Below are 72,089 nucleotides of genomic sequence, written 5' to 3' on the forward strand. Positions count from 1 at the left end.
AATTCGGCCGGACGAACTTTTGGTACCCTCCACCATTTGGAAGGAACTTGAAATTTTTCAAAAAACTTCCGGAAAGACGTGGATCTGCCTACGAAATTTTTTGTCATAGGCTTTAGTACCCATTACGAACTTCAAATACCAAATTTGAAACAATTTCGGTGAATAATGTCGCTAAAATTATCAACATATCGAATATCGGGATCTTCCGTTATATAGGGAATATACGAAAACATCAACCTACATACGATTTTTTATACCCTACAACACTTTGTGTTGGGGGTATTATAAGTTTGATTAGGCCAAAAATTACCTCGAAATATTGATTTCCCACATAGGAAAGGATATATGGATCTTCCTATCTCGTCGATCTAGCTATGTATGTCCGTCCGTCCGCCTGTCCATGTTAATTTGTATTCACTCTACAGGTCGCAATTATGGCCCGATCTTCACGAAATTTAGAATGGAGGTGGGGATAAGGTCAGAATAGAACCCTATTTCTTTTGGAGATGATCGAAATGGACCAAAAACTGAAAAAAATCCTGATTTTGCAGTTGCTCTACAGGTCGCAATTATGGACCAATCGACGCGGAAATAAGCATGGGGCTAAAACTTCGGGCTGGGCAGAAACCTTCCGATTTTGATGGTCATCAGGTAATATTTAGTGGGTGAAAAAGACTATAACATTTGTGTTAAATAAATGTCAAATTTCTATTATACCGCGAATATTTTTAGTCCCGGCGAAATCAAAAATAGACGAACAGGTCAATTCTGACCGTTACGTAGATGCCTCCGGTCGGATATATATAGCGAAATATATACAATGTGTATATACAATGGAAAGGAATGTTAGATGGAATGCTTATATCTCAAGAATGGCTGGACCGATTTTGACAAATGTTGTCAATTCAGAATGCCCTCTTGACATAAAAGTATAAAATCTAAAAAATCGCATAAAAATAAGTCAAAAATGATCTCAATATAGATTTTTTAGTATTTTGTGACATTTTTTATTTTTTCATATTTTTTATCGCATGCGATTTTTTCAATTTGACTTATAATATTAAGGTGTACATTTTGTAATATTTTTCCACCTTACAACACAGGTTTTGGATATTATATACAGATTGCAATTATCATCCGATAGAAGGGCTAAACCTATTGTTTTCAAAGATGTCCGCAATATATTTAGGGGTTGAAATGGACCAACAACCAAAAATGTTCCTGATTTTGCAACCGTTATAAAGGCCATAAATAGAAACCAAAGGACACGAAATCTCGCATGAAGTTAGAGTTTAGGACAGCGGGTAGAATGGACCACTACTTTTGTCTGAAAAATACCAACATTACTTACAGATGATAGCCGAAATACACAAAATGCGAACTTCTGCCTTTTTTGCTGATTTCGTTGACGAATATAGCCAAATATCGTAGACAAGAAGATCGTATAGAAGAGTCTAAATTTGAAGATACAGAGGGGCCTCTTGCTTTTGGAGATGATCGCAAAATACGACGGAGTGCGTAAATATTGGACAAATGTCCCTGGTCAAAATGCTAAGGGTAATATCTGGGCAGTGCTCCGTCACATAATTTCAAAAGCGAAATCTTCCAAATGGATTTGGACATAAGGGGGCTTCTAACATATTGCAGTGTTGGAGGGTATCACACAAAGTACCAAATTGTACTAAAATTTGTTATTGGGTAAAGGGATGGAGCTTAAATCTTTTGATTCGGTATAGATACCACTTTATGGTGTCTGTGGCTAAGATATGGATGTAGTTAGGAAATGCTTGCTATGTTGTCTGAAAAGTACCAAAATAGTAGTAAATTTGGTGTTGAGTGAACGAATAGAGCTGAAATCCTATTGAGGCCTCCATTGGAATCTGGCATTGAGATATGGAGGTGGTTTAGGAAATGCGTCCTATGTTTGTACGAAAAGTACCAAATGGTTCTAAATTTGGTATTGGACGATGGCATACGCCTGAAATTGGAGTTGTTGGTATCTGTAGTTGTGATATGGGGATGGTTTTTGAAATATGTACCATAACTGTTCGAAAAGTACTAATTGGTACTCAATTGAGTAATGGATAAAGGGATAGTGCTGAAATTCAGGAATTTTATATTGAAGTCTCTATTGGTATTTGGAAATTAGATATGGAGGTGGGCTTGAAAGTGCGTTTTATTTTTGTACGAGAAGTGCTAAATTGAACTAAATTTGGTTTTGAACAAAAGGGTTAGAGCTGAAATCCTGAAATTTTATATGAATGTTACTTTTGGTATCTGGGAATGAGATATGGAGGTGATGTTGGAAATGTGCACTATAATTGTTCGATTAGTACTTAGTGGTACTAAATTGGGCATTGGGTGATGGGATAGAACTGAGATAGTGAAATTTGATATTGAGGTGACGTTGACATAGTTTTGGATGGAAAAACTGGATATGGGTCTAAAATGCAAAATGAAAAATTATGAAGACTTTTTGGAGCAAAAGGTAAACATTTTCCTCTTTTTCTTTCCGAAAATGAAAAGCCTTTAAAAACCCTTGATAATATGTAAAACCTTGAATGTTTTGTTAAAATGTGTCGAACTGAACAAATTGTGCATTTTGAGTACTAACAACTGTTAGAACGAATCTAAAATTTTAACGTGGACTTTTCGTTGACGAATTAGGGTTCACTTGATAGTCAGGCATATTGCGGAAGACATTATATTGCCGAAATTCTCAGAATCCTAATACGAAAATTTTAAAAAAATATGGTGCTCCCCTTTTTTTGTGCTACTTTATGATGTAAATCTTTAAAACACCGATTCCAGGTCTTCTACTTTAAGGCCTACTTTCATAATCAACTGGACTTTTCGGCTTAAAACTCTTCACTTTTTTTTAATTTTTTTCAGTGGTAGGAATTTTTACCTGATTCTTTTTACCCAGATTGTTGATCCACTGTAGACAATATATGTATCATTGGAAAGCTTATGAAAAAACCTATCGAAGTTGTAAAGTGGTGATTTATAAGCGGTTCGGAAGTTATAGTCAAATTATCGATTTTTCGGACCCTGATTTTTTATAAAACCCCTAAAAAAATCGAAAAAGGGCCTATTATGGGGTCAACAAAATTAATGCCAAATTATTGTTGTTTTTATTAAAATTTCGAAAAAAATCTAAGTGTTTTTGTTAAACTAGAGTTTTTCCGACTTTTCTGCAATTATCTCAAAAAAAAAGCAAGTTGTATTGTCGTTTCTTAGCAGAATTTTGTCTACAGGTTGAGATGAAAAAACTGCAACCAACTTCAGATTGTTGATTGTCATTTCTAAGCTACTTGTCCGAAAGCAGCACCATCAGCAGAAATGGTTCGAAAAATAAAGAAGCGACTTGATCGAAACCCGCGCGGCAGTGGCCGAAAAATTGCTCGTGAGCTGAAGATATCGCAATATTCCATTTGGAATATATTGAAAAATGAGCTCGGTGTAAAGCCATTGAAATTCCAAAAAGTGCAAGAACTTACACCGCAACAGAAAGAAAATTGACTCAAAAGAGCTAAAGAGTTGCTGCGCTTGTCCGAAAGTGGTAAACTGCCGAGTTTTGTTTTCTCCGATGAAAAAACATTCGTACTCCAGCAGTTTGTAAACAAACAAAATGATCGTGTTTACTTGCCAAAGAGGTCAGCTGAAAATGTCCACCTTTGGTTGGCCACCAGGACTCAAGCGCCGGCCATGGTGATGGTTTGGGCTGCCATAACAGCCGATGGCCGCTCTCCGCTCGCATTAATCGACCGTGGCAACAGAATAAATGCCGAAAATTATTGCGAAAATATTCTGGAGAGTGTTTTAAAGCCTTGGACACGCAAATATTTTGGCCGCAGACCTTGGATATTTCAACAGGACTCAGCACCATCGCACTCAACACGCGACACCCAAGAATGATTACAAAATGAGGTTACTCGATTCATTTCCAGCGCACAATGGCCACCAAAATCTCCGGATACCAATCCATTGGACTATTGTGTCTGGAGTATTTTGGAAAGCAAGGTCGGCACTAAAAAATACCAAAGTAACGATTACCTTAAGCAAGCGCTTCGCTGAGAATGGGGCAAAATACCGCAGAGCAACATTCTGGCCGTGTGACACTTTTCATTGGGCGTTTGCAGGCCATAATTCGTACCAAAGGTGACCAATTCGAACAAATCTAAATTTATTCTCAAATTTGATGCAATTTCCGAAATTTTTTGCTTTTATTCAATAAAATTTAAAAATTATGGCTTTTGACTTTGTTGCTGTTTTTTTATCTTACAGGGCGAGATAAAAAAAAACTGCAAAAAAGTCAGACGTCCTAGTTCTTGATAATTTGCTCAATTTATTAAATTAAAAATACTGAATAATAGAATTAAAAATTTTAACTTTTAAATAATTTATTTGCTTTATTGAGAACTACAACTACATAGGAATTACTAAACTAAAACAAATAACAATGCCATTCAAAGAATAATAACAGGAAAAGGAAATAACAGTCCGAAGTGAAATTTTTTTCCCTTCAGAAATCCCACTTCAATACAATTTACCAAGCATAGTTGGGGGCATAGGCCAAGGGTGAGGAATAAGCGAAGGGAGCGCTGTAGGCCAAAGGAGCGGCAGCTGCATATTTAGCTACCAAAGGGGCATGGAAATGGGGTACAGGAGCTGCATAACGGGCTACCACTGGGGCGGCAGCATATTTGGCAAATACTGGAACATGATGGGCGTGGATGGGAGCAGCCACTGGGGCCACAACACGAGCAGCAGGAGCGAAAACACGAGGAACTGGTGCAACAGGAGCTACAATGGGTGCCCGGACAATGCCATTGTGTGTGCGGGCCACAACTTGGCTGCTGGTGGCGGTGATGACGGGAGCGGGTGCAGCTGCCACCACGGGGGCATGGTAGGCGAAGGGGGCACCAATGAGTCCAGGCTTGGCAGCAGCACAGACAATGAAAGCAAACAAGGCAATTGTCTAAAAGTTAATTTAAAAAATTAATATTTTTTCGAAATCCTTATGTTGTTGCTTTTAATCCTTACGTATTTGAACATGTTGTTTCTTGTTGTTATTGTGGAATTTTTGTGATTTGGATTCTTTGAAATGCTAATGCAATATGATTTATTTCAGTATGCCACTTTGGGTATTTATAATAAAACATCGATTAAGTTGGTGGTCGTGGTGGCCGACTAACTAACTGACCTTAGCCAATATTAAAAACAAAAACGGGGAGACATCGGTCGATGCAGAGGCGCCCTCGCTTAGCCACCCACAACAAGTTGCGTCCATACCATCCATACCATACCACACTGCAATGGCAACATTTTTGGCCACCTTTGTGGACGTATTCATGTCACGTCCAGCTTCGTGTAATTTTTGTGGGTTTTTATGTTAAATGGTTGGCTTCGTTGGCTTTTAATAAGCGATCACTCATTGTTTTGTTATTATTGTGTGTATGAGTATGTGTGTGTGTACATGTCGTTAATTTAAATTAACGGTTTATTTATTTGGACATTTGCATTTTGCCGAAAAAAGCGCGTTTGGCAGTAGCCCAATGCAGAAGCTGCTGTCATAATAAACATTTTTAGAATATGGACAGTCGTAGGTCATGATATTGCCGATGGCTAGTTGATCATGATTTCATGATATTTTGTGGACGATTTATAACAGATATGTACATGGGGGTTTGAGTCCTATGGCTTATCTAAGGCCATTGACGTAAGGTTGTAAGTGTTTGTTTTTAATGCACAATTTTAGTTCTCTGTAGTGGTGTGTAAAGTTCTAACTGTGGAATGGACATACCCAATGACATGGTGTCGAAATCCCCAATTCGAAATGGGTATATTAACAAGTTAAATAGAATCAGTAGGTATAGCTGCATACCCTCAGTCAATTTTCGGTTATTTAAATATATTCCGAATTGCGTTATAATTATTCAAACTGTTGACCTTTCATAGGAGAGATTCCAAAGAAGTATCTAACATATATCTAATATAAATATTAAAACTTATCAGATTTGGAATTACTATCGACTACTATCGATAGTTTTTCGAAAAGTTTGAGATGTGCTTGAGTTATCACATAAAGTAGACCAAAATAACCTACCTTATCTATTGCTAGTACAAATATTGAGATGTGCCGAATTTATACATTTATTTCCAATTTTATGAGAACAAATTTTTCGCAACTTATGAAAAAAATTAAACTATTCTAATTTGTAACCCTTTTTGGGAGAGATACCAGAAGAAGTGGACCGAAATCTTTAATCTTTATACCATATCTTGTGTTGGAAGAGATATTTGGATGTGTGAAATTTGAAGAGAATCGGATGTTTATTTCGCGTTTTATGAGATAATTATAATTATTCAAAATTTTGAAACTTTGTGGGAGAGATACTTGACAGAGTGGACCGATATTATCCATTTTCGCAACAAACCAAGAGCGGATAAAAATATTAGGGTTTGCAAAGATTGAGCAAATTTGGAATATCCTTTTCTTTCCAAGAAGCAAGATAATATTAGATGTACCAAGTTAGTCGATCTCGAAGGGTGTATGTCCGTCTGCCTGGTTGGTGCGTACGATAACTTTCGAATAACTTGATACATCCAATATAATCATGCTTTTTATACCCTACAACACTATGTGTTGGGGGTATTATAAGTTTGATTGGGCCAAAAATTATGTAACACCTCGAAATATTGATTTCCCACATAGGAAAGTATATATGGATCTTCCTAGCTCGCCGAGCTGAGTCGATCTAGCTATGTATGTCCGTCCGTCCGTCTGTCCGTCTGTCCGTCTGTCCATGTTAATTTGTAATCACTCTACAGGTCGCAATTATGGCCCGATCCTTACGAAATTTTGCACGAAGGTGGGGTTAGGGTCAGAATAGAAGCCTATTTCTTTTGGAGATGATCCCCAAATGTTTAGGGGTTGAAATGGACCAAATACTGAAAAAATGTCGGATTTTGCAGTAGCTATACAGGTCGCAATTATCGACCAATCGACGCGGAATTTCGCATGTAGCTAGAGTTTAGGGCTGGGAAGAAGCCTACCAATTTGGGTGGTCATCGGATAATATTTAGCGGGTAAAATAGACCATGTCTTTTGTGTTAAAAAAATTCAAAATTTTTCATTAAACCGTGAATTTTTTAAATCCCGGCGAAATCACAAAGTCATGACAAGGTTACTTCTGACCTTTACATTGATGTTAACATCCAACAAATCGGATATATAGCAAAATATGTGCGATATATATGTCTATCAAAGAAGATATGCTTGAAAGATCTCTTATATGTCGAGAACGGCTGAACTGATTTCGACAGTTCTCATTAATTCAGAATGGCCTCTTGGCAGGAAAGAAAAAACGTCTAAAAAAATCGCATAAAAATATCTCTCTAAACATGAAAATATTGATTTTGTAACATTTTCTCATATTTTTTCAATTTTGTCATATTTTTGGCATATTTTCATTTTGAATTAAACATTTGGTAATATTTCTACAGCTAACAAAACTAAGTAGTTGAGATATCAGGATATCATATACAGATCGCATTTATGGCCCGATCCTTACGAAATTTTGCATGGGGATAAGATGAGGGTCATGATAGAAGCCTACTCTTCTTGGGGATGATCGCCACATATTTAGGGGTTGAAATGGACCAAAAAAAACTGCAAAATTGTCAGCAGGTCGTAATCATCGCCCGATCCTCACGCACATTTGAATGGGGGTTACTGGACATTGCAAAAGCCAAGCAGTTTTGGATGACCATCCAAAAATTTTCAATGTGCGAAATAGTTTGTCAACTTTTGTAGACAAAATGCGAAAATGTCCATTCCAGTGACTCTTTGGAGAATTCACAAATACAGGAAAGACGCACTTCTGACTATTTCGTTAACGCTGATTTCGTTGAAGAATATAGTCAAATGTCTGTATCTCATATAGATGCGTTTCAGTCAAAAACCAATAATAAATGTTAATATTTTGCCACTTCTGAGAGATTATAGGTCTTTGGGAAATATTGGTTCCAGATCTAGGATTTAAGTGCAACATCTAAAAATAAATTGGAAATGAGCAAATTAGTTTAAGTTGCTATTATTCGAAAATTAGAGAACGAAACATGATGGTTTTCCTTTATTATTTGTCACAATATCTTGTGGAATTCTTTCGAGTATCTCGCCTATATAATCTGTATCGTTTATTATAGTGTTGTAGGGTATTCAACGGTCGGCCCCGCTCGACTGTAGCCTTTGCTTACTTGTTGGAAAATAGGAAGGATATTCCAAATGTGCTCAAACTTTGCAAAGGATACTCCCATTTCGTACAAATTTGCTACATCGTAATTAAAACTTAGCTCTGTTCTCAGATGATCAAAATCGGTCCACTCTTTTTGGTATCGTCCACATAAAATGTCAAAAGACAGGGATTATTTTCGTTAAAAATGTTAAACCTCGAGCGAGTCAACATAAGTATCTTTTTTCTACAAAATTATTTATATTAAAACTATACTATACAGGGTGAGATAAAAAAACTGCAACAAAGTCAAACGCCATAATTTTTAATTTTTTGTTATTTTATTAACTGAAAAAAAAAATCGGAGATAGCATCAAATTTTAGAACAAGTTAAGATTTATTTGAATTGGTCACCTTTGGCACGAATTATGGCCTTCAATCGGTCAATGAAACCCTTACACGCTGCCCGAAAATTGCTCTGTGGTATTTTGGCCCATTCGGCGAAGCGCTTGATTGAGGCGATCGACACTTTGGTATTTTTACTCCAGACACAGTAGTCCAACGGATTGGAATCCGGAGATTTTGGTGGCCATTGTGCGCTGAAAATGAAACGAGGAACCCCATTTTGTAGTCATTTCTGGGTGGCGCGTGCTGAGTGCAACGGTGTTGAGTCCTGTTGGAATGTCCAAGGTCTGTGGCCAAAATGTTTGCGTGCCCAAGGCTTTAATACACCCTTCAGAATATTTTCGCGATAATATTCGGAATTTATTCTGATGCTGCGGTCGATTAATACGAGCGGAGAGAGCGACCATCGGCTGTTATGGCGGCCCACACCATCACCATGGCCGGCGCTTAAGTTCTGGTTGCCAACCGAAGGTGCACATTTTCAGCTAAACTCTTTGGAAAGTAGATTTATTCACATCTGGAGTGCTCTAACGATAGCCACTTGTGGTTTTCCAGCCAAATATAAAGAAATCACACTATCACGCTTGAATTCCATCACGAATCACTTTTTTTCTGAAAAATTCTCACCCAAATGCTTTTGTACTTCTGTAAGTGTAATATAAGGAGCTTGCACTGGAATAATTTTACTAGCTGTCGGACGAATGGAAACATGGTGAAAACGTAAAAAAAAATCTTGAAATCGGATTTAGACTTACACTAAAAAAATGGACCGATAGGTTCATTGTCCACCCTAGACACCAATAGAGACCTCAATATCAAGCTTCGGTATTCCAACTTTATCCTTTCGCCCAATACACAATGCAGTACCATCCAATACTTTTGTACAATTATGGTACACATTTCTGAAATCACCTCCATATGTCCAGTCTACACATGAACCCTAATACTAAATTTCAGATTTCAAGCACCCAATACCAAATTTGGTACTATTTAGTACTTTTCGTGCATTACAAAACCAACTTTAGTAACATTTAGTACAGTTCCCACACTTAGTACACATTTCCAAAACCATCTCCATAAGTTAATCCCAGATACCAATATCAAATTTCGGGATTCCAGTCCAATGCCTTCACCCAATACCCAATTTAGTACCTTTCAAACAATTTTAGTACACATTTATAAAAACCCCCTCCATATCTTAACCACAGACACTAACAGTGACATCTATTTCAAATTTCAGGACTTCAGATCTATCCCTTCAACAAATTTAGTACCATTTAGTATTTTTTGTACAAATATAGGACGCATTTCCACCTTTTAGTACCTTTCAAACAATTATAGTACACATTTCTAAAACCACCTCCATATCTTAACCACAGTCACCAACAGTGACATTTATATCAAATTTCAGGACTTCAGATCTATATCTTCACCAAATTTAGTACAATTTAATATTTTTTGTACAAATATAGGACGCATTTCCAAAAGATCACCAAATCGCCATAGCCAGAGAACAGTAATATAAATATCAAATTTCGGAATCTTATCTATTCGCCTTCATCCAATACAATGTATGGTACCAATCTGTAATTTTCGTACAATCATAGAACATATTTCCAGGCTACACATGAACAGCTACCTTCATACCAAATTTCAGATTTCAAGTACTATATATGAACCCAATAAAAAATTGTACCAAATATAGTACTACTTAGAACTTTCCGTGCACATGTAGTAATCAATACCAAAACCAACTCTTTATCACAAACCTAACACTAAAAGGGACCCTAATACAAAATTTCAAAATACAAAGTCTCAAACATACCACCAAAAGGGTCCCTAATACAAAATTTCAAAATACCGGCTTCATACGCTCAGCCTAAACAAAAAATTTTTAAATGCAGTGCCATTTAGTACCGTTCGCACACTTAGAACACATTTCCAAAACCTCGATCATATTTCAAAATTACTTAATTCCAACTCCAAAAAAATCCTAAATAAAATTTACACTACAATTTTGTACCTAGACGTCGCTTAAGGTATCAGGAATGTTAGAGTCGTAGAATAAAATTTCACCAATCAACTGCATTTTATTATTGAAATTTATTTCACAGTTGAATATCAAAATTTATATATTTTTTATTAAATGATGCTGTGACAACTTTCTGCCTCTTAAAGGCAACTGTCTGGCTTGACATTAACGCACAATTTGGTATCCTCATGGAAGTACTGGCCAGCGGGGCAAGACTTTAGCATGCCATCCAAAGTGCCATTAAGAATGTAGCACATGACGAATCTGCACGAAATAAAAATACATTTATGATTAAAAGAATGAGAAGGAAGTGAGTATCGTATCGTATTCTCAACTTACTTGGTACAATCGCCATCGTACTTATACGAACCACTAGCACCGGCATCCAAGCAGATTTGTTTTGGATCACGTGGCGGATTTGTAATGGTTGCCTGAGTTGTGGTTGTTGGGCTTTCTTGATTGTTTGCCGATGTTGTTGTGGGCACTTTCACAGTTGTTGTTGTTGTAGTTTCTGGATTTGGATTCGTATCTGTTGTTGTAGATGTTGAAGTTTCGGTTTCCCCAGGATTCTTCGTCGTCGTCGTTGAAGTCTCGATTTTACAATCACTTGGTTTCTCAACGGTACAGAATTTCCTCTCTCCATCAAAGTACTGTCCAGTTGGACAAGTTTTCTCAATACCTTGCAAAGTTACACCATAACACATGATGTATCTAGATGAGAGGATAGTAGGAGATTAATAGAAATATTGCTCTAAATATAATGGATAACATACTTAGTACAGGTCGGATCCAAATCGGGTTTAAAGAAACCAGTTGAACCCTCATCTTGACATAATTGATTGGGATCACGTGGTTCTGTTGGAGTTGGAGTCGTCGTTGTAGTAGTCACAGTTGTTGTTGTTGCCGTTGAGCTGGAAGCTTCAGTGGTTGTTGTACTGGAGACCGTTGTAGATGATTCTGTTGTAGATTGTTCAGTAGTGGTGGAGGTGGTTGTGCTATGAGCCAGGGTAGTTGAACCTGTAGTAGGACCTCCGGTGGTAGTTGTTGAGCTGGGTATTATGGTTGTCGGTTCAGTGGTATATTCTTTGGTAGTGTCGGGGAGTGTTGATCGTGTTGTTGATTTTTCAGTTGTGGTTGTTGTTGTGGTGGTGGTGGTGGGGACCATGGTTGTCGTCTCAGTTATGGGTTCTTGGGTAGTTGTAATTATATTCGTTTCTGTAGTAGGTTCATCGGGGGTGAAGTTTGTAGTTGGAACAGAAGATGTTGTTGTCTCGGTAATGACTTCAGTTGTTGTTGTGGTTGTAGGCAATGTTGTTGTTGTGGTGGGTAATGTTGTTGTGGTGGTAACTTCTTCAGTTGTTGTTGAATATTCTGTCGTTGCGCTATCGACTTCAGTGGTAGTGGTGGCGGGTAACTCCGTTGTAGTACTGTACACTTTGGTAGTTGTTGTAAATTCAGTAGAAGTTGTTGTTGTTTCTGGCTCATATGTCGTTGTTTCGGAATTATCTTCATCGGGGGAAGAGGGAACACAACTAGCCTAAAAATGATGGAGTTTAATAGTAATTTGATTTCAGTATTATTAAACTATAAAATAAATTACCAAATTTTGAATTTTGAAAAAAAATCTTCCAAATTATTTTTTTGATTGCGATTTGTTTAACCAACGTAAATTATGTGAACAAAATTTTGAATTTAAAAAAAATATTTTTTTGGGGAAATTTTAGATTTTTAATAATGAATATAATTGTCAGAATAGTTTTTGAGCGGGTTTCAGATGCATATTTGTCAATATTTGCAAATGTTTTTGGGAGACGTTTAGAGGTTTAATTCTGAATATTTGATAAGGGAATTTGAGCAACTATATTTTCCATCACAGCCATCTAACCTTGTTGAAAATATCTTCTAAAGTGTGAATAGTTTTTTTTTACAACTTACCTTAGCCAACGTATCATCATAGCAAAAATCAGCTTTGTAATTTATATTACAAACTGTATTTGCCGGACAGTCCATAACCAGATCGACGGGTCCATCTAATATGGATTCTTTTCCAAAACAGAAGCCATAAGTAGTTTCACTCAGACAAGCAAATACTCTATCTTCGTCACAGATGCCACATTGATTGCCCTCACGTATCATGGCGTCACTATCCTCGACAGCATCAAATGGACAAACCGGTGTTTCTTCATCCGGTGGATAACAAATATTTTCACCAGACGTACAAACGTAATCATTTGGGCAGGTAAAATGCTCTTCCATAAGAACGCCTATAAGAAAACATGGAAAGTTTTATTAGCATGGATTTTTAAAAAAACATATTTTTTGAGCGATATTTTGAAAGACTTTTGGAGCTATATATTTTTTTAAATATTTGTTTAAGAACAAACAAATATTAGGAAAAAATATATTTTCAATATTAAAATATATATATATATATATATATATATATATATATATATATATATATATATATATGTATATAATATTGAAAATATATTTTGTATATATATAAATATATATTTGTTCTTAAACAAATATTTAAAAAATATAACTCCAAAGTCTTTCAATATATATATATATATATATATATATATATATATATATATATATATATATATATATATATATATATATATATATATATATATATATATATTGAAAGACTTTGGAGTTATATTTTTTAAATATTTGTTTAAGAACAAATATATATTTTATATATATACAAAATATATTTTCAATATTATATACATATATATATATATATACATATATATATATTTTAATATTGAAAATATATTTTTCCTAATATTTGTTTGTTCTTAAACAAATATTTAAAAAAATATATAGCTCCAAAAGTCTTTCAAATATATATATATATATATATATATATATATATATATATATATATATATATATATATATATATATATATATATATTTATTATTATTTTTTTTTTTTTTAAGAATTTTTTTAAAAGACCAATCTATATACTCGTGTTTATAAAAAAGTAGTGAAAAAACTTACGTCCAGACGAAACGGCTAATACTAGAATCCTGAAATTTTCCACGAGGGTTAGTCTTGGTTCGAAGGCGTGGAAATTCATACAAAAGGGGTTCGAAAAGTACTAAAATGTACTAAAACTGCAATACTTTGCAATGGAATCAAATTTGGAATCAAAGTCACTGATGGATTGCAGGATAGACGAACCAAAGGGTTTAGGAAATCCGTACTTTAAGGTTACGAAAAGTTCTAAAAGTGTACTAAACTTCTAAAATGATACCATTTAGTAGTAAGAGAAGGGCTAGAGCTAAAAATAACATATGAGAATTAACTTTGGAAATTGCGTTTGATACATGAAGATGGTTTTGGAAATGTGTACTAAGTGTGCGAACCAAACTAAATGGTACTCAATTTGGAACAGTTTGGTTTAGGGAGGACGGTTGAAGCTGGAATTTTTAAATTTTGTATTATTGTTTAGTTTGTGATAAATAAGTGGTTGTGCAAGTGTTTTCTACATGTGCATGAAAAGTACTAAATATTACTGTATTTCATACAATTTGGTATTGGGTGAACGGATAGTGCTTAAAATCTGAAATTTGATATTAAGGTCGCTGTTTATGTGTAGCCTAAACATATGCAGGTGGTTTCGGGAATGTGCACTATAATTGTTCGAAACGTACTGAATGGTATTTTTTGGTATTGGGTGAAGGGATAGGATAGAATTCTGAAATTTGATATCAAATTGATGATATCTGCGTTTGTACGAAAAGTACTAAATTTGGTATTGAGTTAAGGTATTGAGCTGAAATCCTTAAATTTTATATGGATGTTACTGTTGGTGGCTGAAGGAGAAGGAGCTAGCTGAAGGAGAAGGAGCTAGCTTAGTAATTGTGTACCATAAATGTAGGAAAAGTAATAGGTGGTACTAAATTTGGTATAGGATGAAGGATTAGAGCTGAAATTCTAAAATTGGTGTAGATGTCACTGTTGGTATCTGTGGTTAAAGTATGGAGGTGGATTTGTAAATATGTACTATAATGTTCGAAAAGTACTAAGTGATACTAAGTCGAGTATTAATTGAAGAGATAGAGCTGGATAGATAGAGCTGGAAATTTTACACTTAGATATAGAAAGATATAGATATTCCTACGAAAAGTATTAAATTTGGGATTGGGTAAAGGAATAGAGCTGAAATTCTGAAATTTGCTATAAATGTTACTGTTGGTGTCGGTTGTTGAGAGAAGAAGATGGTTTTGGGAATGCATATTTTTATTGTTCGAAAAGTACTAAGTAGTAATTGTATTGAGTATTGGATGAAGGGATAAAGCTGTCTCTATTGGTATCTGGGAAGTGGTTTTAGAAATGTGTACAAAGTGTTACCACCAATTTGGTATGGGGTGAAGGAAAATAGCTAAAATCCTGAAATTTGGTATATATGTCTATGATTAAGATATGTGGTTTTGGAAATGCGTATTATCAGGGCTGTCATAGAAACCAATTTTGTCACTATTGGTTTTAAAAACGACAAGAAAAAATGCTTTGGTGTCATGAAAATCAATGTTATCGGTTTTATTTTCGAATTAGAATTTTATCGGTTTTGGTTGTCATAGAAGCCAATGTTATTGGTTTTGTTATTGGAAATAAACCAAGTTGCTTAGAGCTGTCACTTTTCATTTGCTTTGGATTTTTTAAACAATTTTTAAAGGATATTCAAAGGACTAAAAATGTGGATTTTTTAAACAATTTTTAAAGGATATTCAAAAGACTAAAAATGTGGATTTTTTAAACAACTTTTAAAGGACTAGAAACTTGGATTTTTTAAAGAATTTTTAAAGGACAATAAACGTGGATTCTTTTAAAGAATTTATAAAGGACTATAGACGTGGATTTTTTAAAGAATATTTAAAGGACTATAGACGTGGATTTTTTAAAGAATTTTTAAAGGACTATAAACGTGGATTTTTTAAAGAAATTTTAAAGGACTATAGACGTGGATTTTTTAAAGAAATTTTAAAGGACTATAAACGTGGTTTTTTTTTAAAGAATTTTTAAAGGACTATAAACGTGTTTTTTTTAAAGAATTTTTAAAGGACTATAAACGTGGTTTTTTGAAGAATTTTTAAAGGACTATAAACGTGGTTTTTTTTAAAGAATTTTTAAAGGACTATAAACGTGGTTTTTTTTAAAGAATTTTTAAAGGACTATAAACGTGGTTTTTTTTTAAAGAATTTTTAAAGGACTATAAACGTGGTTTTTTGAAGAATTTTTAAAGAAATATAAACGTGGTTTTTTGAAGAATTTTTAAAGAAATATAAACGTGTTTTTTTTTAAAGAATTTTTAAAGGATATTTAAAGGACCATAGACGTGGATTTTTTAAAGGACTATAAACGTGAATTTTTAAAGATTTTTTAAAGGACTATAAACGTGAATTTTTAAAGATTTTTTAAAGGATATTTAAGGGACTATAAATGTGAATTTTTAAAGATTTTTTAAAGGATATTTAAAGGGCCATAAACATGGATTTTTTAAGGATTTTTTAAAGAATTTTTAAAGGACTATAAACGTGTTTTTTTTTTTAAAGAATTTTTAAAGGATATTTAAAGGACCATAGACGTGGATTTTTTAAAGATTTTTTAAAGGACTATAAACGTGAATTTTTTAAAGATTTTTTAAAGGATATTTAAAGGACCATAAAGGACTATAGACGTGGATTTTTTAAAGAATATTTAAAGGACTATAGACGTGGATTTTTTAAAGAATTTTTAAAGGACTATAAACGTGGTTTTTTAAAGAATTTTAAAGGACTATAAACGTGGATTTTTTAAAGAAATTTTAAAGGACTATAAACGTGGATTTTTTAAAGAAATTTTAAAGGACTATAAACGTGGTTTTTTTTTAAAGAATTTTTAAAGGACTATAACGTGTTTTTTTTAAAGAATTTTTAAAGGACTATAAACGTGGTTTTTTGAAGAATTTTTAAAGGACTATAAACGTGGTTTTTTTAAAGAATTTTTAAAGGACTATAAACGTGGTTTTTTTTAAAGAATTTTTAAAGGACTATAAACGTGGTTTTTTTTTAAAGAATTTTTAAAGGACTATAAACGTGGCTTTTTTTAAGAATTTTTAAAGAAATATAAACGTGTTTTTTTTTAAAGAATTTTTAAAGGATATTTAAAGGACCATAGACGTGGATTTTTTAAAGGACTATAAACGTGAATTTTTAAAGATTTTATAAAGGACTATAAACGTGAATTTTTAAAGATTTTTTAAAGGACTATAAACGTGAATTTTTAAAGATTTTTTAAAGGATATTTAAAGGACTATAAATGTGAATTTTTAAAGATTTTTTAAAGGATATTTAAAGGGCCATAAACATGGATTTTTTAAGGATTTTTTAAAGAATTTTTAAAGGACTATAAACGTGTTTTTTTTTTTAAAGAATTTTTAAAGGATATTTAAAGGACCATAGACGTGGATTTTTTAAAGATTTTTTAAAGGACTATAAACGTGAATTTTTTAAAGATTTTTAAAGGATATTTAAAGGACCATAAAGGACTATAGACGTGGATTTTTAAAGAATATTTAAAGGACTATAGACGTGGATTTTTTAAAGAATTTTTAAAGGACTATAAACGTGGTTTTTTTAAAGAATTTTTAAAGGACTATAAACGTGGATTTTTTAAAGAAATTTTAAAGGACTATAAACGTGGATTTTTTAAAGAAATTTTAAAGGACTATAAACGTGGTTTTTTTTAAAGAATTTTTAAAGGACTATAAACGTGTTTTTTTTTAAAGAATTTTTAAAGGACTATAAACGTGGTTTTTTGAAGAATTTTTAAAGGACTATAAACGTGGTTTTTTTAAAGAATTTTTAAAGGACTATTAACGTGGTTTTTTTTAAAGAATTTTTAAAGGACTATAAACGTGGTTTTTTTTAAAGAATTTTTAAAGGACTATAAACGTGGTTTTTTTTAAAGAATTTTTAAAGGACTATAAACGTGGTTTTTTTTAAAGAATTTTTAAAGGACTATAAACGTGGTTTTTTGAAGAATTTTTAAAGAAATATAAACGTGTTTTTTTTTAAAGAATTTTTAAAGGATATTTAAAGGACCATAGACGTGGATTTTTTAAAGGACTATAAACGTGAATTTTTAAAGATTTTATAAAGGACTATAATCGTGAATTTTTAAAGATTTTTTAAAGGACTATAAACGTGAATTTTTAAAGATTTTTAAAGGATATTTAAAGGACTATAAATGTGAATTTTTAAAGATTTTTTAAAGGATATTTAAAGGGCCATAAACATGGATTTTTTAAGGATTTTTTAAAGAATTTTTAAAGGACTATAAACGTGGTTTTTTTTTTTAAAGAATTTTTAAAGGATATTTAAAGGACCATAGACGTGGATTTTTTAAAGATTTTTTAAAGGACTATAAACGTGAATTTTTTAAAGAATTTTTAAAGGATATTTAAAGGACCAGGATATTTAAAGGACCATAGACGTGGATTTTTTAAAGATTTTTTAAAGGACTATAAACGTGAATTTTTTAAAGATTTTTTAAAGGATATTTAAAGGACCATGGATCTTTTAAGGATTTTTTAAAGAATTTTTAAAGGACCATAAACCATATGATTAAGATATGGAGGTGGTTTTGGAAATGCGTACTATAATTGTCCAAATTTTCTTAATGGTACTAAACTGCGTATAAAATGGAGGGATAGAGCGGACGTTCTGAAATTTGATATCTGTGGTTGAGATAAGGAGCTGGTTTTGGATATTCGTACTATAATTGCACTAAGTGGCAATAAATTTGGTAATGGGGGATATTAAGGAGCTAAAATCCCAAAAATTTGCTATTGAGGTCTCAGTCGGTATCGGGATAAAGGGATAGAGATGAAATCCTGAAATTTGATATGGATGGACGGAGTTTTGGAAATGTGTACTATAATTGTTCGAAATATACTAAATGGTAGTAAATTGCGTATTAACTAAAGGGGCAGAGCGGACGTCCTGAAATTTGATGTCTGTTGTTGGGATATGGAGCTGGTTTTGGATATTCGTACTATAACTGTACTAAGTGGTACTAAATTTTAAGTGGTACTTAAAATTAAGGAGCTAAAATCCCAAAAATTTGCTATTGAGGTCTCAGTTAGTATCGCGTGGTTTTGCAAATGTGTACTATAATTGTTTAAAAAGTACTAAATGGTACTAATTTTGGATCACTGTTGGTGTGTCTAAGATGGAGAGATGTAGTTTATTTTGTATATGTGTACTAAATGTTACTAAATTTCGTAATGGGAGAAATTACAGGGCTGAAATCCTGAAATTTGATAGTGAGGTTGACGTTGACGAGGACGTTGAAAAGTTTTGGACCGAAAAATTTGATTTGATTCCATTGTACAATGGTTTTACTAATACCCGTGGTACAATATAAAGGTAAGGTAGAGCTATCAGCTGATTACAATTTTTTCTACGTGTGCCCGATTTCTGCCAATTTTGTGTATATATTTATTGTTTTGAAAAATAAAAACCCAGTATTTTCAAAATCCACGATTGGAAGATGCGTACATTACGGGACGCGCCAGTTTTGTCATGGAATTGAAAGATCGAACTATTTAGATCATATTTTTGAAAGAAAAGCAAGAGTTTAAAAATGAGGAAAAAAATATTGAATGAAATGAAAACAACTTGTTTCCATGCAAATTTGACAGGAAGCGGGCATAGCCTCAGGGCTGTATTTCTGCAGTTTTACGATTATTGTACCATAATAATTCCCTCCTCGGTAAACTTCAAAATGAAAGATTTTGAAGACTTTTTACTGTATTTATTTTTTTTTTTTTCGAAAAAGGAAAAATGTGAAAAATATATATAAAACATTGAAAGTCTGAAAATTTAGTACAATGTTCGAAATTCTGATAAAAAAAAATTGTAAAACTGAACAAATTGTGCATATTGAGAACCAAAAAGGCCTAACACGGAACTAATCTAAGTGGAACTTTTGCTGACGCAGTAGCGGTCACTTGCTAGTAGTTATATAAAAACTTACCATCTACACACAATGAAAAGGTATTACGACTGCGACAGGCTGCCTCATTACTCTGCTGGCATACATCGCAATATGCATCTATGGTGGTCAGGGCAATGGCCAATAGGAGCTGTAAATTTTATATTAGAAAGAATATTCTAATTATTTATTATCTTTGGAATCTTTTGTTCAACTTACAATATTTAACAAAAATTTCATAATTTCTAATCTCCAATTCCTCAATATTATTTGTTTTTTACTTCTTCGCCGTTCCGTTAACAATCGCAACTATTTTGCAAAACAACACTTAGCGAATTAATCACAAAAAAATTGGAACATGTTTATAAAGTTCCTTCATAAATGTCCGCAAGTTATCTTAACAATGGCGATAGGAAATATCTTTATGTCGTTTATCACAGATTTGAAGGCGATACTGAGAATAATTGGTTATATAGCATATTTTGGATATTGATTAGGTGATTTTTTTTGTAATTAAACTTTCAAGACATTTTAGCACAATTGGAAAATCTGACGCTTCGATCATGGAAATATTTATAAGATTGTGAATAGTATCTACATAGGCTAGGTGAAACTGATTATCATGTGTAAATTGACGCAAAGTCTAGTCATTGAAAGCAATAAAAATCAAAAGTCTGTCAAATTCGGCTATTAGAAGTAATATCTATTGAGTGAGAAGAATTCTCGCAGGCTCTAGAAATAGTTACGATACACAGAAAAAAAATTAATAATTTTCTTTCGATATTTGTATCCATAGTTTGGTCTCTCCATATTGGCCGTGTATTTCTCATAGGATCCTTATCATTATCAAATAATATGTTATAACCGGAAACTATTTACTTACAAAACAGGACCTTTATGCGTTTTTTAATATTGACAAGTTGCAGGAAGAAGTTATTTATTAAACTGCCACCAAGAGCAATCGTTATATATTAAGGAGACTAGACTTCACTTTTTTTCTTTGAGAGTTCAGTTTTTGCTCTTTCTTTGCTCGTTACCGTGATACTGGTAACGTAGCCCGACGTCAAGGATGTGGACGGAAGAAAACCGCGTCGCAGTGGCGGAAAAAATGGCTCGTAAGCTAAACATATGACAATATAACATATGGCAAATTTTGAAACATGAGCTCGGGTAAAGCCATTGAAAATCCAAAAAGTGCTAGAACTCACTCCGCTACAGAAAGAAAATAGACAAAAGAGCTAAAGAGTTGCTTAACTTGGCCGAAAGTGGTGAACTGTCGAATTTGGTTTTCTCCGATGAGAAAACATTCGTTGTCTAGCAGTTTGTAAACAAACAAAATGATCGTGTTTACTTGCCAATGAGGTCAGCTGAAAATGTGCACCTTCGGTTGGCCACCAGAACTCAAGCGCCGGCCATGGTGATGGTGTGGGCCGCCATAACAGCCGATGGTCGCTCTCCGCTCGTATTAACCGACCGTGGCCGAATATTTTCGCTAAAATATTATGGGGGGTGTATTAAAGCCTTGGGCACTGAAACATTTTGGCCGCAGACCTTTAACATTCCAAAAGGACTCAGCACGTGCCACTCAAGAATTGTTACAAAATGAGGTTCCTCGCTTCATTTCCAGCGCACAATGGCCACCAAAATCTCCGGATACCAATCCGTTGGGCTATTGTGTCTGGAGTTGGCACTAAAAAATACCAAAGTATCGATCACCTCAAGCAAGGGCTTCGCCGGGCAAAATACCGCAGAGCAACATTCAGGCAGCCTGTGACGGTTTCATTGGCCGTTTAAAGGCCATAATTCGTGCCAAAGGTGACCAATTCGAACAAATCTAATCTTATTCTAAAAATTGATGCTATTTCCGACATTTGTTGCATTCATTAAAAAAAAGGAGAAATTATGGCGTTTGACTTTGTTGAATTTTTTTTATTTCACCCTGTATACGTGATAAATGAGTGTATGTTAGTTTTGACATAATCAAACTTTAAGTCATTGACACTTGTTTACAAAATACTCTCTAAATAACCTCCAAAATTATCTAGGAACAACAAATAGGCGTTTATGGCTTTATTATGGTGCCAAATTATATGATATCTTTCACACAACTAATACAAATGGCCTAGTCTTATTCGGTAATTTCATGCTTATTCAGTAAACACCTCAAAATAAAAAAAATTTTTGGGAAACTCACAAAATCTTTTGTTTGCAAAAGAAAACATGTGCCAGAAGTCATCAGAATAGGAAGTCATTAAACTTATCATGAGACTCAAATTGTATTTGATATGATATAATATAATTATATGTTAAATATTTAGTATGTAATACATTTTTTATTTTAATTATTTTGAGTGTTTTATACCCATTTTTTATATATTATTGTAAAACATAATAAAATAATGATATTTGTAGGTTTTTATTTCTTAAGATTTTTATTTATTATATTCTTGGGAATAAATTATATCTCTGCAATATAAAATATAGGTCAAGTTTGCTCATAAATGTATTCTGTACATAGATTTTTAGTTTTAGGGACATCCCTCAGGCTTTTCGGCTGAACAAATCCTATTGACTGGATGGAAATATTCTCCACTTGGACAACTCTTAATTAGACCAGAGATTTTGCCGCTCATCAAATAGCATAATACATATCTGCAATTGGAAATAAATAATTAATTTAGTAATGTAATGAAAAAAATTAATAAAATTTTAGAATCAAAAACAAGTAAGCAAAGGCTACAGTCGAGCGGGGCCGACCGTTGAATACCCTACAACACTATAATAAACGATACAGTTTATATAGGCGAGATACTCGAAAGAATTCCACAAGATATTGTGACAAATAATAAAAGAAAACCATCAGGTTTCGTTCTCTAATTTTCGAATAATAGCAACTTAAACTAATTTGCTCATTTCCAATTTATTGGTAGATGTTGCACTTAAATGGTCTTCCTAGATCTGGAACCAATATTTCCCAAAGACCCATAATCTCTCAGAAGTGGCAAAAGATTAAAATTTATTATTGGTTTTTGACTGAAATACATCTATATGAGATACAGCCATTTGACTATATTCTTCAACGAAATCAGCGTTAACGAAATAGTCAGAAGTGCGTCTTTCCTCTATTTGTGAATTCTCCAAAAAGTCACTGGAATGGACCTTTTCGTATTTTGTCTACAAAAGTTGGCAAACAATTTCACACATTGAATATTTTTGGATGGCCATTAAAAAATGGTTGGCTTTTGCAATGTCCGGTAACCCCATTCAAATGTGCCTAAGGATCGGGCGATAATTACGACATGCTGACAATTTTGCAGTTTTCTGGTCCATTTCAACCTCTAAATATATGGCGATCATCTCCAAAAAGAGTAGGCTTCTATTCTGACCCTCATCTTATCCCCATGCAAAATTTCGTAGGGATCGGGCCATAAATGCGATCTGTATATTATATCCTGATATCCTAACTACTTAGTTTTGTTAGCTGTAGAAATATTACCAAATATTTAATTTAAAATGAAAATATGCCAAAAATATGACAAAATTAAAAAAAATATGAGAAAATATTACAAAATCAATATTTTCATCTTTAGAGAGATATTTTTATGCGATTTTTTAGGCGTTTTTTCTTTTCTGCCAAGAGGCAATTCTGAATTAATGAGAACTGTCAAAATCAGTTCAGCCGTTCTCGACATAAAATAGATCTTCCAAGCATATATCGCACATATTTTGCTATATATCCGATTTGTTGGATCTTAACATCAATGTAAAGATCAGAAGTAACCTTGTCATGGGTTTGTAATTTCGCCGGGATTTAAAATATTCGCGGTTTAATGAAAAATTTTGGATTTTTTCAATAAAAAAGATATGGCCTATTTTACCCGCTAAATATTATCCGATGACCACCAAAATTGATAGGCTTCTTCCCCGCCCTAAACTCTAGCTACATGCGAAATTCCGCGTCGATTGGTCTATAATTGCGACCTGTATAGCTACTGCAAAATCCGACATTTTTTCAGTATTTGGTCCATTTCAACCCCTAAACATTTGGCGATCATCTCCAAAAGAAATAGGGTTCTATTCTGATACATAGCTAGATCGACTCAGCTCGGCGAGCTAGGAAGATCTATATATACTTTCCTATATGGGAAACCAATATTTCGAGGTGTTACATAAATTCTGGCCCAATCAAACTTATAATACCCCCAACACATAGTGTTGTAGGGTATAACAAACGTTTAAGGAGGCCAATCGAGCTTCTCTACATTAATAAATCATATAGTAAATCGATTGTTGAACGATTATACTGTGCAGCAACCAATGTAAGGGGAGTGAAAGTTAATGTCGCATAAAAAAAATATTGGCCTTTGAAGGGCATAATTCGTGACCAATTCGAACAAATCTTAACTTATTCTAAAATTTGATGCTATTTCCGACATTTTTTGCTTTCATTCAATAAAATTTAAAACAAAATGTAATGATGGCGGTTGTCTTTGTTGCAGTTTTTTCATCTCACCCTGTATATTCATGATCAGCATAAAATTCTAGGCCGATTTAACGATATCAGTCTGTCTGCCTGTCTGTTGATACACATTATTCGACGTAGAGCTTTAGCATTTGGCAAAACAAATTGTGTTGTGTATAAGTTGGTTGGTATTGAAGAGGAGATATATCGGTCCAGGTTTGGTATAGCCGTCATATGACGGAGCCTCCCGATATTCGTTATTTTGATTTTTTTTCGCTACATTTTTTTTATTGATTTGTCTAAAAATTAGTATTTGAAGGTCATAATGGGTTCTAGCTCCTGTGGCACAACATTGTAGGCATAGGTCCACGTTTTTGTATAGCTGTACCTCTCGATATTCGGTATTTTGATGACTTTTGCCACATTTGTCCATGGATTTGTCTAAAAATTGATATTTGTAGTTCGCAATGGGTTCTAGTTCCGGTGGCAGAGCATAGTATATATATGGGTCACGTTTTGGAACAGCCCCTATATAACGGGATATCCCGATATTTGATATTTTGATAATTTTTGCTACATTTTTCCGCGGATTTATCCAAAAATTACTATTTGTAGTTCGTAATGGGTTTTAGATCTTGTGCCGGAACACAGTATGTGTAGGTCCATGTAATGGTACCTCCGAATATTCAGTATTTTAATAATTTTTGGCACATTTTTTTAAGGATTTGTCTAAAAATTGGTATTTGTGGTTTATAATTGGTTTAAGCTCTGGCAGCAGAACATTGAATATGTAGGTGCACGTTTTTCTATAGCGCACATATAACGACCCACTGAATTTCGTTTTTAATAATCCTAGTCACATTTGCCCACGAAATTGTAAGTCTGTCTTTCCGTTTGTAACACCCCGAAATATACATTTTACACCTGTTCTTGATCTGCATAAAATTCTATGTCGATTTAAGGTCGTCCGTCTGTGGAAATCACTCTAGCTTCCGAACGTATTGAAGTAGGTTGATAAATTTTTACTCAAATGTGTGTTTCGTCTACAGGACTTTTGGTATTGAAAATGGGCTATATAGGTCCAGGTTTAGTTATAGCCCCCCATATAACGGCACCTCCCTATATTCGGTATTTTTATGATTTTAGCTACATTATTTACCGGAATTGTTTCGTAATTGAATTTCCTAATAGGTACTACAATTTATGACAGAAAATGGTCTATACAGGTCCAGGACTCCGTATAGCCCCCATATATCGGCACCTACTTAATTCGATATTTTTATGATTTTAGCTACAATATATCGGATCTGTTTCAAATTTCGTATTTAAAGTTCGTATGACAGAAAATTGACTGTGCAGGTCCAGCTCTTCGTATTCCTCCTAAATATCGGCACCTTCGGTATTTTGATGATTTTAGCGACTTTATTCACCAGACTTGTTTGACATTTCGTATTTTAAGTTCGGAATCGGTACTATAGCCTATGACAAAAAATTGCTTATACAGATCCACGTTTCGTATTTTTGAAAATTTTCAAGTACCTTCCAAATGATGGAGGGTTATAAAAGTTCGGCCACATTGTTCATACGCGTTTGAAATACAACATTTTGAATTCCAAATCATTAAATCTTTACAAGTTTTACTCACTTGGTACACGTAACATCATCATCGGTCTTATATGAACCAGTTGTACCGGCATCTGCACAAATCTCATTTGGATCTCGTGGTACTGCAGGTGTAGCGGCAGTAGTCGTTGTTGTGGTAGTTGTTGTAGTAGTGGGAACGGTGGTAGTTGAAACAGTAGTCGGACCATCAGCAGGACATCCTGGTGGTATTACTGTAGAACAAAATTTCGCCTCTGGATCAAAAAATTGCCCAGCCGAGCAACTGTTGAGCAGGCCCTTCAATGGATCACCATAGCAGACGACAAATCTGAAAAAGAGATGAAAAACAAATAAAAACGGCTATGAAAAGGACAAAAACTCCTTAAATTGGAATGCGAAAATGGAGATTGGGTGTTAGGACATGCATCTCAAATGTATAAAATAAAATATATATACCCAAGTTGGAATTGGGCCTGGAATGAATAGTTTAGCCCGAGAACCATAGTAAGCCAGATAATTTTGATTTTTATTTTTTGCTGCGCAATTTTTACATTAGACCCTATTTCTGCTTAGGTAACTTCCCTAGAAATGTTTGCCGCAATAATATTTCCACAATAATACTTACTTGGTACATGTTGGATCATCATCGGGAGGAAAGAATCCGGTTTTACCTGTATCCAAACAAATTTCGGTTGGGGTACGTGGTCCGGATGGTGTCGGCAACATGGTTGTGGTTGTTATTGTAGTTGTTGTTGAAATCGTAGTGGGCACCGTTGTTGTAGTTGTTGTCGTGGGTTGCACTGTTGTGGTAGTTGGTAGCATTGTTGTAGTCGTGGTTGGCTGCATTGTGGCTGTTGTTGTTGTGGATTCCAAAGTTGTTGTAGTGGTTGTTGGCTGCATTGTTGTAGTTGTTGTTGTGGGTTCCAAAGTTGTTGTAGTGGTTGTTGGCTGCATTGTTGTAATTGTTGTTGTGGGTTCCAAAGTTGTTGTAGTGGTGGTTGGCTGCATTGTTGTAGTTGTTGTTGTGGGTTCCAAAGTTGTTGTAGTGGTGGTTGGCTGCATTGTTGTGGGTTTCAATGTCGTTGTTGTTGTAGTAGCTTCTGTAGTTGTCGTCGTAGTTGGCAAAACAGTGGTTGTTGTAGTGGCTTGGATAGTTGTTGTAGTTGGCAATACGGTAGTCGTCGTTGTTGTAGGCATTGTGGAAATAGTTGTACTAGATGTGGGGGCCTCTGTGGTTGTTGTCGTCGGTATTGTTGTGGTTGTTGTACTGGCTGTAGTCGTCGTCGTTGTCGTCGTTGGTGTTGTAATTGAGGGCTCAATAGTTGTGCTTGTAGTGGGCATTATTGTTGTTGTCGTTGTAGTTGGTATGGTAGATGTTGTTATTATCATCGGTGTTGTTGGGGGATCATCCTCTTCATTTTCACCGGCATTAGGAATGCAGCTTGGCTGAAAGAGAAAAAATTGAAACAAAAAATTTGACAAAACGAGAAAAGATTTAAAAAAATGTTTAATATCGGCTAAAAAGAGACAAGTGCTAGTGCTTTCGATACCTTTATGACTAATTAACTAATTTTTTATATGAAGATATATAACAAGATTTGCAGGCACCTACAAAAAGATACCCTACAGTACTATTTGTAGTTGCCCGACAAAAATATAACAAATTGTATAATTCAGTATTGTGAGTCGAAATGAAAACAATTTAATCTGTATACACTGGTGGCCAAAACTAAAGCAACTTAAATCGCAAAGACAATAAATGTCCTGTAACTTTTACAAAAATGAACAAATCGTAATTATTTTTCCAGTTTTAAATGAGGGGTTTAATTCACTTTCAAGAAACTAAAAATAAAAATACAAAAATAAGTTTGAACGAAAAATAATATGTGGAAAACTAAAATGACCCAATTTTTGCTTGGTCAAAACTAAAGCAACTTTTGATTTTTTATTTTAAAATAATTAAATTTTGGCTAGCAGTCGATAGCATAACCATTATTTTTGATAGCAGCTGCACACATACGAGGCATTCAATCTATAACACGCTCAATTTGATCCTTGGGTGTGCTTTTCCAGGCACCCCGAATTCTTTAGAAAATGTTGTGCTTATTTATTTCCGAATCTCTCTTGATCTTCCTACCTACGATACTCCAAAGGCTTTCTAAGGAGTTTAGGTCAGGTGATTGTGCCGGCCATAACAAAATATGAATTTTTGACTCCCACAACCAATATTTGACAAGTTTTGATACAAGTTTGGGATCATTGTCATGCTGAAACACACAAATCAGCCCAATATTTTACTCAGCGTAAGGGAACAACGTGATGTCCAACACATCTTTGTAAACAAACGGATCCACAACTTCCTTTATTTTATGGATAGACCCAAGTCCATAGAAAGAAAAATAGCGCCACGCCATTTTTGACCCTCCCCCATGCTTCACTGTACCTTTGCAACACTGCGGCTTGAGTCCTTCATTTTTTGGTCTTCTCACCGTAAAATTTTTCACGTCTGAGCCTTTAATTTTAAACGTAGACTCATCCCAGAAATAATGTTTTTTCCATTGAGCTTGGTTCCACTTAATATTATCGTTTCCGAAAGCCTTTTTGATTTTTTCAGATATAAATGGTTTTTTGATGTCTTACGGGCACGCAGACCAGCTGCCACTACTCGTCTACGCACTGATCTCGAGCTTATATCCAATGATTGCTCTCTCACCAATCCTGTTGAACTCTTAAATAGTTGTTTTTTATTTCTCTCACAATTTGTGGATCAGTATGGGCTGAAGTTCTTCACGGCCTTCATCCGTTATGGACTGTTACTACTGATCCAGTTTCAAAAAAACCGGCTTAGTGCACAGACATAATTATGAAATCACATAAATATTTATGAAATATTTCTCGGAAATCATTTTCTGTGATATGTTGTTTTGATAATCACTGATAATTTGCTGTTTTATTCAGGTACAGTATTTGCTTCTAGCCATTTTTAAATTTTTTTTGGCAGTACTTAAAAAACGAAAAGAAAAACACATACTGTTGTAAAAAACTTCTCAAAAAGGATTTATGACAAGCGAAATTGTCGAAGGAAGCAAAAAGTGATAAATATCACAGTAAAAACCACTGAAATTGCAGCGGTTATATGAATGTACAACAGAGTTGCTTTTGTTTTGTCCAAGCCAAAATCGGGTTAATTGACTTTACCAAACATAATTTCTTATATAAAAAAGAATTTTGGTTTTATGTTTTAGGTTTTTAAAAAGTGAATAAAGTACCTAATTTAAAACAAGAAAAACTTTCTCATTTTCTTAATTTTTGAAAAAGTTACAGGGCATTCATTCTCCTTGTAATTTCAGTTGCTTTAGTTTTGGCCACCAGTGTATATAAAAGAGTAGTGGAATAACTGACTGACTGAGATTCAACGCCCAGACGAAACGGCTAGAATTTTAAAATTTTGCGCAAAGATCAGTCCCGGTGCGTAAGTTGGGTTTTTGGAAATTCATACTAAATGGGTACGAAATGTACAAAAATTTACTTTTTATTAGACAAATAAAATGAGCTCGAATTTTGAATTGTGAAATGAGAGTCACTGATGGAGTGCAGGATAGGTATGAGAATCAAAGATGGAAAGTTTTGGAAATGTGTACTCAGTGTGGGAATTGTACTAAATGGTCCCAAATTTGGAACAGGTCGAACGGATGAATCGGAAATTTCAAAATTTTGTATTGGGGTCCCTTATGGTAGTAGGTTTGCGATAAAGAAGTGGTTTTGGATATATCTATACAAGTGTACGAAAAGTACTAAACAGTACAGTATTGGTTGAACAGATGCTAGAAATTTGGTATTAGTACCATCTCGTACTCGTACTCGTCTCGTACCATCGCTCGTTACCGTGATACTGGTAGCGTAGCCCAACGTCAAGGAAGTGGACGGAAGAAAACATCAGCAGAAATGGTTCGAAAAGTTCGACTTGATCAAAACCCGCGTCGCAGTGGCCGAAAAATGGCTCGTAAGCTGAACATATCGCAATATTCCATTCGGTAAATATTGAAAAACGAGCTCGGGTTAAGCCATTGAAATTCCAAAAAGTGCAAGAACTTACACCGCAACAGAAAGAATCAAAAGAGCTAAAGAGTTGCCGGATTTGGTTTTCTCCGATGAGAAATCATTCGTTTTCCAGCAGTTTGTAAACGAACGAAATGATCGTGGTTACTTGCCAAAGAGGTCAGCTGAAAATGCCCACCTTCGGTTGGCCACCAGAACTCACGGGCTGCCATGGTGATAGTGTGGTCCACCATAACGGCCGATGGTCGCTCTCTCCGCTCCACTCGTATTAATCGACCGTGGCATCAGAATATGCCGAATGCCGAATATTATCGCAAAAATATTCGGGAGGGTGTATTAAAGCTTTGGACACGCAAACATTTTGGCTGCAGACCTTGGACATTTCAACAGGACTTAGCACCATCGCACTCAGCACGCGCCACCCAAGAATGGTTACAAAATGAGGTTCCTCGCTTCATTTCCAGCGCACAATGGCCACTAAAATCTCCGGATACCAATCCGTTGGACTATTGTGTCTGGTGTTTTTTGGAAAGCAAGGATGGCACAAAAAAAAAACCAAAGTGTCGATCACCTCAAGCAAGGGCTTCGCCGGGATTGGACCAAAATACCGCAGAACAACACTCGGGCAGCGTGTGACTGTTTCATTGGTCGTTTGCCAAAGGTGACCAATTCGAACAAATCTAAACTTATTCTAAAATTTGATGCTATTTCCGACATTTTTTGCTTTCATCAATAAAATTAAAAAAAAAAAAATGTAAAAATCATGGCGTTTGACTTTGTTGCAGTTTTTTATCTCACCCTGAAATGTAGTATAGAGGTCGCTGTTGGTTTCTAGATTTTACGTATGGAGACGTTGAGATAGTTTTTGACTGAAAACCTGGATGTGGGTCTATTTTGCAATGGTTTTACTAATATCTTCCTTTTTGGTGTAAAAGGTAAACATTTTCATATTATTCTTTCCGAGTGAGTAAAAACTTCAATGATATAAAAAACCTTGAAAGTATTAAAGATGTAGTACGACTTATGAAGTTTTGATTAAAAATTGTTTGTAAAACTGAATAAATGTTGCATTTTGGTTCTAAAAAGGCCTAACACTAACTCTTGGAACGAATCTAAATTTTAAGACAAACTTTTCGCTGACGAAGTTGCGGGTACTTTTTAGTGCAATATAGAAAAATATAACAACAAATATTCACATTTTTATTGGCATATTTTATGCGTTTTTTTTTTGTTGCTCGTATTATGTTTTCCTTATCAGTGTAACAGTCTCGCCGAAATTAAAACAAAGTTTTAGGTTATTTGGCCGATGACCTTCAAATTATGTAGGCATCTGCCCAGTCAAAAATTCTTTCCCCAAGTAATTGTCGATTGGTCCATAATTGTAACAACTGCAAAATCTGGACGTTTTTCGGTTTTTGGTCTATTTTTATCCCTAAATATTTTGTGATCATCTCCAAAAACAGTAGAATTGTATTCTGATCCCAAACGTAGCTCTAGCCAAAATTTTGCAATGAAAAGACGCACGGACACACATAGCCAGATCAATTAAGCTCGGCGAAATAGGTACACACATTACATCGTGGGTCTAGGAACAATATTTCTCGGTGATGCAAACTTATTGGTCCAATAAAACTTAAAATATCACCAAAACGTAGTATTGTAGGGTATGCAAATGTACGGTTTTAAATAAATAATTTTTGGCATTTTTTAAATAATTTAGAGTTTTTTTAAATCCATAAAAATAGTTCTCAAAAAGTTAAAAAAAGTTGTGAAAAAATTAATTGAAATTCCCCAGTTTTCAGAGTATTATGTCTTAAAAAGATTTAATAAATCCAGCATTTTCAAAAATACGCCATGGTATCTTAGAACTTCTAACGACCTTAGACAAGGATATCTCATAGTATCTCTATATATTTTCAATTACAAGATTCGGGGCCTTTCTGAAGAATGCTCCCCTTTTCATTTTCCCATTACTCACCTCTGCATCCGCTTTATCGTTGCAAAATCCGGATTCCAAAGTGATATCACACACAGTATTTTCAGGACAATAGGAAACAAAACCTTCCATGGGGGCATCTTCCCCAAAACAAAAACCAATGGTGGTCTCATTGAGGCAAGCAAAAACCTTATATTTATCACAGATGCCACAATTGGTGCCCACCGGTGGTGGTTCATCGATGCGTGGACAACTTGCCGGAAGACTATGGGCCTGAGGATAACATATCAATATGGCCGATGTGCAGACATAATTTTCCGGGCAGGTTTGATATTCCTCTGTCGGTTTGCCTGAAAAACCAAAAAAAAAACATAAGTACTCTTTCAATCCACTAAAAATAAAATATCAGAACTCACCATTTACACAGGGCGAGTAACGATTCAGGCTATGGCAGGTCACATTATTACCCGATTGGCAAACATCACAATCTGCATAGACTCCAACAACCAATATTACAGCACACAATAGCTAAATGAAAATTGAAAATTATTATTTTGTTCCAGAACTGCAAGAAGGTAATGGTAACTCGATGTTATCGAGAAAAAAAGCAAAACTAGTAGATGCTTGTAAGTTCTGGAACACAGCATATGTTTTCCTTTCATACCAAATGGATTTCAATATCCTTACCAATTTCAATGTAATTTTCATTTTCATTTGCAATTTTTTTATTTTTTTTTCTTTAAACAATTTCCGCTCTTCGTACTTTGTAATTCACCAAGACTATTTTGGCAACTAATAACGATTATATCTTTTTCTCCAAAATTTCGTAGTAAATTCTATTTTATTATGTTTTCTTTCGGCTTTATATCTTTACGACACCTCGTGTGACAATAACATTGAAAGTGTAGCGAATTTAGAACAGTATTGAAGTGAAATACAGTAGACTCGGCGTTCAGAGATAAGAAAGTCCAAAAATTGTTTTGTTTGTATGGATGATTTCCTTGGAAGACTACTAAATTTCGGGGTAACGCATGTGTCATATTAACATAAATTCTAAATTTTATAAGGTCATATTTTTAAAGATATGGGTCAAAACCATGCGCTTTATGTTTGCGTTGAATAAGGCGGGTGTTCCCATAATGAGTGACTACTGAATATTTTAAGATTCTGGGGAAATTAAAACAGTTTATGAAACCTTTTTAAAAAATCCGAGCATAGGCTTGGGACAAGCTCTGATAATTAAAAAAAAAATAAGAGTGAAGTTCTAAGGCTCCTCAGAAATTTTCAAAAAAAGTAATCTGACAATCCTAAGGAACTTAAATATTCAAAATTTAAAAATCTTTCAGTACATTGACAGTCTCTACAAAATTCATAAAAATCAACAATCATGGCTCTGGCATTGCTAAAATTATTCAGAAAAATCAAAATTAAAGTACTGCAGATCCTGTAAAATCTAAAAAAATTTTAAATTTTGAAAATATTCACAAAAATCCTCGATTATATTTGTATCTAGCTATCTTCAGAAAATTCAAAAAAAAAAAAAAAAAAATATACGGTTAAGTCCACTTTAAAATTTTAGATTTGTTCCAATAGGCCTTTTTATACCCTCCACCATAGTATGGAGGGTATATTAAGTTTGTCATTCCATTTGTAACACTTCGAAATATACATTTTAGACCCCACAAAATATATTATTCTTGATAAGCATAAAATTCTATGTCGAATTAGCGATGTCCATCCATCTGTCCGTATCGCGAACAGTGGAAATCACTCTAGCTTCCGAAAGAAATGAAGTAGATTGATAAAATTTTACTCAAATGTATATTATGTCTGCAGGACTTTTGGTATTGAAAATGTCCTTTGGTAATGAAAAGTAGGTCCACGTTTTGGTATAGCCTCCATATAACGGTACCTCCCGATTTTCGTATTTTAACGATTTTAGCGACTTTATTCACCGGAATTGTTTTAAATTTGGTATTTGAAGTTCGAAAACAATACTACAGCCTAAGACAGAAAATTGTCTGCGCAGGTCCACGTCTTCGTATAGCCCCCATACAACTCCCGATATTCGGTATTTTGGTGATTTTAGCTACATTATTCACCGATTTTTATACCCTACAACACTATGTGTTGGGGGTATTATAAGTTTGATTGGGCCAAAAATTATGTAACACCACGAAATATTGATTTCCCACATAGGAAAGTATATATGGATCTTCCTATCTCGCCGAGCTGAGTCGATCTAGATATGTATGTCCGTCCGTCCGTCTGTCCGTCTGTCCATGTTAATTTCTAATCACTCTACAGGTCGCAATTATGGTCCGATCTTCACGAAATTTAAAATGAAGGTGGGGCTAGGGTCAGAATAGAACCCTATTTATTTTAATGATGATCGCATAATATTTAGGGGTTGAAATGGACCAAAAACTGAAAAAATTCCTGATTTTGCACTTGCTCTACAGGTCGCAATTATAGACCAATCGACGCGGAATTTCGCATGTAGCTAGAGTTTAGGGCTGGCAAGAAGCCTACCCATTTGGGTGGTCATCGGATAATATGTAGCAGGTAAAATAGACCATATTTTTTGTGTTGAAAAAATTCAACATTTTTCATTAAACCGCGAATATTTTAAATCCCGGCGGAATCCAAAGCCATGACAAGGTTACTTCTGATCTTCACATTGATGTTAAGATCCTACAAATCGGATATATGCTTGAAAGATCTCGTATATGTGGAGAACGGCTGAACTGATTTCGACAGTTCTCATTAATTCAGAATGGCCTCTTGGCAGGAAAGAAACAACGTCTAAAAAATCGCATAAAAATATCTCTCTAAAGATGAAAATATTGATTTTGTAACATTTTCTCATATTTTTCCAATTTTGTCATATTTTTGGCATATTTTAATTTTGAATTAAACATTTGGTAATATTTCTACAGCTAACAAAACTAAGTAGTTAGGATATCAGGATATCATATACAGATCGCATTTATGGCCCGATCCTTACGAAATTTTGCATGGGGATAAGATGAGGGCCAGAATAGAAGCCTACTCTTTTTGGAGATGATCACCATATATTTAGGGGTTAAAATGGACCAAAAACTGCAAAATTGTCAGCAGGTCGTAATTGTCGCCCGGTCCTCACGCACATTTGAATGGGGGTTACCGGACATTGCAAAAGCCAAGCAGTTTTGGGTGGCCATCCAAAAATATTCAATGTGTGAAGGAGTTCGCCAACTTTTGTAGACAAAATACGAAAATGTCCATTCCAGTGACTTTTTGGAGAATTCACAAATACAGGAAAGACGCACTTCTGACTATTTCGTTAACGCTGATTTCGCTGAAGAATATAGTCAAATGTCTGTATCTCATATAGATGCGTTTCAGTCAAAAACCAATAATAAATGTTAATCTTTTGCCACTTCTGAGAGATTATAGGTCTTTGGGAAATATTGGTTCCCGATCTAGGAAGACCATTTATGTGCAACATCTACCAATAAATTGGAAATGAGCAAATTCGTCTAAGTTGCTATTATTCGACAATTAGAGAACGAAACCTGATGGTTTTCTTTTATAATTTGTCACAATATCTTGTGGAATTCTTTCGAGTATCTCGCCTATATAAACTGTATCGTTTATTATAGTGTTGTAGGGTATTCAACGGTCGGCCCGCTCGACTGTAGCCTTTGCTTACTTGTTTTGGTATAATTTTAGTACTCATTTGTTATCTAATTTCAGAATTGTATCTCTATCCCTTCAACCAAGACCAAATTTAGTACTTTTCGTTCATTTCCACATTCATATCTCAATTCCAGATACCAACCGAAATTCCAGCTCTATCCCTTCACCCAATACCAACCAAATCTAGTGCTATTTAGCACTTGTCGCACAATTATATTACACATTTCCAAAACCATCTCCATATCTGAATCCCAGATAACAATAGAAGCAAACGTTAAGATTAAGGCCCTTTCCCTTCACCCAATAACAAATCTAACCACCAACAGGGGCCCCAATACAAAAGTTCAAAATTCCCGATTCATCTGTTAACCCTAAAGCAAAAGATTTCAAGTTTAGTACCATTTGGTACATATTAGTACACATTTCCAAAACCCATATTCATTTATCAAAATTTTTTCCAACCTTGAATTTCATGCGAAATTTTAATTTTCCTTAATATCAAGTTGTGCCATTTTAGAAGTTTAGTATCATTTTAGCACCTTAAAGTTCTAATCAAAAATATATACAGGGTGAAATGAATGAAAAAACTGCAACCAACTGCTGTCATTTCTAAGCCACTCGTCCGACAGCTGTATAAAATTATTCCAGTGACAGCTCATTATATTGTTTAGAAGCGTACAAAAGCATTTTGGTGAGCATTTCCCAGATAAAAAGTTATTCGTGATGGAATTCAAGCGTGATAGTGTGATTTCCTTATATTTTGCTGGAAAGCCATCGTTAAAGCACTCCAGCTTTTAAATTAGAATAAATCTTTTGTGTCTCGTACCATTGCTCGTTACCCAACGTCAAGGAAGTGGACGGAAGAAAACAGCAACATCAGCAGAAATGGTTGGAAAAGTAAAGAAGCGACTTGATCGAAACCCGCGTGGCAATGACCGAAAAATGACTTTTGAACTGAACACGTCGCAATATTCCATTCGGCAAATATTGAAAAATGAGCTCGGGCTAAAGCCATTGGAAATCCAAAAAGTGAAAGTACTTACACCGCAACAGAAAGAAAATAGACTCAAAAGAGCTAAAGACTTGCTTCGCTTGGCCGAAAGTGGTGAACTGCCGAATTTGGTTTTTCCGATCAGAAAACATTCGTTGTCCAGCAGTTTGTAAAGAAACAAAATGATCGTATTTACTTGCCAAAGAGGTCAGCTGAAAGTGAGCACCTTAGGTTGGCCACCAGAACTCAAGCGCCGGCCATGGTGATTGAGTGGGCCCCCATAACAGCCGATGGTCGCTCTCCGCTCGACCGTGGGATCAGAATAAATGCCGAATATTAAGCCTTGGGTCTGCAAACATTTTGGCCGCAGGCCTTGGACATACCAACAGGACTCAGCACCATCGCACTCAGCACACGCAACCCAATGGTTACAAAATTAGGTTCCTTGCTTCATTTCCAGCGCACAATGGCCACCAAAATCTCCGGATACCTATCCATTGGACTATTGTGTCTGGAGTATTTTGGAAATCAAGGTTGGCACTAGAAAATACCAAAGTGTCGATCACCTCAAGCAAGCGCTTCGTCGAGAATGGGCCAAAATACCGCAGAGCAACATTCGGGCAGCGTGTGACGGTTTCATTGGCCGTTTGAAGGCCATAAAGGTGACCAAATCTAAACTTATTTTAAAAATTGATGCTATTTCCGACATTTTTTGCTTTCATTTAATAAAATTAAAAAAAAATGTAAAAATTATGGCGTTTAAGATTGTTGCAGTTTTTTATCTTACCCTGTATATCAAAAACATGTAGGTATCAAAGTTCACAAAAAACCCATAATATTCCCTAATCTTTATGGTCAAATTTCCCTCGGACTTTTTTGAGTTGACGTCAAGCAAGGTTGGCACTAGAAAATACCAAAGTGTCGATCACCTAAAGCAAGCGCTTCGCCGGGAATGGGCCAAAATACCGCAAAGCATCATTCGGGCAGCGTGTGATGGTTACATTGGCCGTTCGAAGGCCATAATTCGTGCCAAAGGTGACCAATTCGAACAAATCTAAACATATTCTAAAAATTGATGCTATTTCCGACATTTTTGATGTCATTCAATAACATTTAAAAAAAATGTAAAAATTATGGCATTTGAGATTGTTGCAGTTTTTTTTATCTTACCCTGTATATCATAAACATATAGGTTTCAAAGTTCACAAAAAACCGAAAATATTCCGTAATCCTTATTGTCAAATTTCCCTTGGACTTGTTTTGAGTTGACGTCAGAAAATAAGATAAAATTTCGTTTTAAGCGGAAGGCTTCCAAAGAAGAAATGTTCTACACAGAATTTCTATATAAATTTCAGGATAAATCATATATCTAAATTATGCATTTGATTTTTTATACCCTCATCCATATGGCTAATATAAGAAATCACAAATCTTTTTTTTTCTGAAAATTCTCACCAAAATGCCTTTGTACGCTTGTTAACAATATAATGAGCTGTCACTGGAATAATTTTACCAGCTGTCGGACGAATGGAATAGGAATAACAGCAGTCTGAAGTTGGTTGCAGTCTTTTTATCTCACCCTGTACAAGAATATTAGGATATTTTGACTTGCTGCGATTACGTTAAACTTGTTATAGGGTATAAAAATAAAATTTCTAAAAATTTATGGTAATCAATTTTGAAATTCTACAATGTACAAACACTGAACAATAATTCCAAGCAAATAAAATACTTCATTGATTCTTTTTTAATATTTCATTATTTTATTTATAATTAGTTTATTATTATTTCGATTTCTAAAAATAATTTAAACAATACAACAATTTTCACATATTTTTTTCGTCGTCGTTAATTTTGTTTTTCGTCCTCTTTCTCCAAAAATCAGAATTTTAAACTTATAAATGACAGACAGACCTCCATTCATGATTCAAGTCTAATTACTTTAGATTACAAACCAATAATAATAGTAATATTTTCAATAGAAATGTGTATAATAAAAATGTTGTAAACTATATATGTATGTATGTGTATATTTACGTATGAGTGTCACGGTGATTGTTTGATTGATATATTCCTTTGTTTTAAATTGCAATAATAATAAATATAATTGTAATAATACAAAATGAAAAAATATATATATTCAATAATCATTTCAATAATAATTATTTTCAAATTTATATAAAAATAAAACTTTGTTTTCTGGAGTTTGATATTGAATTTACTAATAATAAAAATACATTTCACTTGTTATTCAATAATTATTGAGTTTTGTTTTGTTTTTTTTTCTAATTAAATTATATGCCTCTGATTTTTGTTTTTAAATTCCCTTTTCGTCATTCGGCTTGTAGCCCTACAACCGGCATTTAGAGAGTGAACCACATAATAAATTGTACAAGTTTGTATAGATTCACAATGGGGAATTTCCATTTGTTTTCCTCTTGTCTTCGACGATTCGGCACCAGACTGGGATAATGTACCGGCTTGGAAATGTGACAATTGGTAATGACCGTACCGCCGGGATAATCAATGGACACGGCATTGCCATGCTTGACACCATCACAGTCTGTGGCATTGAGCGATTTATCGAAGCAAATGCGTATCTCCTCCAAATAGCTGACATCTTTTTTACTATCGTACAAACAGTGTATAGATGGATTCTTGCCCAAACCCTTGACAAGGGCCGCATGAATGGCCACCACGGTATTGTTCGAGTCCGGATGTATGCCAGAATCACCCAAAATTTTGGAAAGTTGAAAACCTTCACGCCATGTTATGCCCTGTGAGAAATATTTCAGTTCATTGTTGAGTTCCTCCAAAACAGCGGCGCATGTGCCATGTTTCAGCCATTCATGTTTCCACAACCAATCACCCTTCGATTCACCATCAATATCGGGCCAAAAGTGATTTAGCTCATCCTTGATGTCTGACAAAAGGTTTATATCGAAATTCGCCGTTTTATTGCAAAAGGAGGGACCGATATGACCCTTCTTTGTTGGCCATACACCATGAACTGTCCAGAATTCCTTAGCTGCCGGCAATTTACATTCATGATCCTTATCCTCTTCTCTCCAATGATAACAAGTCGTGACAGGCCACTGCTGGGTAAATATCAAAAGATCCCACTCATAATTGCCGCCATTTTCCAATAGACCCATTTCGATATCGAGATCATCATGATATTCGGAGGAACTCAATTCATCTGAGAAGAATATATTTTGTTTCACCTCTTCGATGCGTTTTAGGGCGTCCTCATTGGGAAACTGTAGCTCTGCTAGTTCATCACTGTCAGGTGTCGAGGCACTGGAAAATATGGCAAAAACATATATTTTAATTTTATTGAAACAAAGTATTTAATTTAAATATTTTAATTGTAATTTTGTACTGTACAGTACCAAAAAATAGTGCATACTTTTAGGTACAAGTTGGAGACTTCTTAGCAGTCAGAATGAAACTAGTGTCTTCTACAAATATAAAATAGTAGATAAAGCGTATGAAAGTAGAATCTAGAAAATTTGCACAAGGGCCGGTCTAGGTGCGCAGGCATGCGATAAGGCAGGGTTTTTTGGAAACTCGTACTAAAACGATTTGAAAAGTACTCAAATGTTCCAAAAATTTAATGAATTGGACAAAAGAAATGAGCTAGAATTCTGAAATTTGAAATGAGAGTCATTGATGGAGTTCAGGATAGATGTACCAAAGGGTTTTTGGAAATTCGAACTTTTAGCTTACGAAAAGTTCTAAAATGGTATTAAACGCCTAAAGTGGTACCATTTGCTGTTATGTAAACGGATAAAGCTAAAAACTTGGTATAAGAATCAATACTAGGAAGACAGTTTGATATATGATGACGGTTTTCGAGATATGTACTAAGTCTGCGAACTGTACTAAATGGTACAAAGTTTGGAATATTTTGGTTTATGTCGAACGGATGAAGCTGAAAAATTTTATTTAGATTTCCATTGGTGGTTGATTTGTGATAAATAGGTGGTTTTTGAAATATGTACAACAAGCGCACGAAAAGTACCCAGTACCAAATTGTACCAAGTACTATATTTGGTACAATTTGGTATTGAGTGAACATACAGTGTTTGAAATCTGAATTTTGGTATTAAGGTCGCTGTTCATGTGTAGCCGGGACATATGGAGGTGATTTCGGATGTGTATTATAACTGTACAAAACAGTACTTAATGGCACTATATTTGGTATTGGGTGATGGGATATATGTAAAATTCTGAAATTTGATATTTAGATCACTCTTGGTGTCTGTGGGTAAGGTATAGTTGCTATTAGAAAGTACTAAGTGGTACTAAATTAGCTATTGAATGAAGAGATAGAGCTGGAGACCCGATATTTGATATTGAGGTCACTTTTGGTATTTGGATCTGAGATATGAAGGCGGTTTTGAAAATATGTGCTTTAATTGTACGAAAAATACAAGATAGTACTAAATATGGTATTGGGTGAAGGGATAGAGCTGAAATCCTCAAACTTGATATTGTGGTCTCTTTTGGTATCTGGAATTTAAATATGCAGGCGGGGTTGGAAATGTGTACTATAATTGTAGGAAAAGAACTAAATTTTGTATTGGGTAAGGGATAGAGCCGAAATCCTGAAATTTGATATCACTTTTGGTGTCTGTGGATGAGATGATGGTATTAAATTTAGTAATGGGGAAAATTAAAGAGCTAGAATCCCGAAATTTGATACTGAAGTTTCTGTTGGTAAGTAGTGTTGAGATCTGGTAGTGGTTTTCTAAAGTTTTGTTCGAAAAGTACTGAATGGTACGAATATTCGATTACGGTTGGTGTTAAGGATGAATAGATGTAGATTGTTTTCAGTATGAGACATAAATGTTACTAAATTTGGTATTTGGTGAAGGATTTTTAGGATTCAGGGTTTACATATGGAGACGTTGAAATAGTTTTGGGCAGAAAAACTGCATGTGGGCCGCCGGTCAACTTCATAAAGAAAGATTTTGAAGATTTTTTGATAAAAATGGTAAACATTTTGCAAACTAAAAAATCTATCCTTTTTGAGTACTAACATGTAAAAAAAGAAGTCGGCAGTCGGTCGGCTCGAACTTTGAATACCCTCTACCATTTGGAAGGAATTTGGAAATTAAAAAAACGTACGTTGAAAAATAATACTCCGAATATAGGGAGGGCTATACGAATACCTAGCCCTGCATAGGCGATTTTTCGTCACAGGCTGTAGTACCCGTTACGAACTGCAAATACGAAATTTGAAACATGGGAAATATAGGGTCTATGCGAACACCAGACCTGCCTAGGGTGTAGGACCCGCTATGTACTGCAAGTAAGAAATTTTAAACAATTCCAGTTAATAATGTCGCTAAATTCATGAAATGGGGCTATACGATACTACAGTCTTTCACAGACTGTAGTATCAATAACGAACTACAATTACGAAATATGAAACAATTTCGGTGAATAATGCCGCTAAAGCCATAAGAATACGGAATATAGGGAGGTACCGTTATATGAGGGCTGTACCAAAACGTGGATCTGCATGCGCAATTTTCTGTTATAACCTGCAGTACTCATTAGAACATAATGTCGGTATAATCATCAAAATACCGAATATATGAAGGTACCGTTATGTAGGGCCTAAATCAAAACGTGGACCTATACAACCCACTTTCAATGACAAAAGTCCTGCAGAACAAACACACATCTGAGTACAATTTTATCATTCAATCAAGAATCGCACCGATTTGCCACTCTAGATCTAGTGTTTGTTGTTTGTTTGTTGACAGAATATTGGCAAATCATTTTGGATTTTATGAAGCTTTAAATAAAACCAGATCAGATACAGCTCTAGCCAAAACTAAGAATAAGGATGGAAATTGGTGACTCATTCAAAATCTATAATATTCTCCGTCTAACACCCTGATAAACAATGTCGTTTTTGTCAATACTATAATTAAAACAGTCTATATTAAATTGGTATTCTTAAAATCTAAGTCCTAACCTTTACCCTATTATGACAGCAGAATTGGTAAGTGTATCCTGTCAGAATCAAATCACCCTCTTTCCCTTTCTATACTTTTCATGACTAACAGTGTGACCTAATTTTCTTTGTTCTAAGGAATTGCAAATTATCAGCAAATGCTTGTTCTCCAATGGCAACAACAGCTTGTATATTTATTTATTTTTTTATTATTTGACACAGTGAATTTGATATGAGAAATCACTCACGCTGGCTTTGGCATAACGTTCTAGTTCTGGCCTTTGTTTATACTTAGTTGTGTTTTTATAAATAAATAAGATTTACATGTGCTTATAAATTATAAACAAATAAAAAATCTGTAAGTTCGGCCGTGCCGATCTTTGAATACCCTACACCATTTGGAACGAATTTGGCAATTTTTAAAAGAATAAAATCCGCTAAAAATTCTATTAAAATCTTAAAAATATCAAATGTAGCCGTTATATTGGATTCTATACGTCGACGAGGACCTGCATAGGCAACTTTTCTCATAAGCCATCTAAAATATTCAAATGCGGAACTTGAAAAAAAAATCGGTGAATAATATGGGGGCTATACCAAAATGTGGACCTGCACAGACAATTTTTTGTCTTAGGCTGCAGTATCCATTGCGAACTTCAAATATCGAATTTGAAACAATTCCGATGAATAATGTTGCTAAAATCATCAAAATGCTGAATATAGGGAGGTACCGTTATATGGGGGCTATATGAAGACGTGGACTTGCACGGACAATTTTCTATCATAGGCTGAAGTATCTATTACGAACTTCAAACACGAAATTTAAAACAATTCCGGTGAATAATTTCGCTAAAATCATAAAAATACCGAATATCGGGTGGTACCGATATATGGGGGCTATACGAAGATGTGGACCTGCACAGACAATTTACTGTCTTAGGCTGTATCATCCATTTCGAACTTCAAATATCAAATATGAAACAATTCCGGTGAATAATGTCGCTAAAATCATCAAAATACCGAACATCGGGAGGTAACGTTATATAGGGGCTATACCAAAACGTGGACCATTTTCAATACCGAAAGTCCCTTAGACATAATATACATTTGAATAAAATTTTATCAATCTACTTCATTTCGTTCGGAAGCTATGGTGATTTCCACAGACGTATAGACGGACGGACATCGCTAAATCGACAAAGAATTTTATGCTGATCAAGAATATATATACTTTTTCGAGGTGTTCCAAACGGAATGATAAACTTAATACACCCTGTATACTACGGGGGAAGGTATAAAAATCCATAATTTATATCTATTTATAAATTGTTATGCATTTGATACGGCCAAAACGTGCCTCATTAAAATAACGGTTGTAGACCCTAGGTCTCTTTGGACCAAATCCGTTTCAGGACATTTGGAGTCAATCTGGGGATGTCCGTTAGTCTGGCTGGTGCGATTTGGTTGATTTGGTCCAAACTTGGTACATTGTAATATTATTATCAACCTTAGATCGAGTTCTGAGATGGCAATATCGGTCCACTACTTCCGGTACCTCCTCAACAAAAGGTCGAATTTTTCAACCAATATTTACAGTACAGAAGGAGAAATGATAATCCGGTTTTGCTCCAACTTTGCAAATCCCAATTTTTGCATCAATGGTACGTCAAGTGGGAAAATAGATAATATCGGTGCAATTTTGAATAATTATAACTCTTATAAAATGTGATGTAAGAATCCGATTGTCTTAAAATTACACACATCACAACATTTTTATTAACCCAAGGTCTGATGTGAAGATGGAATATATCGGTTCTTTCATTCTTGTACCTCCCCCACAAAGAGTCAACATTTTGAATATCCATAAAGCTCATAAAAAGCGAAATTAAATTTCGATTCCGTTCAGACTTGGCACATCTCAATATTTTTATCAACATAACATCTGTAGAGAGGTAGAGATCAGACTATTCCTTCTGGTTTAAAGATTTGAATAACCAAAACGATTGTAAAATCCGAAAAAAGCTTGTGGTTCTCTTCATATTTCACACATCGCATTATTTCGACTAACACAAGATCGACTGTGAAGATGGAATATATCGGTCAACTTCTTCTGGTACCTCCCCCACAAAGGGTAAACATTTTTAATAGCCATGAAGCTGATAAAACGCGTCACACGTCAATATTTCTATTAACATCTGTTATAAGGATGGTAGAGATAGACCATTGCTTTTGGTACCTCCTCAACGATCATAAAATCCGAAACAAGCTTCCGGTGCTCTTTATATTTCACATCTGTTAGAAAGATGGTAGAAATAGGGCCATTTCTTCTGGTACCTCCCCCAAACAAAACGCTCAAAGAAAGTGAAATAAGCACCCAACTCTCTTCAAATTTCACACATAAAGACATTTTTGATCAAGATCTGTTGCGATCTGTTTTGAACAAGATCTGTTGTGAGTCACAAGTTTCAACACTTTTGTCTGTCATAACTTGCGACACAAGTCAGCGATTCTTTACAACTTACTATATCTAAATATTTCCCCAACCAGATCCTTGATACAAATGTTCGATTTTCTTGTAATTTTGTTCATATCAATATTTTTATCCGTATTAGATGAAATATGAAAATGGAATAGTTCGGTCGACTACATCTGGTAACTCACGTACATTTTAACATTTTCTAAAAATTATCACATATCTTTTTCAAGGAAGTAACTAATATAGTCCAAACCTGGCACGTCGCAATATTTATATCATATTTATTTAGGCCCGATACGAAATGGACAATATTGGCCCATTCCTTTAGAACCTACTCCATAGAGTGTCAACAATTGGAATAATCATAACAGAAGTCAAAATATATTTAAATAATCGAAGTATGCATCTGTATGCAAAACCGATTGATTCTTTTTAATTTGTTAGTCTTAGCAAAGAAATCTCTAGATCGGCTCATCGGTTAGTCGTATTCTCTCTTTACCCATACAGCCTCTATGTATATAACGGACCTTCTAAATTTCGGGAATTTAAAGCATTTTTGCCAAATTTTCTAGTTTGTACAAAATTGAATAATTAAACCATTTTTGATAACATTTAAAAATCCATAATTTACAAATTTAAATAACTTGTTGCATATAATTTTAATACTTCCGATTAAAAGCAACCACAGCCGACCATTAATATACTCTGATTTAATTTTACATTTTGTTTCTGTTTTCAAATAAACATATGTATGTTTTGGGCTCTGCTATAATTTCAAAGACGACCACTGTATACAATGTTAGGTCATTAATTTGTTTGTGTTTCATTAGGGGGTGAGTGCAAGAGAGAGAGAGCTAAAGTGAGCGGCAAAGAGAAGGTCCATGAAATGCTAATCATTTGATTGAGTATTTATATGACATTGTTATTGTTTACAAACAATATTCATAACATTTTGATACCACTTTGTTTTTTTTTTTAATAATATTATTTTCTTCGGAGGAATGTTTTCTATTTCCACACAATAAAGCAAATCAGCTGTGCCATCAGCCAAGAGGTCTTTGTGGTGACGGCATATGCCAAAGAGACGGGTGGGTAGATAGTTAGGTTGGTATTTGCCAAATGATTTACCTGTACACCGTGGCAAATGTTGAAATTGCACAGCAAGTCAGGAAAATTTTGCAAAATCTCTGAGACATTTTCAGCGAACCAACAGCAGTAGTCCAAAGCGTTGAAAATATATTGAGGGAATTTTCCCCAATTTATCTTTGTGTTTGTTGTTGCTGCTATTTTTCGTTTCGGAAAAATGCGTTTATTTAACAACGTAGCATTTATCTTTCTTTCTATCTATGTTTGTCGTATTCTTTGTATGTTTTTTTCAAGGTTGTTGTTTGGATGAATTAGGTTTTTGATTCACTTTTATTTTCTTCAAAATCTCTTCAAGATATGTTATTTTTCTTCACGATATTGATATTTTCTGCGATTTGATTTAAGCACTTTTCGTTCGTATTCTAGATATTTTGTAGAAATGACGTTTTTTCTTTCGTTAATACGGCCACCATTATCATATTAGCCTATGGAAGTCTTTTTTCTCTTTTTTTGTTTGCTTTATTTGTTTGAAATAATTTAAATGTTGACACACACACACAGAGAGACTCTCGTACGACAATAACATGGATTTGGTTTTGTGGTTATGCAGTCTTTTTTGTTGTTACATTTTTCTTTTATTTTATTATAGGTAGGTATTATTATTTTTTGCAGTTTTTTGTGAGACAAACAATCAAATACTACAAGTCTCTTTTTGATTTGGTTTCCTCTTTCCTTTTTAATGTTTGGTTCGAGTGTTGTTATTTGTCGTCGTTCTGGCATTGCCTCTTCAGCTTGTGGCGTAGCGTGTTTTGCTGTTTTCAAATGTTATAGGTGTGTGGTTGTGTGTGTGTGTGCACTCGCATCTGTCTATGGGCTAACCTATCCAAGTGTTTTATAGTGCTTCTTCTTCCTATATTTTATGGCTGTCATTTGATACGTATCTTTTTTTAATAGTTCGATTTAAGGTTAAATTATTTTTTTCCTCAACAAAAAATAACAATTACAATTTTTATAAAACTATAATTTTGTATTTATTTTTATAAAATAATATTAAAGTAAATAAATTCTAATTTATTTTCTTAGTCAATGCTATTAGTGAATGGAAAAACGATTCACTAAAGCACTACTAGATTTATGCTTGCCTTACAACACTGCCATCTAGTTGTCGTTTTGTTATTAACGGTTTATGTCTAAAGTCAAAGGAAAACCGTTACAGAGTTGATTATAAAGAGTAGTATATTTAATACGCAAACCAATCGAAACAGCAAGGCAAATACAATCGGCTCCGTGTAAATTACACAAGTCCAATATATAGCGGATATATGAAAATAAACCTTGTCACTACGGAATTCCCATGTGGTTCCATGTAGTAACAAGTTACAGCTAAGGCCAGGCCGAACTTTTGATATGCTCCACCATTTGGAAGGAATTTGAAAATTTTCAAAAAATTCCGAAAACTGCCATATAAATGAAACCCGTTATATGGGGCCTATACGAAGACGTGCACCTGCATACGAATTTTTTTGTCATAGACTGTAGTACCCATTAAGGTCTTCCAATACGAAATTTGAAACAATTCTGGTGAATAATGTTTCTGAAATCATCAAAATACGGACTATCGGGAGGTACCTTTTTATTGGGGCTAAACGAAGACGTGGACCTGCACAAATTTTTTTTTGTCAAAGGATTTAGTAACCATTACGAACTTAAAATACGAAATTCGAAATATTTCCTTCGCTCAAATCGTGGAAATACCGAATATCGGGTTGTACCGTTATATGGGGGCTATACGAAGACGTGGACCTGCATACGAAATTTTTTGTCATAGGCTGTAGTACCCATTAAGGTCTTCCAATACGAAATTTGAAACTATTCCGGTGAGTAATGTTGCTGAAATCATCAAAATACCGACTATCGGGAGGTACCGTTATATGGGGGCTATACGAAGACGTGGACCTGCATACGAAATTTTTTGTCATAGGCTGTAGTACCCATTAAGGTCTTCCAATACGAAATTTGAAACTATTCCGTTGATTAATGTTCCGGAAATCATCAAAATACCGACTATCGGGAGGTACCGTTATATGGGGGCTATACGAGGACGTGGACCAGCATACAAAAATTTATGTCAAAGGCTGTAGTACCCATTATGAACTTCAAATATGAAATTTAAAATAATTCCGGTAGATAATGTCGCTAAAATCATAAAAATACCGAATATAGGGATGTACCGTTATATGAGGGCTATACGAAAATGTGAACCGATATGACCCATTTAAGAATTTAACCTGCCTACTGGTAAACTATGCATGTACTGGTACTGGTAAACTAAGCAAGATTTTAACTTCCTACCTCAAGTCGTTCGAAAGATAGCGTAATTACAACAGACACGCGGAAAGATGGACATCGCTACATCGTCTTAGAATTTTATGCTGATCCAGAATATATATACTTTGTAGGGTCTATCATGAATATTTCGAGGAGTTACAAACGGAATGACACAGCTAATATACCCTCAATAGAATGATGGAGGATATAAAAAACTGTATATCGAACATCAACACTTTGAGAGTTTACATCGCAAACCTAAGTATACGGGCCAATTTCACCACTCAACCCATCTATTTTTATAAAAAAACAAGTAAAAAAAGCAGTAAGTTCGGCCGGGCCGAACTTTAAATACCCTCCACCATTTGGAACGAATTAGAAAATTTTCAAAAAATAAAAAGTTCTGTTAAAATCTTTAAAATATCTAATATCGGAAGGCGCCGATATATGGGGGGATATACGATATTGTGGACCTATATAGATAATTATCTTCCAAGGAACTCCTTGTGTGGATTATCAGACAATTCCGTTGAAAAATGTGAAAAAAAATCATCAAAATACCGAATATCAGAGGGTACCGTTATATGGGGACTATACGATATCGTTGACCTATATAGATAATTCTCTTCCAAGGAATAAAGTACCCACAAGGAACTTCTTGTGTGGATTTTCAGATCATTCCATTAGAAAATGTGGCTAAAATAATTAAAATACCGAATATCGGGAAGTACCGTTATATGGGGGCTATACGATATCGTGGACCGATATAGCCCATCTTCGAACTTGACCTGCCTGCAGACAAAAGAGGGATCTGGGCAAAATTTTATCTTCCTATCTTAATTTGTTTAGACTGTAGCGTGATTATAACAGACGGACAGACGGACGGACATGGCTAAATCGTCTTAGAATTTTACGCTGATCAAGAATATATATACTTTGTTGGGTCCAAAATGATTATTTCGATGAGTTACAAACGGAATGATGAACTTAATATACCCTCCATACTATATGGAGGGTATAAAAAAAAAACAAGTTAAAAAGTATCAGTCGGTTTTGCCAATGTTCAATTAGTTAAATATATTTTGAACTCTGTTATGATTATTCAAATTCTTGACCCTTTACGGCGTAGGTTCCAAATTTGTCCATTTCGTATCGGTCCTAAATAAATATAGGTATTGCGACATGCCTGCACTTTATATGAGATATGAGAAAATTTGTCGAAATGTTAGAATTTGCGTGAGGTACCAGATATAGTCGACCGATGCATTTTTTCAATTCATCTAAACAAATAGAAATATTGGGAAATATGGGCAAAATTACAAGAAAATCGAACATTTATATCCAATTTTATTTGAAATATAAATTAATTCAATTCAACATTTAGATTTATGGTTGAGATATATTTAGATATAGCAAGTTGTAAAGAATCGCTGACACGTTTCGCAAGTTATGGCAGATAAAATATGGGAAATATTGACTCTTTGTGGGTGAGGTAACAGAAAAAGCTTGTGTTAGCAAAAATGTTAGTATCTGTGAAATTCGAAGAGAGTTGAATGCTTATTTTGCTTTCTTTGAACGTGTTGTGTTTCAAAATCATGAACCCTATGTGGGGAGGTACAGGAAAGAAATAGTCCAATCTCACCATATTTATAACAGATCTTGGGTTGATGGAAATAATGAAATGCAGCAAATCTGAATGGAATCGGAAGTTAATTTCGCACTTCATGAGCTTCATGGATATTCAAAATGTTGACCCTTTGTGGAGGAGGTTCCCACAGGAGTGGACCGATATATTCCATCTTCACAGCAGATCTTGTGTTAGTAGAAATATTGTAATGTGTGTAATATGAATATAACCGGATGCTTATTTCGGATTTTATAATCGTTTTGGTTATTTAAAACTTTTACCCTTTGTGGAAGGGGTACCAGAAGGAATGGTCCGATCTTCCACCTTTATAACAGATCTTGTATTGATAGAAATATTGATTTTGAATGAAAATGGATGCTGTTTTTTGAGCTTCATGATTATTCAAAATATTGACCCTTTGTGGGGTGGGTACCATATTTATAGGCCGATATATTCCATCTTCACACCAGACTTTGGTTTAAAAAAATATTGAAACACATGTAATTTAAAGACAATCGAACTTTTACATCACATTTTATAAGAGTTATAATTATTCAAAATGTTGACCCTTTTTGGGGGAGGTACGCGATGGAGTGGGTTGATATTGTCCATTTTCGCACATTACCTAGCACTGATGAAAATATTAGGATTTGCAAAGTTGGGGCAAAATCGGATTATCTTTTCTCTTTATGTGCAGTAAATTTTATTTATTTTTTTTTTTTTGAAAATTTAGAAGGGTAGGTACCGGATGGATTGAACCGATATTGCTCTTCTTCGAACTCGATCTAAGTTTGATAATAATATTACGATGTACCGTATTATTACCCAATCCCAAAATGTTAAATTTCAGCTAAATCGATTGAAAGCAGACGGTAAAATCACTTGAAAGAAGTAAAATCGGGGGTTTGGGCTCTATGGGAGCTATATCAAACTGTGTACCCATATTAACATTATTTTGCTGCGTCATCAGTTATCGATTAAAAACACCAGATGTGAAATTTCAGTTCATTTCAATTTAAAATGTACCAAAAATCTTCTAATTTCTCTAAATCGAAGGGTACAGTGATATGGAGACAATGCCTACATGTGGATCAATCTTCACAATTTTATGATTATGGAATCTAATTTTCGATTCGTTCATTACTTGAGACATTTCTTCGTTCCCTTCCATTACTTCATTCCCTTCGCTACCAGTCTTCCTTTCGTTCGAAACCGAAACCCTGAACTATTTACGCAGGAGCGGACGATTGCAACATTAAACTTCTTGTTCCAAACTTCACCTGTTCTCACAAGCCCGATCCAGCTACATCGTGTATTGTGTAACTGACACCGAAGACGAAATGTACGAATAGCGTTGCCAAAAAGACGAAGCTACCAGTAAAGAAAGTCTTAAAGTCGGGCGGGGCCGACTTTATGATACCCTACACCACTTTGCATGTTTAATAGAGCTTCGCATAACTAAAAAAAGTTTTTATGGATAATGTCTGAGAATTAAATCATACTAAATATGATTATAGTTATCATTTACTAATATATGAGAGGAGTATCCTCCCCTGAATCGATTTCTACTTAATTTTCCGAGGCATTTGTGCCTTTTCAATTCGGACTTGTAATACCTGTTTGGTGCACAATTAACTTGAAATCGGATAAAGATAAATATGGAAGCTATATCCAAATCTAAACCGATCTCGATAAAATTTGGCAAAGGTATTTCTGAGTGCATACTACGGCTGTGGAGAACACATAAAACGAAACGGAAGAACACTACATATGAGAGTAATAGTCAATTTTCACCAAATTTTACATACTTGTTTCTGGACTCAATTTGGTCGTAAGTGCCAAATTCCATCCCATTTGGGTTGATATTATCCGTTTGGCGCACAACAAAAGGCAAATAGGACGAAGATATATGTGGGGCTATATCCATATCTGAACCGATCTCAACAAAAATGTAGCATAAGTATTTCTGAGCTGTATTTGATATATTTCCCCCAATATCGTGGTTGCAGAAGGTATAATACGGCTGCGGAAGACAAAAATAACAAATCAGATGAGGAATATATATGGGAGGTATAGCTATATCTGAACGTTTCGATCAAATTATTAGTATTTCTGAGCTGTATTTGATATATTTCCCCGAATGTCGTTGTTACAGAAGGTATAATACGGCTGCGGAGGACAAAAATAACAAATCGGATGAGGAATATATATGGGAGCTATAGCTATATCTGAACCGATTTCGATAAAATTTGGCATACTGATTTTCAGGCCTAATTTGGTCGTATGTGCAAAATTATATACTAAGACACGTTTGGTGCAAAATAAAAAGCAAATCGGACGAAGATATATATGGAAGTCATATCTTAAATTTTGACCGATTATCTCCAATTTTATAGGGTTCGCCCTTGGGTCAAACAAATAATTTGTGCAAAATTTCATCTGTATCGGGCAATAATTGCGACCTGTACTTTGTTTACAAAAGTAAATGGACAGACGCACGTATACAGGGTTGCCCATATTCGACTGACTTTTTGGCCCATTCCAATCGACGAGGCTTGTCCGCAGGCAAAATTCTTTGCGTCAATTGAATTTTGTACGGGAACAAATGCAAATCAATGCGAATAATCCGTTGTAAAGTAGACCGAGCCATGCCCAACTGCCGAGAACGGCGTTTTTGGGATGTTCTTGGGGACCTCTCAACACTGGCTCGTACGGCAGCGATATTCTCGGCCGATCGCCTTGGTCGACTTTTATATGGCCTCTTCGGATTAGAAAGAGCCTTACCAGTCGAAAATTTTTCGTATAAACGCTTAATGGTGTTCTTAGAAGGCGCACTTCTCACATTTTTTAATGTTTTAAAAGCACGTTGAGTTTTCACAATTGACTTCTTCTGTTGAATGTAAATTTCAACTATTTCAGAGCGCTCGCGTGGCGTGTATTGGTTCATGGTAAAAATCTGCTTGGACTGACGCGCCAAACGCGGTATGTCATTAAGCGATGTGACATCTCTGTCAAAAGTTATGGCGTTGCCAGATGGTTCCGTCGAATATGGGCAACACTGTATGCATAAATCGACTCAGAATGTGATTCTATGCGGATAGTCCCCATATAACAGTACCTCCCGATATTCGGTATTTTGATGATTTATGCCACATTTTTTCACGGATTTGTCTGGATATTGGTATTTGTAGGTCATAACGGGTCCCTGAGCGTGTGGCAAAACATTGCATATATAGGTCCACGTTGTGGTATAGCCCCCTGTAAAGGTACCTCCCGATATTCGGTATTTTAGTTTTTTTTTTGCCACATTTTTTCACGGATTTGTCTAAAAATTGGTATTTGTGGGTCATAATGGTTTCCACCTCCGGTGGCTACACATTTCATGTATGGGTCCATGATTTGGTATAGCCCCCATATAACGGTACCTCCCGATATTCGGTAATTTGATGATTTTTGCAACCTTTTTTCACGGATTTGTCTGAAAATTGGTATTTGTTGGTCATAATGGGTTCCAGATCCGGTGGCGAAACATTGCATACATGGGTCCATGATTTGATGTAGCCCCCGTATAACGGTACATCCTGATATTCGGTATTTTTATGTTTTTTGCCACATTTTTTCACTGATTTATCTAAAAATTGGTATTTGTGGGTCATAATGGGTCCTACTTCGTGTAGCGAAACATTGTAATTATAGGTCCACGTTTTGGTATAGCCCCCATATAACGGTACCTCCCGATATTCGGTAATTTAATGGTTTTTGCCACATTTCTTCTTATGTTTCTTTTACCCTAAGGTGGAGGGTATTAAAAGTTTGGCCCGGCCGAACTCAATGTTTTTTACTTGTTTTATACTCCAACCGTATTGGGCGAATAAACACAATTTCTAATTTTTATTTTGTATACTTCTTCACTGAATAAGGCTATTTGATATTTGTTCATGTGCGTATGTGCAGACCTATGTATGTCGAATTATCCTATTGTCTGTATACACATGTAGATAAGTTGTAATGCCACTTAATTTCACCCCCCCCCCCCCCCAACCCGACGTTAGTAGCATTCCTAATTTGATTAATTCATTTGTGTTTTCTGTTATCTCGTCAATTTGTGAGATATTATTTGTCGTTTTTTAATACTTTCGCTGCTAATGCAGACATTTTGGAACAGATGTATTGGCATAAGTGTACGAGTACATCCGTACATATGTACAAATGGATGATATTGAAATGTCAATAACACCCGTTTTGGTTTGCATAATTAGGGGACACAAAACAAAGTAGGGTAGCTTCATTTAGGGTTGGGGAAGGCGAAAGTCATAAACGCTGATATGGAGGGAAATCGGGGGGAGAAGGTGGTGACAGCCAATTATCTTTCAATTAGGAAATATTATCAATCATTTTTTTGTGTTGTAGGTAATTTATTATGAATAATATTGAATAAGTTGGGGATGAGGGTGAGTAATATTTGTGTGTTAATATTGATGTTTTGTTATTGGAATGGGGCATGGGCAAGGTATGACATTGAACGCATAAGTTTTGTTCGAAAACAAGTGAAAAACCCGACATTCCAAATGGGTTCTATTTATAAGGACTTCTGAATGCCTTATATGTTCTTCTATAAAGAAAAGCGTTGAAGAGGGTTTTTTCTATTGAAGCCCTTTTTTAAGGTATTATGGCCACAGAAGGCGCCTTAAAAGATTTTAAGCTTGAAGGAGAACATAAAATAGTATCTGCCTAGGAAAGATCTTTTGAAGGTCTTCTGTCGATAGAAGAGGTTTCTAATGTCTTCTGTCCATAAAAGAGCTTTATAAGCTCTCTGCCAGTAAAAAAGTTTTCGAAGGACTTCTAACTAATATCTTTCGGTAGGTCTCTGTTAATAGAAGAGCTATCGAAAACCGTCTTTTTATAGACATTTAGAAAGTCTCCTATATACAAAACCATTGGGAAGTCTTTTGTCCATAGAAGAACTATCGAAGGCCTTATGTATATTAATAAAAGCTGTAAGTTCGGTCGCGCCAAACTTTGAATACCCTCCACCATTTGGAACGAATTTGGAAATTTTCAAAAAAAAAAAAAATAAAATTCTGTTAAAATTTTAAAAATACCGAATGTAGACGTTACATTAGGGTCTATACGACGACGTGGACCTGCATAGGCAACTTTTGTCATAAGGCATTACAATATTCAAATGGGAAACTTGAAAAAATCGGTAAATATATTTTCTAAAATCATCAAAATACCGACTATAGGGAGGTACCCTTAGGTTCCGTTACATGTTAAGGGAGGTACCGTTATATGGTGGCTATATGAAGACGTGGACCTGCACAGACAATTTCCTGTCATAGGCTGTGTATCGATTACGAACTTTAAATAACAAATTTAAAACAATTCCGGTGAATAATGTCGCTAAATTCATCAAAATACCGAATACCGGAAAGTAGCGTTATATGAGGGCTATATGAAGAAGCCGACCTGCACGGACAATTTTCTGTCATAGGCTGTAGTATCGATTATGAGCTTCAAATACTAAAAATAGGGACCTACCGTTATGTGGAGGCTATACGAAGGTGTGAGCCTGCATAAGCAATTTTTTTCTCATAGGCTGTAGTACCCATTACGAACTTCAAATACCAAATTTGAAACAACTCCGGTGAATAATGTATTGGATTATACTTTGAATACATTCACTTGTTAAATTTCATCCTTAGTAGGTTTTGAATTTTGTTTAATGTAATGAAAATTGTATTTCTGTTTTTCATATTTTATTCTGTTAATAAACTTTAAATCGAACAGAACGGTTTGTCGGCCTTTATAATTTCAATAGGTTATGGGCCTTCTTTTTGTGTAAAGGATAAAGGATCAAGGACATAAAGGATAATTTCAATAAATCTAAAGGATAATCAAAGGATTTCAAGTTGAATTTAAAGAAATCAGGAAATATTTGCACGGATTTCAGGAAGATTTAAAACGGATAACTAAAAGGATACGATGTCGGATTCAAAACCAAATTTCGCAATACTCAATAACGAAAACTATGCAAACTGGAAATTCAAGATGGAATTGTTGTTGCGAAAGAATAATTTATGGAAGCAGGTAATAGAAGGATTTCGTCCCGAACCCAAAAGAAACCAAGGTAATGAAGTTGTGAATCAATCAGAACTTGACGCATGGGATATGAAAGATGACGAGGCACGGGGAACAATTGGATTGCTCGTTATGGATGACCAGCTTGGGCACATCCGAAGTGCGAAAACGGCTAAAGCTACCTGTAGCGCTCTTAAAGACTACCATGAAAAGAACACACTCACCAATAAGGTATATTTGATGAGGTCAATATGTAGTCTAAAACTTCAAGAAGGAGGTAACGCAATTAGTCACATAAATGCAATGAACGATTTATTTACTAAACTACGGGATGTCGGCGAAGAAGGTTTGTCAGATAAATGGAGTGCTGCCATGCTCTTAAGCAGTCTTCCGGAAGGATATGATGCCTTAATTACATCGCTTGAATCTCGCAAGGAAGAAGAGATTACCTTCGCATTAGTGCAGCAACGTGTAATTGCAGAATTTGAAAGGAAACATCACTCAGTCAATGAGGGAAACGACTCAATTTTAAAAGTGGTGGCTGGGACAAATGGTGTATGTTATTTTTGTAAAAAGTCCGGACATCAAAAGAAGAATTGCACCAAGTACAAATATTGGAAAACAAAGCAAAATTCTGGAAAGAATCCCAATAAAATCAATTCAATCGAAGAAAAGGTAAATGAAGAAAACAAAAGTGAAGATTTTTTATTCAAGATTGGCAATACTAAGAAGTTTTGTTGGCTTGTGGATTCTGGAGCAACACGACATACAGTAAATGAAAGAAAGTTTTTCAAGAATCTCAATCACAATTACAAGAGTTCGATCGAATTAGCAAATGGTCAAACCATTGCTATTGAAGGTATTGGTGAGGGTGAGATTATTACGAATGATGAATTTGGTAACCAACATAAAATAACGTTAAGAGAGGTACTATATGCTCCTTGTTTAGTTGGTAACATTCTCTCGGTAAGGCAACTAACGAAATCTGGCTACAACGTTGCATTTAAAGATAATAATTGCTGCATAAATTCTGGAAATAATAATATCGGAATTGCGGATATTGACGGTGAAATGTATATTTTGCGACAACCAGATTTTGTTCATGCAGTATTGCAGCACAACGAGAATTGCATACATCAATGGCATCGGAGGCTTGGACACCGTGATCCAGAAGCAATTAGAAAAATGTGTAATGAGAAATTGGTTGAAGGTTTAAACATTGTGGGTTGTGGTATAAAGGAAATTTGCGAAAGTTGTGTTAAAGGCAAAATGACTCGCTTGTCATTTCCAAGGCAATCAATGACGAAATCTACAGCTCCCTTGGAATTAATCCATAGTGACGTATGCGGTCCAATGCAAACCACTACACCATCTGGAAAAAGGTTCATAGTGACATTTATAGATGATTTCTCTAGGTTCACTGTAATAAGATTAATATCACAAAAGTCGGAAGTTTTGCAGACATTCAAAGATTTTGTAATGTTGTGTCGTACTAAATTCGGTAAGATTCCTAAGAAAATTCGATCTGATAGAGGTGGAGAATACACAGGAAAAGCATTCGAAGATTATCTCAAGTGTGAGGGTATTGAAAACCAACTCACTGCTCCCTATTCCCCACAACAGAATGGAAAGGCGGAACGAAAGAATAGGACTTTAATAGAAATGGCAAGGTGTATGTTATCAGAGGCAGATTTACCATACACATTTTGGGGAGAAGCAGTTGCAACAGCAAATTTTATACAAAACAGAGTTTTAACCAGAACAACCAATGCTACTCCATATGAACTATGGTACGGAATAAAACCAAGTGTAGATAAGTTTCACGTTTTTGGATCTAAATGTTTTGTACATATTCCGACTGAAAAAAGGCGTAAACTTGACAGCAAAGCAACCGAAATGATTTTCCTTGGTTATGATGAGAAGTCAAAGGCTTTTCGTTGTTATGATCAATATGCTAAGAAGGTTGTTATTAGTCGCGATGTGATATTCACAGATTTTATCAAGATAGATGCTGAAAATGTTTCCATTTCTTTAAATCCAAGGATTAAGGAATTATTGATTGTGGAGGAGATACCCGAAATAATTCAGTAAAAGAAAATACAATCAATATTCCAATTGAGGGCCGAAATAATTTACCGGATGAAAATAATATAGAGGAAAATTCAATAAATATTCCAAATGAAGAAAGCACTAACTCAACACAAGACAGCAATATTTGTGAGCAACATATTAGAACATCCAAAAGATGCAACAAAGGTTCTGCACCGAAAAGACTAATTGAAGAAATATGGTCAGCGAATGAAATTAGAGAACCGAAATCATACCACGATGCAATTAACAGTACCGAGCGTGCGCAGTGGTTGGAAGCTATGCAAGATGAACTAGAATCTCTACAGGCAAATCAAACATGGGAACTTGTCAGTTTACCCGAAGGTAGAACAGCAATCGGAAGTAAATGGGTATATAAAGTGAAACGTGATGTTGATGGACAAGTAAATAGATTTAAAGCCCGACTCGTTGCTCAAGGATTTTCTCAAAAATTCGGCGTAGATTACGATGAAGTTTTTGCACCTGTTGCAACACATACCTCGTTTCGAATTCTGCTGTCAATTGCTGGAAAAGAAAAAATGATGGTTAATCATTTTGATGTAAAGACTGCATTTTTAAATGGTAAGCTGTCTGAAACCATTTTTATGCAACAACCTCCAGGATTTCAAGATAACAATGAGCAGGTTTGTCTATTGAAGAAAAGTATATATGGCCTCAAGCAGGCTGCTAGATCATGGAATATGGTTTTACACGAAGCGCTTGAAAAAATGGGTTTCAAACAGTGTATAAATGATTTATGTTTCTACTATGGTAATATTTCTGGGAAATTGAGCTACATTCTTGTTTATGTTGATGACATAATTGTAGCATGCAATACATCGACGCAGATGAATTATATTGGTAATACTTTGTCAAAGAATTTCACTATAGTTAATTTAGGAAAAATTAAACATTATCTGGGAATCGAAATAACACAAGATTACAAAGGAAATTTTCAACTCTTTCAATCTTCGTATATTGGAAAAGTTGTAAATGAATATGGTATGCAGGACTCTAAAAATGTAAAAACGCCAATGGATGTTAGTTACGGAAAATCAGAAGATTCAACACTTCTTGAAACAAATATGAAGTATAGAAAATTAATTGGACAACTTTTATATATTTCTGTCAATTCTCGACCAGACATTTCAGCTGCAGTAAATATATTGGCTCAGAAGGTTGCCAACCCTACAATGGAGGATTGGTCTCAATGTAAAAGGGTTCTGAAATATCTTAAGTCTACTTCACAGTTAAAACTTAATTTGAGCAATGATGAAAATGAACAAAGTCTTGTTGGATATGCTGATGCAAATTGGGCAGAAGAAAGAACCGAAAGGAAATCTAATAGTGGTAGAATTTACTTTTATAATGGAGGTACGATAGGATGGTCTTGCCAGAAACAATCAATTGTGGCAACATCGACATGCGAGGCTGAATTTATTTCATTATCTGAAGCTTCTAAAGACGCAAAGTGGTTAAGGCAACTATTAGAAGAAATTCATTATCCTATTAATGAACCAACTCTTATTTATAATGACAACCAAAGCTGTTTGCGTCTAGTAAATGATGACAAATTTTCTTTTCGAACTAAACACATCGATACAAAATATAAATTAACAAAAGACCTAGTCAAGAAAGGAATAATTAGATGCACATATTGTCCAACGGAGGAGATGATTGCCGATATATTAACGAAACCACTAACAGCACCTAAACATGTAACTTTACGCGAGAAATGCAATTTAAAGTGAATGAGGAGGAGTATTGGATTATACTTTGAATACATTCACTTGTTAAATTTCATCCTTAGTAGGTTTTGAATTTTGTTTAATGTAATGAAAATTGTATTTCTGTTTTTCATATTTTATTCTGTTAATAAACTTTAAATCGAACAGAACGGTTTGTCGGCCTTTATAAATTCAATATAATGTTCCTAAAAATATCGAATATCGAGGTGTACCGTTGTATGTGGGCTATGCGATATCGTGGACCTATGTAGACATTCGTCTTCCAGGGGGTAAAGTTCTTAGAAAGAACTTTTAGTATGTATTTTTAGACAATTTCTTTTAAAATGTGGGTAAAATCGGCAATATATCGAATATCGGAAGGATATCGTTATATGGGAGATAAACAAACACCTGGGTCTGCATAGACAATTTTCAAAGAATTTTCCCTCTCCTCAACATAGATTAGAATGATTTCTGTCTATGGATGAGATTTCTTTCTATCTTTTGCATATAGAAGAGTATTCGAAGGCCTTCTGCCCATAAACGACCTGTGAAAGGCTTCCGGCTATAGAAGAGCTTTAGTAGGTTTCTAACCATAGAATAGCTTTCGAAGTCTTCTTTCAGTAAAATAGCTACCCAAGAACTTTTGTCTACAGAATTGCCGTCGAAGTTCATCTGTCCGTAGACGAGCTTCTGAAGTTTTTCTGTGTATAGAAGAGATTTTTTGAAGATTTTCCGCATGTATAGAAGAACTTTCTTAATAATCAGACCTCTCAAAGGTTTGTTACCCATAGAAGGCCAGTGGATTAACTATTGTCTATAGAAATGCTTTCGAAGGTTTTCTGTATATAGACTATCTTTTGCGTGACCTTTATCATAAAAGACCTGTGGAAGGCCGTTTTTGCGTAAAAATACATATAATAAGTCTTACGTCCAAAGAAGACCTTTAGAAAGCCTTCTGTGCATAGACAGTATCTTGCTGGCTACATCGGCTACATCAAATATTTTTATGTGGACAGAATACCTACTAAAGGCCAGAAAATCTGCTAAAAGCCTTCTATGTGCAGAAGACCACTTAAAGATGTTCTAGGGATAGAAAAACATCGAAGAAAAACAAAGAAGACCTTTAGAAAGCCTTCCAACAATGGAAGACCTTCAGAAAGCTGATGTGCATAGACGGTATCTTGCTGGCCACATCTCATATTTTTATATGGACAGAATACCTACTAAAGGCCAGAAAATCTTAGAAAAGCCTTGTATGTGCAGAAGACCACTTAAAGGTGTTCTACGGATAGAAAAACATCCCTAGAACACCTTTAAGTGGTCTTCTGTCCATATACAACTATTAAATGTAGCCAGCAATGCATTTCTGTGGAATCCAACCGACAAAAAACTCGATCTTCAAGCACAATTTCCTGAAAATATCTAAAAATTTACCTTTTCGCCCAGGGCCTAGGCCCCCTAGGCCTCCTGGCTAAATCGATGATGCCTGTAGGAGGTTTTTGTCCTCGCAAACGTTTGAGGGTCTGTTTTGATTGGTGAGTCCTTCAGAATTTTATTGAATGAAAGCAAAAATGTCGGAAATAGCATCAAATTTTAGAATAAGTTTAGGTTTGTTCGAATTGGTCACCTTTGACACGAATTATGGCCTTCACCCGAATGCTTCTCTGCGGTATTTTGGCCCATTCCCGGCGAAGCGCTTGCATGAGGTCCTGACCTGTTGTAATGTCCAAGGTCTACGACCAAAATGTTTGCGTGCCCAAGGCTTTAATACAACCTCCAGAATATTTTCGCGATAATATTCGGCATTTATTCTGATGCCACAGTCGATTAGTACGAGCGGAGAGCTACCATCGCCTATTATGGCGGTCCACACCATCACCATGGCCGGCGCCTGACTTCTGGTGGCCAACCGAAGGTACACATTTTTAGCTGACCTCTTTGGTAAGTAAACACGATAATTTTGTTTGTTTACAAAGCGCTGGACAACAAATATTTTCTCATCGGAGAAAACCAAATTCGGCAGTTCACCACTTTCGGCCAAGCGAAGCAACTCTTTAGCTCTTTTGAGTCTATTTTCTTACTGCTGCGGTGGTCTGATGTTGCTGTTTTCTACTGTCCACTTTCTTGACGTCGAGCTACGCTACCAGTATCACGATAACGAGCGATGGTACGAGACACAATATATTTTTTTCTGGAAAATTCTCACCAAATTGATTTGGTACCCTTGTAAAACATATAATAAGCTGTCACTGGAATAATTGTAAAAGCTGTCGGACGAGTGGCTTAGAAATTACATCAGTCTGAAGTTGATTGCAGTTTTTTCATCTCACCCTGTATGTTCTATATGAAAGACGAAGAAAGTCCGTCCCCCATAAGAGGCCTTTAGAAGGTAGAAGCTCCTTATTCTATGGATGATTCGTAAAAGGCATTTTCCATATTTCTTCTTTTTCTGCTTTTAAATTCTTCACCTACCATTCTAACTGATTTCTACCTCTAATATCAAAACTCATTCCATGAACTTTGTACTCTAATTTAATTTCAAAACGTTGACAAAAAGATGGCAATTTCAGCGCTTAAATCATCATCGAGCAAAGTCCATAAATAACAGCTTATCGACGATTAAAGGAATGTGCTCGCTATCTATCTCTCTCTCTCTCCAACTCTCTCTCCAATGGATATATTCCGTTCACTTAACAATATTAAATCTCCATGAGTTGTGTTTATTAAACGTGACATTGCAAAACTTAAAGATGACACTTTAATTATATTTTATCGCCACTTAAGGGAAGGCGAGACATTGTGGTGACAGAACACTTTCAGCAGAAGAACAAGCTTGGTGGCATGCAGGCAGGAAGGCAAGAGCGAGGAGCTATGGAATGCCAATAATAACTAATACAACAGATAATGAAACAATTATCGAACGCAAGTTTGTAATTATCGATGTTAAGAGATTTGTTAATTAAAACACACAAAAACCTAATGAAAATCCCCAACTACGTCAGTGGGAGACGGTGACGAGGAATGAAATGATAATAATTTGGGATTTTTTTGTTTGTTTGTTTGAAAGAACTTTGGCTAACCTCATACTGACAGATGAAGTGCAATTGTTGATGAGCTGTGAATGAAGATGGTTAAAAAGTAGGTAACATGGATGAGCTTATGTACTTAACAAATCGAATGAGTGACGTCAATGATGGGTAATACCAGTTCAATTAAGTTCTGAGTCACCAAACGGTCCCATCGTCCCTCTTAGAATAAGAGAATTAGAAGATGTCCTACCTATAAGGCCCATTTCTATACCCTCCACCTTCAAAAGGAGGGTATATTAAATTTATCATTCCATTTTAACTTACCTAAATATTCGTCGCAGGCCCATAAAGTATATGGTGAGATAAAAAAAAACTTCAACAAAGTCATACGCCATCATTTTATTGAATTAAAGCAAAAAATGTCGGAAATAGCATCAAATTTTAAAATAAGTTTAGATTTTTTCGAATTGGTCACCTTTTGCAGAAATTATGGCCTTCAAATGGCCAATGAAACCGTCACACGCTGCCCGAATGTTGCTCTGCGGAATTTTGGCCCATTACTACGAGGTGATCGACACTTTGTATTTTTTAGTGCCAACCTTGCTTTCCAAAATACTCCAGACACAATAGTCCAACGGATTGGTATCAGGAGATTTTAGTGGCCATTGTGCGCGGGAAATGAAGCGAGAAACCTCATTTTGTAACCATTCTTGGGTGGCGCGTGCTGAGTCCTGTTGGAATATCCCAGAGCTGCGGCCAAAATATTTGCATGCGGAAGGCTTTAATATACCCTCCAGAATATTTTCGCGATAATATTCGGCATTTGTGCCACTGATGCCACGGTCGATTAATACTAGCGGAGAGCGACCATCGGCTGTTATGGCGGCCCACATCATCACAATGGCTGGCGCTTGAGTTCTGGTGGTCAACCGGAGGTGCACATTTTCAGCTGACCTCTTTGGCAAGTAAATACGATCTTTTGTTTGTTTACAAACTGCTGGACAACGAATGTTTTCTCATCGGAGAAAATCCAAATTCGGCAGTTCACCACTTTCTGCCAAGCAAAGCAACTCTTTTGAGTCTATTTTCTTTCTGTTGCGGTGTAAGTTCTTGGACTTTTTGGAATTTCAATGGCTTTATCCCGAGCTCAGTTTACAATATTTGCCGAATTGAATACTGCGATATGTTCAGCTCCGAGCCATTTTTCGGCCACAGTGACGCGGGTTTCGATCAAGTCGCTTTTTTACTTTTCGAACCATTTTTGCTGATATTGCTGTTGTCTTCCGTCCATTTCTTTTACGTCGGGTGGTACGAGACACAAAAGATTTATTCACATTTAATTGCTGGAGTGCTCTAACGATAGGAAACCCACAACCAGCCAAAAATAAAGAAATCACACTATCGCGCTTGAATTCCATCACGAATAATTTTTGTTCTGGAAAATTCTCACCAAAATGCTTTTGTATGCTTTTAAAAAATATAATGAGCTGTCACTGGAATAATTTTAACAGCTGTCGGATGAGTGGCTTAGAAACGACAGCAGTCTGAAGTTGGTTGCAGTTTTTTCATCTCACCCTGTATGTCTCTCAACCAGAAACCTGAGATGAATATGGAATTTATTATTTCGTACAAAATTAGATATAAATGTTCGATTTTCTTATAACTTTGGCCATACTAATATTTTTATCTTTATTAGATGAAGCATGAAAATGAAATACTTCGGTCGACTATATCTAGTACCTCACGCACATTTTAGCATTTTCTACATATTATCACATATCTCATATAATATGAAGGAAGTAGTCGATAGAAACCAAACCTGGCACGTCGCAATATTTCTATCATATTTATTAAGATCCGATACGAAATGGACAATATTAGCCCATTCTTTCAAAATCCTTTCCATAGAGTGTCAAGAATTTGAATATTCTTAACAGAAGTCAAAATATTTTTAAATAATCGAACATCGGCTAAGGGTATACATCTGTCGGCAAAACCGGCCGATACTTTTTTACTTGTTTAGTATAAATATATGTAGGTCCAATCGTTATCGCACGTCCCAAAAAAGGTAAAAACGGTCAATTTTTTCAAATGTCGCTCATCATTATATTTTTTCAAGGTATTTATCCCAACATCGAGGATGGTCCTCCTTCACCAAAGTTTAACTTCTGGAAAGCAATAAATTATCTAAACAACTAAACCTGACTCATCGTAAAAATTATAGAAAAATTAGAAGATTCCCTTAATAATTAAGGAAAAAGTAGTCCAACTACATTCTTCTTAATTATTAAATTCAATTCAAAAAATTCTTCCTCTAAAATTCTCTACGATTTTTTTTTTGTTTGTAATGAAATCGACCCTGAAAAACATTGACGTTAAACATTCTCCCTCTCATGCCAACACACACGTCTACACTTAAATAATGTGGTATTCCCCAATGCTATGATCCCACAATTTAATATTATAATTGCTACAATTATCATTCTCATGCCACAAACCAACAACATGGCAAAAAAGAAACAAAAAACACGAACAAGAAAAATTAATAAAAATTAACAAGAGCCAACAAAGAAAACAAACACAAGGCATTACCAATACATCTACAGTCGATGGAAGGAAGGAGAGAATAACGATGCCAACATAAGAAAAAAGAAAGAAACAGAAATAAGTCTTAAGGATACGCCCACAACAAAGAACTCTCAACGAAGCAAAGGAAATGCAGACTCCTGCTTTCTCTTTCCTTTGCAGGTGCCAAAAGACAATGGGAGTTTTCTCCGTTTTTTTTCACATACAACGCATGCGCCTCAGCTCTTCATTCCCTCATCTTTCCAGAGGGAGAAAAGTAATGGAAATCAACAGCACTCATTTTCAGTTTTTCACAGCAGTTCGACCTGCAATGATGGCAGCAACAAAAACTACCCAACAGTCATCAGTCAGTCCTCACAAATTGACATTGTCATTATGGAATTGAAAAAACCTCTCACACACTCACAAACACCCAAAGATTAGCAGGAGAGGCTGATGTGCCTTCAGCCTGGCAAAAGAGTGGAAAAACTTCGTAACTATGTATGTATGTGTGAGTACATGGCCACCACTTGCGGCTGCGGCCATTATAAGCTGTTCTCCACTATTACCGTTATTTAATGGTGGCACTGATGCCACCGTAATCATTAAGAAAAAAATGACGACAACGACACGAAAGAAAACTGAATGACAAAAAAACAACGAAAAACTTTGTTTTTATACCCTCCACCATAGTATGGAGGATATATTTAGTTTGTCATTCCGTTTGTAACACATCGAAATATACATTTTAGACCCCACAAAGTATATATATTCTTGATCAGCATAAAATTCTATGTCGATTTACAAAGTCCGTCCGTCTGTTCTTCTGTCCGTCTGTGGAAATCACTCTAGCTTCCGAACGAAATGAAGTAGGTTGATACAATTTTACTCAAATGTGTATTATGTCTGCAGGACTTTTGGTATTTTTTTGTTAATGAACCATGTAGGTCCACGTCTTCGTATAGCCCCCATATAACTGTACCTCCAGATATGCGATATTTTGATTATTTTAGCGACATTATTTACCGGAATTGTTTCAAAATTAATATTAAAAGTTCGTAATAGATACTGCGGCTTAAGACAAAAAATGGGCCATGTAGGTCCACGTCTTCGTATAGCTCCCATATAACGCTACCTCCCGATATTCGGTATTTTGATGATTTTAGCGACATTATATACCGGAATTATTTCAAATTTGGTATTTGAAGTTCGTAATAGATACTACGGCTTGAGACAAAAAATGGGCCATGTAGGTCCCCCTCTTCCTATAGCCCCCATATAACGTTACCTCCCGATATTGGGTATTTTGATGATTTTAGAAACGTTATTTACCGGAACTATTTCAAATTTAGTATATGAAGTTCGTAATGAATACCACAGCCTATGACAGAAAATTATCTGTGCAGGTCCACGTCTTCGTATAGCCCCCATATAACGGTACCCCCCGATATTCAGTATCTTGATGATTTTAGCGACATTATTTACCGGAACTATTTCAAATTTGGTATTTGAATTTCATAATGAATACTACAGCCTATGACAGAAAATTTTCTGTGCAGGTCCACGTCTCCGTATAACCTCATATAACGGTACCCCCGGATATTTGGTACTTTTATGATTTCAGCGACATTATTTACCGGAATTGTTTCAAATTTCGCATTTGAAGTTCGTAATGGATACTACAGCCAATGACAGTAATTGTCTGTGCAAGTCCACGTCTTCGTATAGCCCCATATAACGGTACCCCCAATATTCGGTATTTTGATGATTTTAGCGACGTTGTTTACCGGAATTATTTCAAATTTTGTATTTTCAATTAGTAATGGATACTACAGCCTATGACAGAAAATTGTCTGGGGAGATCCATTTATAACCCCCATGGTACCTCCCTATATTCGGTATTTTGATGATTTTAGCTACATTATAAACAGATTTTTTTTAAGTTTCGCATTTGAATATTGTAATAGCTTGTGACCAAAGTTACCTATGCAGGTCCAAATCGTCGTATAGACCCTAATTTTAACAGAATTTTTAACGGATTTTATTTTTTGAAAATTGTTAAATTTGTACCAAATGATGGAGGGTATTCAAAGTTCGGCCCGGCCGATCTTATAGCTTTTTATTTTTTTTTTCCATTTTATCCACTCTTAATGCCTCACAATTTGGCTGTTACTTTTTCTTGCTGTTGATAGGGAGATCCATTTTGTTGGAGCTGTAGCTGTGGCTGTAGTTTCTTTTGCTCGTTAGGCCATTAGAGTTGACAACACAGCGTTGATGACGATAATGATGCTCTCCTCCTTGGATAATTATAATGGCATGGCAAATGGTGGTGATTACGGCGCGAGTCAAAGATGGTGTGTCGTGTGTCATACAACTGCCCCACAATAATGATGGGATGGGGGGCTGCTGGTGATTATCTCCATTGTCTCTAAAGTTGGGGAATACCATTGCTAATGGCTGCTGTTCGTTTTTTTTCATTTGCCCTGCTCGTCGAAAATTAATGGTGAAAGTTTTTATTTCTTAATTCGTTTCTGTCGTTTTTGTTTTGCCATTTTGTTGAACCAGTTTCTTTTCATTCTGTATCCTCAATTATGAGAAGATTAGAAAGGAGAAAATCGATATTATTTTTTTTTCGTTTTTAGGGTAGCATAGAAATTTAAGATGGTTTTGTAGAATTTGATCTTAAATGTACATATGAAGCTCTGACTGAACATATTTTTAATCCATAAGGGGCTCGCTTTCCAAAATGTTTGACATATGTTTCATGAAACAGATTTTTATTTCTATATCCCCTTTCATAATATGGAACTCATATTAAATTAGTACGACATATTATCATACTCACTTTAAAGGGTTAAGCAATTCAGTTTTAAAATATGTCTAAAAGGGCCAAAAGAGGTAAGGGTCAAAAGAGACGTAATTTTGAAAAAAGAGCTTCATGCTAACTTTTTTATATTTTCAGATAATTGTTTTGTATTGGATACACGGAGATTCAGCAGTTTAGATTCTCAGATGATAACAACTCTCCACGCACAGAGGGTAAATTTGAAAATCATAAATTAAATGAGTTCAAAATTTTATTATCGTAATATTTTAAATACACAAACTTGAAACATTTATTAAAGCTAGTAAGCAAAGGCTATAATCGTGCGGGGCCGACCATGTCATACCCTGCAACAAAATAATATATTGGAAAGCCGCCTTGGGTCCAAACCAAATTCGATGGACATTTTTAAAAAATGCTATACAGTCCTTCAAAAATTTTACATTTGCTTTCGGACTGGTGGAATTTGTCCGATATTTACGTCCTGGTAGGCATCCAAAAATATTACAAACAAAAATCGTAGTCCATTTTACCCGCAAAAAATATTATCCGATCTTCATCCAAAATTCTAGTCTTCTGATCTGTCCAAAACTCTAACCTCATGCGAAAGTCCGTATCGATTGGTCTTTAATTGTGGCCTGCAAAAAAAAAAAAAAAAAAAAAAACGGCAAAATCTGGGCGATTTTCAGTGCTTGGTCCATTTCAAACCCTAAATATATTGCGAACAACATTGGAAAAAATAGACTTCTATTGGAGCACTAACCCAAACCAATGAGGATTCCTTGAGGATCAAAATTGCGACCTGTATATAAAGCGCACAGCACATATGTTGTAGGCTTTAAAAAATTATTACAAAATTTGCAATTCAATATTGTAAGTCAAATTGAAAAAAATTCATGCGATAAAAAATATGACAAAAAATAAAATATATCTCAAAAACTTAGAGCATATTATTAGCATCCTTGTATGTGATTTTTCTAGATTTCATTCTTTTCTGCCAAAAGTTTATTCTGAATTGGTGGGAATTGTCAAAATCCGTGCAGCCGTTCTTGAGTTTAAGAGACCTTACTAACATTTATTTCACCCGCTAATTATTATTCGATGACCATCCAATGTTCAGCTCTAAACCCTAACCCCCCATGTAAAATTCAGAGTCGATGAGTCTATAATTGTAACCTCTAGAGGAATTGCAAAATCAGGATTTTTTTTCTGGTTTTTGGTCCAGAATAGGCTTCTATTCTGACCTTAACCCCACCTCCATGAAAAATTTCCTAAGGATCAGGTCATAATTGTGACCTATACCGTGATTACATTTAACTTGACGGATGAACGGACAAACATAGCTAGATCGACTTATAAAAAACATTATATGTCTTGGGCCAAAATTTCGAGTTGTTACAAACTTTTTGGCTCAATCAGACTTATATTGCCCTCATAATTAGATGGGGGTGCAATATTGGTGTACAAAGGTTTAAAAAATATAATAATCTCAAATGAAGTGGAAGGAGTATCCGATTTGGTTAAAACTTCGCAAAAGTCGAAAATAAGAACAAGTAAGCAAAGGCTACTGTCGAGCGAGGCCGACCGTTGAATACCCTACAACACTATTATAAACGATACAGTTTATATAGGCGAGATACTCGAAAGAATTCCACAATATATTGTGACAAATAATAAAAGAAAACCATCAGGTTTCGTTCTCTAATTTTCGAATAATAGCAACTCAAACTAATTTGCTCATTTCCAATTTATTGGTAGATGTTGCACTTAAATGGTCTTCCTAGATCTGGAACCAAGATTAACATTTATTATTGGTTTTTTGACTGAAACGCATCTATATGAGATACAGACATTTGACTATATTCTTCAACGAAATCAGGGTTAACGAAATAGTCAGAAGTGCGTCTTTCCTATATTTATGAATTCTTCAAAAAGTCACTGGAATGGACATTTTCGTATTTTGTCTATAAAAGTTGGCAATCTCCTTCACACATTGAATATTTTTGGATGGACATCCAAAACTGCTTGGCTTTTGCAATGTCCGGTAACCCCCATAATTACGACCTGCTGACAATTTTGCAGTTTTTTGGTCCATTTCAACCCCTAAATATATGGCGCTCATCTCCAAAAAGAATAGGCTTTTATTCTGACCCTCATCTTATCTCCATGCAAAATTTCGTAAGGATCGGGCCATAAATGCGATATGTATATGATATCCTGATATCCTAACTACTTAGTTTTGTTAGCTGTAGAAATATTACCAAATGTTTAATTCAAAATGAAAATATGCCAAAAATATGACAAAATTGAAAAAATATGAGAAAATTTTAGAAAATCAATATTTTCATCTTTAGAGAGATATTTTATGCGATTTTTTAGACGTTTTTTCTTTCCTGCCAAAAGGCCATTTTGAATTAATGAGAACTGTCGAAATCAGTTCAGCCGTTCTCGACATATAAGAGATCTTTCAATCATACCTTCTTTGATAGACATATATATCGCACATATTTTGCTATATATCCGATTTGTTGGATGTTAACATCAATGTAAAGATCAGAAGTAACCTTGTCATGGCTTTGTGATTTCGCCGGGATTTAAAATATTCGCGGTTTAATGAAAATTTTTGAATTTTTTCAACACAAAATATATGGTCTATTTTACCCGCTAAATATTACCCGATGACCACACAAATTGGTAGGCTTCTTGCCAGCCCTTAACTCTAGCTACATGCGAAATTCCGCGTCGATTGGTCTATAGTTGCGACCTGTAGAGCAAGTGCAAAATCAGGAATTTTTCCAGTTTTTGGTCCATTTCAATCCCTAAACATTTGGCGATCATCTCAAAAAGAAATATGGTTCTATTCTGACCCGACCCCGAGCTCCATTCCAAATTTCGTGAAGATCGGGCCATAATTGCGACCTGTAGAGTGATTACAAATTAACATGGACAGACGGACAGACGGACGGACGGACATACATAGCTAGATCGACTCAGCTCGGCGAGATAGGATGATCCATATATACTTTCCTATGTGGGAAACCAATATTTCGAAGTGTTACATAATTTTTGGGCCAATCAAACTTATAATACCCTCAACACATAGTGTTGTAGGGTATAATAAAATCCGTTAAAAACTCTATTGAAATCTTAAAAACACCGAATGCCTATACGACGACGTAGACCTGCATAGGCAACTTTTGTCATAAGTTATAACAATATTTAAATGCGAAACTTGAAGAAAAATCTGTTTATAATGTAGCTAAAATCATCAAAACACCGAATATAGGGGGTACCGTTATATGGGGGCTATACGAAGACGTAGACCTGCACAGATAATTTTCTGTCTTAGGCTGTAGTATCCATTACGAACCTCAAATGCCAAATTTGAAACAATTCCGGTGAATAATGTCGCTAAAATCATCAAAACACCGAATATCGGGAGGTACCGTCATAAGGGGGCTATATGATAACTTGGACCTACATGGCCCATTTACGAACTTAACCTGCCTACTGGCAAAATATACAGGTGTGCAAAATTTTAGCCTTCTATCTCAATTTGTTCGAAAGATAGCGTGATTACAACATACAGACAGACGGACATGGCTAAATCGTCTTAGAATTTTACGCGGATCAAGAATATATATACTTTGTTGGGTCTGACATGAGTATTTCGAGGAGTTACAAACGGAATGACAAAATTAATATACCCTCCATGGTATGGTGGAGGGTATAATATGTCCAAAAGGGTATGAAACATTCTGTTTTTTTTTGTCGAGTCTTTTTTACGCTTCAAAACAGGCGCAATTTTGAAAAAGGTCTTCTCAGATCATAGCAACTCTCCACACACAGAGGGTAAATTTAGGAATCATAAATTA

The 72,089-nt window shown here is 35.1% G+C and overlaps 4 protein-coding genes across 4 annotated transcripts; all 4 read right to left on the reverse strand.

Moving 5' to 3' along the window:
* Window positions 1-4,402: 4,402 nt before the first annotated feature.
* On the reverse strand, window positions 4,403-5,144 carry LOC101891969 (cuticle protein LPCP-23-like). Its single transcript, XM_011292281.3, has 2 exons — window positions 5,047-5,144; window positions 4,403-4,981 (listed from the first exon to the last, which is right to left on the reverse strand). The coding sequence occupies exons 1-2, from the start codon at window positions 5,056-5,058 to the stop codon at window positions 4,550-4,552; spliced, it is 444 nt and encodes a 147-aa protein (XP_011290583.2). The 5' UTR covers window positions 5,059-5,144; the 3' UTR covers window positions 4,403-4,549.
* Window positions 5,145-10,712: 5,568 nt separating this feature from the next.
* On the reverse strand, window positions 10,713-20,018 carry LOC131804496 (mucin-2-like). Its single transcript, XM_059127462.1, has 6 exons — window positions 19,898-20,018; window positions 19,721-19,829; window positions 12,610-12,938; window positions 11,448-12,211; window positions 11,014-11,385; window positions 10,713-10,938 (listed from the first exon to the last, which is right to left on the reverse strand). The coding sequence occupies exons 1-6, from the start codon at window positions 19,916-19,918 to the stop codon at window positions 10,815-10,817; spliced, it is 1,719 nt and encodes a 572-aa protein (XP_058983445.1). The 5' UTR covers window positions 19,919-20,018; the 3' UTR covers window positions 10,713-10,814.
* Window positions 20,019-22,101: 2,083 nt separating this feature from the next.
* LOC101892310 (integumentary mucin A.1) lies at window positions 22,102-32,604 on the reverse strand. Its single transcript, XM_020035120.2, has 6 exons — window positions 32,425-32,604; window positions 32,154-32,265; window positions 31,780-32,087; window positions 26,368-27,188; window positions 25,786-26,070; window positions 22,102-22,330 (listed from the first exon to the last, which is right to left on the reverse strand). The coding sequence occupies exons 1-6, from the start codon at window positions 32,449-32,451 to the stop codon at window positions 22,207-22,209; spliced, it is 1,677 nt and encodes a 558-aa protein (XP_019890679.2). The 5' UTR covers window positions 32,452-32,604; the 3' UTR covers window positions 22,102-22,206.
* Window positions 32,605-38,149: 5,545 nt separating this feature from the next.
* Window positions 38,150-46,783, reverse strand: LOC131804500 (ribonuclease Oy-like). Its single transcript, XM_059127470.1, has 2 exons — window positions 45,985-46,783; window positions 38,150-39,709 (listed from the first exon to the last, which is right to left on the reverse strand). The coding sequence occupies exons 1-2, from the start codon at window positions 46,050-46,052 to the stop codon at window positions 38,773-38,775; spliced, it is 1,005 nt and encodes a 334-aa protein (XP_058983453.1). The 5' UTR covers window positions 46,053-46,783; the 3' UTR covers window positions 38,150-38,772.
* Between the last annotated feature and the right edge of the window lie 25,306 nt (window positions 46,784-72,089).

This window comes from Musca domestica, unplaced genomic scaffold (genome assembly GCF_030504385.1).
Source record: "Musca domestica strain aabys unplaced genomic scaffold, Musca_domestica.polishedcontigs.V.1.1 45, whole genome shotgun sequence".
Taxonomy (NCBI): Eukaryota; Metazoa; Arthropoda; class Insecta; order Diptera; family Muscidae; genus Musca; species Musca domestica.

Excerpts from the sequence above, each read along its gene's own strand:
- LOC131804496 (XM_059127462.1), bottom strand. The coding sequence starts at position 19,918 with ATGAAATTTTTGTTAAATATT. Across the intron at positions 12,212-12,609 it reads ATGATGATACGTTGGCTAAG|GCTAGTTGTGTTCCCTCTTC; the intron begins GTAAGTTGTAAA and ends CATCATTTTTAG. Across the intron at positions 11,386-11,447 it reads TTGGATCCGACCTGTACTAA|ATACATCATGTGTTATGGTG; the intron begins GTATGTTATCCA and ends CCTCTCATCTAG.
- LOC101892310 (XM_020035120.2), bottom strand. The coding sequence starts at position 32,451 with ATGAAAATGAAAATTACATTGAAATTG. Across the intron at positions 32,266-32,424 it reads TGAAAATTACATTGAAATTG|CTATTGTGTGCTGTAATATT; the intron begins GTAAGGATATTG and ends ATTTTCATTTAG. Across the intron at positions 27,189-31,779 it reads ACGATAAAGCGGATGCAGAG|CCAAGCTGCATTCCTAATGC; the intron begins GTGAGTAATGGG and ends TTTCTCTTTCAG.
- LOC131804500 (XM_059127470.1), bottom strand. The coding sequence starts at position 46,052 with ATGTCTCAGAGATTTTGCAAAATTTTCCTGACTTGCTGTGCAATTTCA. Across the intron at positions 39,710-45,984 it reads ACATTTGCCACGGTGTACAG|TGCCTCGACACCTGACAGTG; the intron begins GTAAATCATTTG and ends CATATTTTCCAG.